This window comes from Pan troglodytes, chromosome 5, assembly GCF_028858775.2.
Source record: "Pan troglodytes isolate AG18354 chromosome 5, NHGRI_mPanTro3-v2.0_pri, whole genome shotgun sequence".
In the NCBI taxonomy this organism is placed as follows: domain Eukaryota; kingdom Metazoa; phylum Chordata; class Mammalia; order Primates; family Hominidae; genus Pan; species Pan troglodytes.
This window is the reverse complement of record NC_072403.2, coordinates 38619019-38691107: the sequence shown is the minus strand read 5'-3', so window position 1 is coordinate 38691107 and position 72089 is coordinate 38619019. Positions and strand designations below refer to the sequence as shown.

Here is a 72089-nt window from a genome sequence, read left to right as displayed (position 1 = left end):
TCTGGTATAGGCCTGCTGGCAACATCTTCTCACTAAGACCTCATGTGGCAGAAGGAAAGGGAGCTCTCTGGAATCTCCCTTTTAAGGGCCCTAATCCCATTCATAAGGGCTGCACCCTCATGACCTAATCACCTTCCAAAGGCGTCACCTCCTGGTACTGTCACCTTGGGCGTTACGATTTCATCATATGAATTTTGGGAAGGCATATTCTGTCTACACCAGGAAGTTCTTGCACTTCATAGTCGAAAGTCAGTTTTGTGGCTATAAAAATCTTGGTTCCATTTTCCGCTCTTGAGTATCTTAAAAATTTACTACATTTTCACATAACTGCTATCAAAAAGTCTGATGATAATCTAATTATTAATAAGTCATTGCTACTTTTGCTGAGTATCCAGATGGTATTTTCTTTTTCTTTAGTATCCACAAATTCTATTGGAATGTATCTTGGTTGGGGGGAGGGCAAGATGGCTGACTAGATGCAGCCAGGTGAAACAGTTCTCAACGAGGAACCCAGATGACTGGCGTGCTCCTAACAGATGTTCAGACAGAAGGCACCTAGAGTGGACAGAGGGAAGACACAGAAGCTGGACTGAAGTGGGAGAAAGCTGGAAGCCCTACATGGGGCTACAGCACATCCAGACTCATTCCTGTCCTCCAATGGCTCCAGGAAAATGGGTGAGTTGAACTGGCAAGGAACAACCCACTGTCACTATGACCTCTGCAACCATGGCAGGAGGAGACCCATTGACCACCATGGACACTTGTGTTGGCAGGAAGAGCTGCTTAGAGAAGCCGTAGGGGTGGCAAGCCAGCTGGTGTGGAGCCTAGAGGATTCAGTGCAGGAGCATCTGCAGTGGAGCGTGGCCAGGGATGGCCATTTCCCTAGGCTCAACTTACTCCCATAGGAGACATTAGCCCTAGGGAAACTGTTGGTCCCGAAATCTGTAGGATGGTCTTGCCCATCGGATGAGTCTGGTTCTATCTGAGCACCCGTTGGTCTTCTGGCCTCTCCTGGGGCCCCGGCCTGGCCACATCTGCTTGCAAAGCAGCCTCAGGTGCCCTGTGGGCCTGCACCATAGCTTCTACACTGGCAGACCATGCCTGACCAGTAAGTGGAGAGCTCCAACGAGGAGGCCTCTATGACCAGGCACCAGCCTGCATGCTCCCTCCACACACTGCAGCTTCCTCTGGGCCCACAGCAACTCCCCACATCATTTTGCTGGTACATGTCTGCTGGGTGGGTTTTGTTTTCCTTGCCTCACCAGCATATAGGAGTGTAATTCACCCCCCACCAATTCCCTCCTGACAGCCATTGCAGACAGAGCCTTGGTGGGCACAGAGCCAGCCAGCCCCACTCCCTCCATCATCCCACCCTGTGCTAACACTGTGCAGAGAACAGCTGATCCTCCCCCACCCTGAGTGACCACTCCTGCACAGAAAAGGCACACAGACCTGCACCTGCCAATGCCTTGCCCCCTAAGCCAACACCACTTCCTGTGTGACCACACACACAGTTGCCAGCAGGGAACCCCCTTCTTTTCCTGCAGTTGCATTGCCTCTGCCACTGTGGTGGATGCCTGCAGGGAGGTGGGCACCCCGGCACCTGCTAGTACTCTGCTGCAGCTTCAACTACCACTGCTGCTGGTACACTCAAACAAGGACAGATCCTGCTGTCACTGTACTATGAAACATTTTGGCTGACACCACTCATTGGAGTGTAGTGACCAGTGCTCTGGGAGCACTTTGGACTGCACTACTCCTGCCACCTCCCCCACCTCCCACCCATCACAGCAGATTCCTAATTCTGAGGAAACAGAGAACAAAGTCAGGGCCCCATACAAGTCCCAAAGAATTACAGCATGCAGTCCAGGAGTTGGGAGTGGAATATTGGCCAAATAAAATTTTCCAGAAATGAAGTCAGTTGGCTGAATCCACCTTATACCACAGTCAAACCCTCAAAGTCATCAAATAGGATAAGTAGGATAAATAAAAAAGGTTGGATGATCTTTGCTGTCCAAAGGTCAGCAGTCTCAAAGATTAAAGGAAAATAAGCCCACAAAGATGAGAAAGAATCAGGGCAAGAACCTTGACAACTCAAAAAGCCAGAGTGTCTTCTGTTCTCCGGACGACCACATCACCTCTCTAGCAAGGATTCTGAACTGGGCTGAGATGGCTGAAATGACAGATATGTAATTCAGAATAAGGATAGAAATGAAGAACATTGAGCTACAGAAGTACATTGAAACCCAATCCAAGGTAGCTAAAAATTATGATAAAACAATGTAGGAGCTGATAGATAAAATAGCCAGTATAGATAAGGACATAACCAATTTGATATAGCTGAAAAACACACTACAAGAATTTCATAATGCAATCACAACTATTAATAGCAGAATTGACCCAGTGGAAAAAAGAATCTCCACACTTCAAGACTGGCTTTCTGAAATAAGACAGTCAGACAAGAATAGAGAAAAAAGAATGAAAAGGAAGGAACAAAACTTCTGAAAAATATGAGATTATGTAAACAGACCAAATCTATGACTCATTGGTGTTCCTGAGAGAGATGGGGAGAATGAAACCCACTTGGAAAACATATTTCAGGGTATCATCCATGAGAATGTCCCCAACCTAGCTGGAGAGGCCAACATTCAAATACAGGAAATGCAGAGAACCCCAGTAAGATACTTCACAAGAAGATCATTCCAAAGGCTATTACATAATTATCAGATTCTCCAAGGTTGAAATGAAAGAAAAACAGTTGGCAGCTAGAGAGAAAGGCCAGGTCACCTACAATGAAAAGTCTATCAGACTAACAGTGGACCTGTCAGCAGAATCTCTACAAGCCAGAAGAGACTGGGGGCCAACATTTATTATTCTTAAAGAAAATAATTTCAACCCAGAATTTCATATCTGGCCAAACTAATCTTCAAAAGTGAAGGAGAAATAAGAACCTTTTCAGAGAAGGAAATGCTGAGGGGATTCATTACCACTAGACTTGTCTTACAAGAACTCCTGAAGGAAGCACTAAATATGGAAAGGAAAGACTTACTAGCCACTACAAAAACACACTGAAGTACACAGACCAGTGACACTATAAAGCAACCACATAAACAAGTCTGCAAAATAACCAGCTAACATCATGATGACAGGATGAAATCCACACATATCAATACTAATCTTAAATGTAAATGGGCTAGTGCCCCAATTAAAAGGCATAGAGTGGTAATCTGGATAAAGAACCAAGGCCTATTAGTATGCTGTCTTCAAGAGCCTCATCTCACATGCAGTGACACATATAGGGTCAAAATAAACAGATGGAGAAAAATCTACCAAGCAAATGGAAAACAGAAAAAAGCAGGGGTTGCAATACTAGTTTCAGACAAAACAGACTTTAAACCAACAAAGATCAAAAAAGACAAAGAACGGCATTACATAATGGTAAATGGCTCAATTCCACAAAAGATCTAAGTATTCTAAAAATATATACCTCCAAAAGAGGAGCACCCAGATTCATAAAGCAAGTTCTTAACGGCCTTCAAAGAGACTTAGACTCCCACACAATGATAGTGGGAGACTTTGACACCCCACTGACAATGTTAGACAGATCATCAAGACAGAAAATTAACAAAGATACTCAGGACCTGAACTCAGCTCTGGATCAAATGAATCTGATAGACATCTTATAGAACTTTCCACCCCAAAAAGACAGAATATACATTTTTCTCATTGTCACATGGCACATACTCTAAAATCGATCACATAATTAGAAGTAAAACACTCCTCAGCAAATGCAAAAGAACTGATCATAAGAAAAAATCTCTTGGACCACAGCACAATCAAATTAGAAACCAAGACGAAAAAGTTCACTCAAAACCGTACAATTACATGGAAATTAAATAACCTGCTCCTGAATGACTTTTGGGAAAATAATGAAATTCAGGCAGAAATCAAGAAACTCTTTGACATGAGTGAGAACAAAGATACAACACACTAGAAGCTCTAGGACACAACTAAAGCAGTGTTAAGAAGGAAATTTATAGCACTAAATGCCCACATCAAAAAGTTAGAAAGATCTCAATTTAACAACCTAACATAATAACTAAAAGAACTAGAGTATCAAGAGCCAACCAATCTCAAGGCTAGCAGAAGACAAGAAATAACCAAAATCCAGAACTGAATGGAAGGAGATTGAGACATAAAAATGATTCAAAAGATCAATGAATCCAAGAGCTGGTTTTATGAAATAATTAATGAAATAGATGGACTTCTAGCTAGACTAATAAAGAAGAAAAGAGAGAAGATTCAAAAAAACACAATTAGAAATGACAAAGGAGGTATTACCACTGACCCCACAGAAATACAGACAACCATCAGAGAATATTATGAATACTTCTATGACATAAAGTAGAAAATCTAGAAGAAATGGATAAATTCCTGGACACATACACCCCCCAAGACTGAACTAGGAAGAAATTGAATCTATGAACAGACTAATAATGAGCTCTGAAATTAAGTCAGTAGTAAATAGCCTACCAAAAAAAACAAAAAACCCAGGACCAAATGGATTCACAGCTGAATTCTATCAGGTGTACAAAGAAGAAATGGTACCATTCCTGCTGAAACTATTTCAAAAAATTGAGGAGGAGAGACTCCTACCTAACTCATTCTATGAAGCTAGCATCATCTAAATACCAAAATCCGGCAGAGACACAACAAAAGAAGAAAACTTCCGGCCAATATCCTTGATAAACATTGATGCAAAAAATCCTCAATAAAATACCAGCAAACCGAATCCAGCAGCACATCCAAAAGCCAATCTACCATGATCAAGTAGGCTTTATCCATGGGATATGAGGTTTGTTCAACATATAAAAATCAGTAAATGTGATTCATCACATAAACAGAACTAAAGACAAAACCCACATGATTATCTCAATAGATGCAGAAAAGTCTTCTGATAAAATTCAACACTCCTTCATGTTAAAAACTCTTGATAAACTAGGTATTGAAGGAACATATGTCAAAATAGTAAGAGCCATCTATGACAAACCCGCAGCCAACATCATACTGAATGGGCAAAAGCTGGAAGCATTCCCCTTGAAAACTGGCAGAAGACAAGAATGCCCCCTCTCATTACTCCTATTCAACACAGTACTGGAAGTCCTTGCCAGGGCAATCAGGCAAGAGAAAAGAATAAAGAGCAGCCAAATAGGAAAAGAGGAAGTCAAAGTATTCCTGTTTGCAGATGACATGATCATATATCTAGAAAACCCTATCGTCTCAGCCCAAAAACTTCTTAAGTTGATAAACAACTTCAGCAAGGTCTCAGGATACAAAATCAATGTGCAAAAATTACTAATATTTCTATACACCAACAACAGTCAAGCCTAGAGCAAAATCAGGAATGCAGTCCTATTCACAATTGCCCCAAACAGAATAAAATACCTAGGAATACAGCTAACCAGGGAGGTGAAAGATCTCCACAAGAAGAACTAAAAAGTACTGCTCAAAGAAATCAGAAATGACACAAACAAATGAAAAAACATTGCATGCTCATGGATAGGAAGAAACAATATCATTAAAATGGCCATACTGCCCAAAGCAATTTATAATTCAATGTTATTCCTATTAAACTACAATTGAGATGCTTCACAGAACTAGTAAAAACTATTTTAAAATGCATATGGAACCAAAAAGCATACATAGATACAAAATAAGGACATGAAAACATGTGCAATGTCATTAGCCATTAGAGAATTACAAATTAAAACCACAATAAGATATTACTATATACCTATCATGATGGCTAAAAATAAAAAGTAGGCACAATACCAAATCCTGGTGAGGATGCAGAGAAAATAGATCACTCACATTTGGATGCTGGGAATGTAATATAGTACAGCCACACTGGAAAATAGTTTGGCATTTTCTTTAAAAGCAAAACATGCAACCACCATACAACCCAGCAATTGCACCCCCAAGCATTTATCCCAGAGAAATGAAGACTTATGTTCAGGGAAAAATCTGCACATGTATGCTCATAGCAGCTTTATTCAGACAAAAACTGGAAACAAACTGTGGTTTATCCATACTAGGAAATACTACTTAACAATAAAAACGAACAAACTGGATACAGGCACCACGACCTGGATGAATCACCAGGGAATTATGCTGAGTGAAAAAAAAAAATTGCAAAATGTTGTCTACTAAATGATTCCACTTATATAACACTCCTGGAATGCCAAAACTATAGAAATGGAAATTAATAATTGCTGTGTTAATGAAGAAGTGGAAATGGGAGGGAAGTGGCTGTGGCTACAAAAGGGCAAAATGAGGGATATTATAGTGATGGAAGTGTTCTTTATTTTAATTATATCAATGTCAATATCCAGACTGTGATAATTTACTGTAGTTTACAAGATGTTATCCTTGGGGGAAACTGGGTAAAATGTACATGAGATATCTCTGTAACATTTCTTAAAAGTGTCTGTGAATCAGCAATTATATCAAAATAAAAAGTATAATTTAATACAGCATCTTAACATTTTCAACAAAACTAAGTGTCAAAGTATCCCCATAAACCTCAAATACAAATTGGTGAGGACAAACTACTAGTAGCTGCACGTTATTAATTTTTCTTATTGTGGATTATGTCTTTGGTGTCAAGTCTAGAAGCTTTTTACTTAACCCTAGATCCTGAAGATTTCCTCCTGAGAGTTTTGTGACTTTTTGTTTTACATATTAGACTTTGATCCATTTTTATTTCTTCCTTTGAAATCTGCACACCCTTTTTTTTTCTCGCCCATTACACTATCTAGAACTTCCAATGCCATGTTGAATAAGCATGGCGAGAGTGGACATCATTGCTTTGTTCCCGATCTTTGGGGGAAAAATTTCAGTCTTTCACCACTGTGTTAGCTGTAAGATTTTTTGCAGATGCTCTTTATCAAGTTGAGGCAGTTCCTCTCTATTTGCATTTTCTGAGCATTTTATCATGAATGGCCATTGAATTACGTATTCTAATACCTCATATATGTACATCATTAACTTGGATTACGCTTCTTTAAATAGCCGTCTTTTCTACTGGTTGTCAAATGAGCTGTATCCTTTCTATTTAATGCCTACATGAAGTTCTTAAATATGGACTCTATTTAGTCCCTTTCAGATTTCCAACATAAAGTGATACTATTTCAGCTACTTAAGCACTTATTTTGGCTTTATGCCTCATGTAGTTTAGATTTATTATGAGTTTGCTCTTACATTTGATTCCTTTTTATACTCCTAACGTCTTTTTTTCTTAAACAAGTGGCCTATATATTTGGACTCACAATATTTATACATCCTCTGTCACCAGGGGTACATGTCCTTATACCTTAAAGCACGTGCTTCTGGAGTCCTGTCATGTTACACGTTTCCTCTAAAACAACCCCCCCATGTTATTTGAGAGCCAACTCCGCTTTTCAAGTTTTTTAGGCTGTGGTAACCTCCATTAATAAAGGATTCAAAAGTCATGATTGTGTGATTCTTTAGGAATTATCCAAAAAGGCAATCTGATTGATTTTCCAAATATCCTGGATCTGAAATAATCTATCAGAGTTTATTTCTATGCTTGGAAAACTTCCTTTGATGTCAGCATTTGCGATTTTCCTACTTAGCTTATGTAGCTAAGTAAGAAATGAATTGCTTTTGTTGGTTTCTTAGTACATTCTGTCCATCAAGTACATTGAGTTGTTTAGAATTGTTTTGAGTCAACAGTGTAACAAGCATCCAAAATCTTGTATAGTCAATTTTGTTTGACTATTGTGCTAGAAGGTCAATTTCTATTTCCTCTGTTGACAATATCCTGAGCATTTTGAAGTTACACAATTGCAGTGGTAATTTAGCGGAAGAGTGTTAACATTTTAACCTAAATAATTGATTTTGTATTAAACAAATTCTGATGTAGGAATGTATTTAGTATTAACTATATGGAATTCTCTATAAATCTCATAAACAGAGTAGTTGCTTTTTTGAAGGGGATTAAAAATTAAATATCAACATTTTCATTTTAGAAAATAAAAAATGTGGCTCACGCCTATAATCCCAGCACTTTGGGAGGCTGAGGTGAGCAGATCACGAGGTCAGGAGATCGAGACCATCCTGGCTAACACAGTGAAACCCTGTCTCTACTAAAAAATATGAAAAATTAGCTGGGCATGGTGGTGGGTGCCTGTAGTCCCAGCTACTTGGGAGGCTGAGGCAGGAGAATGGTGTGAACCCAGGAGGTGGAGCTTGCAGTGAGCCGAGATCACGCCACTGCACTCCAGCCTGGGTGACAGAGCAAGACTCTGCCTAAAAAAAAAAAAAAAAGAAAAAGAAAAAGAAAAGAAAAAATGTCTTTTTTCTTTTTAAAATTTTCCTATTTTAATATTTAAAATTATTTTATCTTTTTTTAAAAAAAGTTATACATGACATGGTTTAAAACATCAAATACAGATGGTTCCTGACTTATGATGGTTCCACTTAAGATTGTTCAGCTGTGATGGCGTGAAAGCAGTACACATTCTGGAAGAAATGTACTTCAAATTTAAAATGTCAATCTTTCTCTGGGCTAGTGATATGTGGTATAACACTCTCACCTGACGCTGAGCAGCAGCAGTGAGCCACAGCTCCCAGTCAGCCATGCTAATGTAAGTGTTCTGAGCATGTTGAGGGTAGGCTGGGCTAAACTATGATGTTTGATAGGTTAGGGGTATTGAATGCATTTTCAACTTGCAGTTTATCAGGACACAAACCCACCTGAAGTCAAGGAGCATCTGTATTTCTACAGGGCTTGTTATGCAAAACAGCTGACCACACTGCCTCCCCATTCCTCTTTCCAGACAGAAATTCTAGTAGATAGTCCCATTTTACAAATGAGAAAGTGGAGGCTTAGGGAGGTGAATTAAGACACCCAAGTTCATATGGGTAGGAAGTGATGGAGCTATGATAAGAACTCAAATCCATATGGTCCCCAAGCCTGAGGTTTGAGCTATATTGCTTCGTGATTACAGGATATATTAGTTTCCTATTGGTGCTGTAACAAATTACCACAATTTAGTATTTTAAAACAACAAAAATTTATTGTTGGACAGTTCTGGAAATTATAAGCCTAAAATGGGTCCTGTTAAATTAAATTAAATTTGGCCTAAAGCGGCCTCTGTACTTTGAATTCCTACATAGTATACTGAAATCTAACTTAATGTGTAAGAAAATTGTACCCTAACTTGAGAGCATATTCTTGTAATAAATAGCTGAGTCTCAGGCAAACAGCAGCCAAGCTTCAGGCAATCACAGGTTGCCAACTGATCAGACCATGATCAAATAAGGCAAACGCTGAGCTGTAAACAAGCTGCTTCTGTATACCACTTCCTTTTTCTCTCTATAAATATTGCCTACCCCTATTGCTCAGTGGAGCTCTCTGTACCTCTTCTGGTCCTGGATGCTGCCCAATTCATGAATTGTGCTTTGCTCAAATAAATCAAAATAAATTTAATTTGTTCAAAGTTTTTCTTTTAACACTTGTACAGGGCTAGTCAAGGTGGTAGCTTGTCTGTGTTCCCCTTCTGAAGGCTTTAGCGGATAATCTGTTTTTTGCCTTTTCCAGCTTGCAGCGACCAGCTGCATTCCTCGGCTTGTAGCCCCCTTCCAGCAACCACTTTCCTCTGATTTTTGCTTCTAATATCACATCTCCTTCTTCTATTCTCTTGCCTCTTTTTTTCACTTAGAAGGACCCATGTAATTATATCAAGACCACTTGGCTAATTCAGAATAATCTCCCCATCTCAAGATCCTTAATCTAATCACTAATGCAAAGTCCCTTTTGCCATGTAAGGTAACAGATTCACAGGTTTCATAGATTCAGATCTTTCAGGGGTGGCAGTTGGGGGCATTATTCCATCTACCACACAGAGTAAAGTTTCATCTGGATGACCCATAGGCCCTACAAATACAAAATGTCTAATATGGAGCGTTCTCTTAAACTGTCCCTTCTTGATGACTGGAATTACTAACCACTTGGTCTCCCAAGCATCTTCTGCTCTTGCCTTCTCCTCTCTCCCATATACAATGGATGACGACACATCATGTTGCATCTGCTCCCTCACATGTCTCTGACCCTCTCTCTAGATCCCTGATCCTACTTTAATTCGAGCCCCATCATGTCTGGTCTGTGTTACTCTAACAGTTACCCATGCTGCTTTCTCTGCTTTCAATTTTGTGCTCCTCTAACCCACTCTTCCCACCAGAGTAGTCTTTCTAAAACGTGAAGCTGCCCATGACCCTTCCCTTACTATCAGTCTGCATACTGGTCCTACTGACTGCAGATCAAAGACCCAAGTCCTTAGCCTGGTGTGTGAGGCATCCATCCCTAGCCCTCTGCTTCATCTGTCACCCACCCATTTTACTAATTCCGAACGACTTTCACTTCCCTCGAAGCCTGTCCAAGTGTCCAAGCCGCTCATGCTTTGTTAGACTTGGAAGCCATTCATATACCCTCGACCAGCTTGAATGTCATTTCCACTAGAAAATTTTCCTAATTGTTTGTGACTTCAATGTCCCAATTTTACACACATTTCTGCTTAGCCCCTTTGTTTGCTAATATGTCTCCTGGGTGGTAAGCAGGACTCCGTGTCTTATTAATTTTTTCCATCTCCAGAATTCAGCCACTGTCTGCCACACAAGTGCATAATGAGTTACTATACTAATTTTATGCAGCCATGTCCCCTGTACAGCAGTTCCCTGAATCTCATGGCTTCTTTTTTGATTTGCCTTGTTTGTTACCAACTTCCATCAGTAAGACAATCTATCCAATCCTTGTCCCCTTTGCCACATCACATCCTCAGGGCAATAACAAAGTTGTTAAGTTTATGCACCTTCTCCACTTGGAGCAAGGCCTCACCATGTCAGGCCTCCCCCTGATTCTCCTCCCTGCCTGGGATGGCAGATTTTGCTCTAGTGGGTCTCCAGGCCGTGAGGTCTCCTGTCTTTTATGTTCTGATCCGGGTGGTGAGCTGCAGCTGTAGTCCTTACTTGTCTCTGCTGGCCTTTAGAGACTTTGTACTCAATTTGGAGGAACTACTCTTGATGGATTGTAAGTGAGAGGATTTCCTGGTCTCCCTCTGGTGTCCGCCAGAAAACCACGTTCTCTGCTTTTCAGCGTTGACTGCTCATGCTTATGTAATTTCTAAGAGTAAGATCCTATGGACTGTCCCTGGCAGCAAAGAATTCGCTCAGGATTTTGCCTGAAGCCGCACTTCCGGGGTCTCGCTTCATCAGAAGACTTCTTCATTTTCATCATCGGCCCAGCGATGCGTGGGTACCTCTTAGGGTTTAGCCCCAGAATGTACTGGGGGAGGGGAGGGTAAAGTAGGTGGGGAAGGAGTCAGAGTCGTAGGTCATCTGTGGCTGGAGTTTTGCATCCCTAATAAACGGGAAATGAACTGAAGGAAGACTGAGTTTTCACGTCAACACGAAGGACACCATTACGATGCTAGATTAATCATCAAATAAAATTCCAGATGGAAAAAATTCAGAAACTTAATTTGGAATTTGAGCCCCGCTCTATTATGCAACGTTCCTAGCCATTGCTCCGCGGATGTAATGTGGACTTCCACCGCCAGATGGCGATCGAGACCGAAATTTAAGTTGGTTTTCTCAACTTCCTCTGGACTGAATCCCCGTGAAAATCCCAAGTTTAACGAGGGGCTTTCCTCGCGTAACCTTCGCTTCTGCTTCCTCTCTCACATCACCTCAACCTGCGAGACTCTGAAAGGGATAATGAGGGTTGGGGGGAATATGGAAGTTCAGGGAAGGGAGAGGGGGTGGTGTGAAGCTTTCCAGACCAGCCACACAGAAATAGCATACTAACAGTGGTTTAGAGCACAGACCCCCAGCCAGAATGTCTGAGTAATTTAAACAGCCCTACCATGTAATCGTTGTGTGCATATGCATCTCTATGCCTCTCTCTCTCTCTGTCTTTCTTTCATCTGAGACAGGGTCTCACTCCCTCTGTCCCACAGGCTGGAGTGCAGTGGTGCAATAATGGCTCGCTGCAGTCTTGACCTCCTGGGCTCCAGTGGTCTTCCCACCTCAGCCTCTGAAACCACAGGGTCTTGAACTCCTGGGCTCAAGTGATCTTCCTGCCTCGGCCTCCTAAAGTGCTGGGGTTACAGGTGTCGGCCACCATGCCTGTCTGCTATTTAAGTGCGTAGAAGAATGCCTGGCACTCAGTTAGTGTTAAATATTTATAAAATAAATTAAAATTTTATAACACTACACACATGTTGTTGAGTATGTCATAAATAGAGACATATTTAATGAGATGTCAACATATATCACGTTAATGAATTAAGTAAGATTGAGAATATTAGAGAAGAACGATAATAGATCAACGAAGGAGGCTGGGCGCAGTGGCCCACATGTGTATACCAGCACTTTGGGAAGCCGAGGCAGGCAGATCACTTGAGGTCAGGAGTTCAAGACCAGCCTGGCCAACATGGTGAAACTCCTTCTCTACTAAAAATACAAAAAAAAATTAGGCGGGTGTGGTGGTGTGCGACTGTAATCCCTGCTAATGGGGAGGCGTAGGTTGCAGTGAGAGGAGATCGCGCCACTGCACTCCAGCCTGGGCGACAAAGCAAGACTCCATCTCAAAACAAACAAACAAACAAACAAACAAAACAGACGAAATAGGGTTTGAGTATGTAGTCTGCTCTCAACATGAGATAGTAAAGTCTTTGCTTCCCTTATATTCTGCTAATTAACTCATTTGATGCACATCGATGTATAAAGCCTTTAACTTCTATTTATTCTTTTCCTTGAAAAGCATGCAGAATGCCTTCTCAGGACTCTCCCATTTTTTATTTGTGAACACCTACCGGCATTCCCGGATACAAAGCTTGCAAGAAGGTGTGAACCCCTCTATACTCGTGAGCCCCTGGGGCTCTGCACTCTTTCCAGCCCACATTTGACCTCAGTCAATTTTTAAATGATTCCAGCTAAATTCTTCTTACCAGTGCCCAGCTGTACCTGCCTTAGGTAAGCAAGCACTCAGGCGACAACTCTCCTAGATTTCAAGCTAGTTGGAAGCTCAACCCCAGCTCTGTGATGGGTTGAAAAAAATTGCAACCTTGCAATTTGTCTGATTTCTTTCATGTTGCAAGGGAGCATCATTGTTTCCAGTTGTCTGCATGCCCAAGCAGAAACCATAACTCTGTATAAACATTTTTAAATGGAGACATTGAGAAAAAGTACCTGAGAAACCAACGAGATCCAGGAAGAATGCTTCCAGCACTAACATGAATGGGGCTTGGCCATACAGATAGAAGGGTTGGAAACTCTTACGCCTTGATTTAAACTCTCTATGCATATTCTGAGCACGCTGGGGAATGTACTACTACTAGGCTTGATTTGGATTCATGGCTACTACCTCCCACAAAATGATAGGTCTTCTGTTTTAGTACGTGAGATAATTCCTTAATCGGTCTTATTGCTGCTATTTCTGTTAAGCATAAACAATGATTTGGGTCACAAATTTTAATGGGGTTTAAATTCCTTTGTGCATCCAAACAGGTAATCCACTTACTCCGGGCTATGAACTTGCTACTGCCAAGATGGATGCCATGAAAAAAAGAGATCTCATCAAAATGGTCACAGAGAGATGGAGGGCCTCTGCGTAGATGGCAGGGTGGTGGTGGCCGTGTAACTAGCTGCCCGGTGAGGAGCAGCCCTTGGGGAGAGCCCAGGTAGCAACAGGAGAAGCAGAAATAGAGAAAAGTGAAAGATTGAGGTGGAAAGAACATGAGGGACAAGAGCTCTGCATGGCCACATCACCAGCAGTCTTGTTATTACAATGAGGATGAAGGGACTGAAAAGAGGGGAAGAGATGGAATTCATTAAAGAACAGTGCTCATTCATACAAGGCAAGTATACATGTGGCCTTTTCTCTCTCTATCTGAAGACGTGGCTTACTGTAACAGGAACTATCATGGGCATTGGACAGCTGTCTCATGGTGATCCCATCCTCCTCTACATCCCAAACTTTTTTTTGAATGCATTTCTGTATTTTGACTTCCTCTCTCCCCAAAGTTCTTAACTTCTAAGTATGACTTAGCTTCCTTATTCTTTGAAATATTTGAAACCCCTAACTTCCTCTCCTCTGTGGTGTAACTCACATGGCTTCTTGATACCAGGAGGCACTGTCTGCATACAACCTCATATTATGAGGATGAAATGCCCATGAGTCCTACCAATCTGAGGAACAACGCGTTTGTCTTCTCTGACAAAATACAGGTGCCACATATTCTGTAGGAAAAGGTGGTGTTGAGGTGAGAACTTCTCTGTTTCTCCATCTCTCTCTCTTTGGTTCTGGAAATGTTGAGAATATGAGTGAAGGGAAAAGATGGGCATCATGTGGAGGCAATTTCATGGTGGCATGAAACAATTTTGGGGGCATGAATGCCATGGGCAGGACATCAGGGCCCCAAAAGGGAAATACACAGTAGTTTCTTTGGACTTCAGTGCTCTTTTTTATAGTAATGGAAACCACAAGCGCAGAGGAAGGGCAGCTGATTCTGTAAAAAGAAGTTTATTCCTACTTTAAAAGATGATTTTTTTTGACTATCTTCCCACAATAGAGCCAGAGGATCACAGGGGAAAGCTATGATGCTCAATTACAGAAAATGATGTTGGGTGCATCTAGCATCACAGAAGCTTTAGAGGACACAGTCATCTCAGGTACCTACAGATAAGGAAGAAGTACCGATGAGAGTACCTACTTGTATTCTTATTCAGGGAAGTGACTCCCTTCAGGAACCAAATCATTAGCTGCTGGTAGATGTTTCTTTTGGCTCCTCTCTCTCCTGAGCTCTCAAATACAGACTTTTTTTTCTGTGTGCCTCTGCTTTTGGCAACTCTGTTCCAAGAATAAGACTATTTGTTTGTAGATGAGCTTGCTAGGTCGGGGATCCCTTGTATAGGGAGATGGTGAATCCCTGAGCAGGACACAGAGGCAGGGGTTGAAATGGTGAGATGTACCTTAGTTTAAAGAGAGGTCACAGAAGCTCATGGACCATTATTAGATAAACTCTAAATTAGAAAAAAGAAGCACATTTCTCTTTTGATAGTCACATAAAAATTGAAGCTATACTCATTCTAATAAAAAGTAACATGCATAGCTCTTCATTGCAAAGCTCATCTATTATTCATAACAGGCATATAGGGTCTATATCATTTTTACAGAAGTGGAAATAGCATGCAATTACTAATTTAGTTTATTCATTAGTTTTCCAAAAGTGAAAAAAGGAATTTTCCCTTTGACTTCCTACCTGGTAATTTGAAAGAGATAAATTTGTGGCTAAAAAAAGAGTACTTCACATCATACACAAATAATGCAACTGATTGACCCAAGCTAGTGAATGTGATATTGTGATATAATAGGAAGTATATATTTGGTCTCTGGCCCTGGTTCCTGCCTTTCAGCTCCTAAAACCCTTGGAATCTCCAGAGTGATAAGAGTGTCTTTTGCATGCTAATGAGGTGACTGGTGGCTGGGGCTGGTCACCAGAAAGACCAAGGCAGGATTAGAGGGTTGGGATTTTCAGCCCACTCACAATCTCTGGGGAGAAAGGAGGGGCTGAAGGTTGAGTTGACTGCCAATGGCCAATGGTTTAATCAACCCACCATGCTGACATAACAAAGCCTCCATTAAAACCCAAAAGGACAGAGTTTGGAGTTTCCAGATAGCAGAACATGGAAAGATGCCTGGAGGGTAGGCTCTTGAAGAAGGTGTGGAAGCTCCGCACTCTTTCCCCCATACTTTGTCCTATGTGTTTTGTTTTTCTTTATCAATCTGTTCATCTGTATCCTTTGTCATATCCTATGTAATAAACCAGTGTATGTAAGTAAGTGTTTCCCTGGGTTCTTTGGGCTGCTCTAGCAAATTAATTGAACCTGAGGAGAGGTTTGTGGGAACCTCCAATCTATAATTGGATGGTCAGAAGCACAGGTGACAGCCTACTAGCAACTGGCATCTGAAGTGGGAGGCGGGCAGTTTTGCATGACTGAGCCCTCAATCTGTGGGCTCTGATGCTATTTTTAGGTAGTGTCAGAATTGAATTGATTTAGAGGACACCCAGCTGGTGTCTGCTGGAGAATTGCTTGGTGTGGGGGAAAAATCGCCACATACCTGATGTCAGAAGTAACTGTGTAAGACAGTAGGAAAAATGCTTTGGAGTTTTTTGTTTCCCCCTGCCCCATCTCTATTTATATAGGTTAAAAATGTGGCTGGGTGCATGCCCATGATCTGAGCACTTTGGAAGGCCCAGGCGGGAGGATCACTAGAGGTCAGGAGTTCAAGATCAGCCTAGGCAACACAGTGAGACCCCCCTGCATCTCTAAAAAACAAACAAACAGACACATAAATAAATCAGTACAAGCCTCATAATCCATTATGAAAGTGTCAGAGTGATGAATGCCTTGGGCATAGTAACAGTTAATAAAGAAAATAATGTGTTGGAGAAATATTTAAGATAACTGAGGCTGCTACAAGCAAAATTACAGAATAATTTCATCATATACATTTTTTTTGTTTCCAAATTAGATACAAGATTAAGCCTTGGGTCTCTCTGGCAGTGGAGGGCGACTCTGATATTCACATGTAACTACCCACAGGGCATGGATTCTGAGAGATGCTGATAAAGGAAGTTGGTGTCTTCTTGGCATTTGTTCCCAAAGATCTTCCAATACCCAGAGAATCTGCATTTACACAGATCATGCTTCCTTGGGAGCTTCTCTTGACTGCCCCCTACACCCTCATTTGTGGCTTTTCCTCTTTGATCTCCCACTTCAGTCCTCACACCTGTCAACACTGTGCTTATTACCACGTGGAGTGGTTAGAAGATCTTCCTAGAGTCAAGACATTTCCAGGGTCACCCTTCTCTTAGGCATTTCTTGGCACGACTGTCCTGAATAAAGGAAAGGAGGTGAGGGTGATGTTGAGAAGCATCTAGAGGGCTGGAGTCAGGTGGAACCGGCTGAGGCTGTTGGATCAAGTTTTAGCCACTGGTAAAAGACCTCCGAGTTGCGAACGCTGTTGCCATTTGTGTAAAGTCGCCTCTGAGATTAGAACATACCAAAGACTGAAGAAAGAGGTCTAGGTAGCACAAAGCCATCACGTAATTGAAGTTTTTTCCGTTTCCAAGGACAGGAAGCGTGCAAATGGCTCTGCGTTCTCAGTAGGAGTGGGGCTAAGTGAGCCCCAAATGGTAGCTTGGGCAAAGAACTTGTGTGATGCATGCGGGGACTCAAATTTAGTGTCTTCTGAACACAAACACCCTCTATGATCTGGGTTAGGTATCGCTCCTATGAACGTTCAAAAACACCTTTATATTCTGAGGGGACACCTTTCATCATCAGATCACTGTTGGCGGAAGCCAGCTGACAGCTTTGTATTTCGTGTTTTCCCCTTTAGTAATGTAAAAATAGAAATTATTTCTCCTTTTTTCCAATGTAGGATTTTTTTTTTTTTTTGACGGGGTCTCTGTCACCCAGGCTGGAGTGCAGTGACACAAACACAGCTCACTCCATCCTTGACCTCTTGGGTTCAGATGATACTCCCGCCTCAGCCTCCTTAGTAGCTGGGACTACAGGCACATTCCACCGGCCCGGCTAATTTCTTTTTAAAGTTTTTGTAGAGATAGGGCTCTCACTATGTTGCCCAGACTGGTCTTGAACTCCTGAGCTCAAGCGATTCTCTTACCTTGGTCTCCCAGAGTGTTGGGATTACAAGCGTGAGCCACCACACCCAGCCCAATGTAGGAATGTTTAATTCCTCCGCTTGCTATCAAAGAAAACTGCTAACCTTCTCATTTCCTAATTTCTCTTTTTCTGATTTGCTTCTCCTTAAGTTCTGCTCTTGGGTGCTATCTCCTTAGTTTTGAGAATATGAAGGTTTGTTTGGAAAAAAAAAAGCAGAAAAAATTCACTGGAAGATTTCACGTTTGTCTATATCTTTATGAAATGTGACAGTGAAGTGTTAGGGTAGAGATATTTGATCTGATTACCATTAGGATAAAATCAAATCTCCTTACCATGTCTTACATGTGTACCTGTCCAACCTTGTCTTCTACAATTATCCAACCAATCCATTCTGTTCCAGCCTCACTGGCCTTCTCATTCTTTCATGAAGCTCACACTCTCCTCCAGAGCCTTGCACTCTCTTTTGCCTGGAATGCTCTCCCAGATCTTAACATGATAGGAAAACAAAAGACAACTGTTTGTCATGTCTACTAGAATCTCAGCCCCATGAGGCAGAGTCCATGCCCATTTTCCTTCCATGTAACATTCCTGGCACCTAGAGAGTGACTGATGCATAATGGCTGGTAAAATATTTGATTAAAAATATTTTAGTGTATTTCTTCCTCCAAAATATACATACACAACAGGGGCAGTTATTTTATCTATATCTTTAGCACATTTTAGGAATTTAGTAAATTTCTGTTGAATCTATATGGAATTCTTCAGATTGATCTGTGAACATTTTAGGTTTGAAAAACCAGAAAATCATAAAACTAAGGGTAATAGGAAGAGAGCAAAGCCAAAGGCAGACATGGGAAGATTCTCCTTATACAAAATACTTTTTCCATGTCCATAATGAACCCCCAAATTACCTGGATACTTACAACAGTGGTAGCAAGGAAATGTCTCATCAATGCAGGTTCTCTATTCTCCTGAATTAATTTCAGGTCCTTAATTGTGCATGACATATGAAACATAAAGGGTGTTTATTTGCTAATCACCAGCATTAATTAATTCAAGGACTTACTTGAGATTCTGTTTGTGCAATAAAAATTAAAAAGATTACTCAGTAATCTATTGGGAGAGGTGCAACTGGGGCATTAAAATACGAATGTGTGTCTAATTTTCAAACGTCATAAGTATTTTGAAAGCACTTATACAGAATCAATTAATATATGTTGTTAACTAAATTCATATTTAATAATATGTGATATAAATTAGTGTTTTGTATTAATTTCAAGACAATTGTAAAGAGAATGTCACAATCACTCTTTTGATTCAATCAACAGTCCTTAGACTTGTTCCTTGTAATGTGTTTAATGGGTTAATAAAAGATGTATTATTTGAAATTATGTAATTTTTTAAAAATATTTTGCTCAAACACTTTTCTTATTAGTGTAAATGACTGAAGTATTATGTAAATTTCAAAACTGATTATCTAAGGTATATCATTAAAACAAATTATGAGCTGTGATCTCAGGAAAGGTACTCAAACTGAAGGATGTTTTCCTTATCTGAAAATTTAGATAATAATAATTACCTCATAGTCTGTTAAGAAAAGTATATCTGATAATATACTTTAATGTACAATGGGTCTGGCACATATTAAGGTCTAAAAAAGATAACTGTTACTGTTATACCAATAGGTATAATAATTTTGATAAATATAATAGTAATTTAAATATATTTTTTCCAACTTTTATTTTAAGTTCAGGGGTACATGTGCAGGTTTGTTACATAGGTAAATGTGTGCCATGGTGGTTTGCTGCACAGATCATCCCATCACCTAGGTATTCAGCCCAGCATCCATTAGCTATTCTTCCTGATGCTCTCCCTCCTCCCATCCCCTACCCTCCAACAGGCCCCAGTGTGTGTTGTTCCCCTCCATGTGTTCTCATCATTCAGCTCCCACCTATAAATGAGAACATATGATATTTGGTTTTCTGTTCCTGTGTTAGTTTGCTAAGGATAATGGCCTCCAGTTCCATCCATGTCCCTGCAAAGAACATGATCTTATTCCTTTTCATGGCTGCATAATGCACCACATTTTCTTTATTTAGTCTACCATTGATGGGCATTTGGGTTGATTCCATGTCTTTGCTATTGTGAATAGTGCTGCAATGAACATATGCATGCATATGTCTTTTATAATAGAGTAATTTATATTCTTTTGGTTATATACCCAGTAATGAAATTGCTGGGTCAAACGGTATTTCTGTCTCTAGGTCTCTGAGGAATTGCCACACTGTCTTCCACAATGGTTGAACTAATTTACACTCCCACCAATACAACCTCTCCAGCATCTGTTGTTTTTTCACTTTTTAATGATAGCCATTCTTACTGGTGTGAGATGGTATCTCATTGTGGTTTTGGTTTGCATTTCTCTAATGATCAGTGATATTGAGCTTTTTTCATATGTTTCATGGCCACATGTATGTTTTCTTTTGAGAAGTGTGTGTTCATGTCCTTTGCCCATTTTTTAATGGTTTTTTTTCTTGTAAATTTAAGTTCCTTATAGATGCTGAATTGTAGATCTTTGTCAGATGCATAGATTGAAAAATTTTCTCCCATCCTGTGGGTTGTCTTTTTACTGTGTTGGTAGTTTCTTTTGCTGTGTAGAAGCTCTTTACTTTAATTAGATCCCATTTGTCAATTTTTGCTTTTGCTGCAATTCTTTTTGGCATCTTCATCATGAAATCTTTGCCCATGCCTATGTCCTGAATGGTATTGCCTAGGTTTTCTTCTAGGGTCTTTATAGTTTTGGGTTTTACATTTAAGTGTTTAATCCATCTTGAGTTGATTTTTCTGTATGGTGTAAGGAAGAGGTCCAGTTTCAATCTTCTGCATATGGCTAGGCAGTTCTCCCAGCACCATTTATTAAAGAGGGAATCCTTTCCCCATTGCTTGTTTTTGTCAGATTTGTTGAAGATTAGATGCTAGTAGGTGTGTGGTCTTATTTCTGGGTTCTGTATTCTGTTCCATTGGTCTATATGTCTGTTCTTGTACCAGCACCATGCTGTTTTAGTTACTGTAGCCCTGTAGTATAGTTTGAAGTTGGCTAATGTGATGCCTCCAGCTTTGTTCTTTTTGCTTAGGATTGCCTTGGCTCTTCGGGCTCTTTTTTTGGTTCCATGTGAATTTTAAACTAGTTTTTTAAAAATTCTTTGAAGAATGTCAATGGTAGTTTAATGCGAATAGCATTAAATCTATAAATTGCTTTGGGTAGTATGGCCATTTTCATGATATTGATTCTTCTAATCCATGAGCATGGAATGTTTTTCACTTTGTTTGTGTCATCTCTGATTTCTTTGAAGAGTGATTTGCAGTTTTCCTTGAAGAGGTTCTTCACTTCCCTTGTTAGCTATATTCCTAGGTATTTTATTCTATTTGTGGCAATTGTGAATGGGAGATCATTTGTGGGTAATTTAAATTTTTTAAATCAAATATTTTACCACTCATTATGCATTATTCTTCTCTGGGATAGATAGAGATTTCCTAGAACTCTGATAACCTTTATTTTAACCTATTTACCTCTGATTACTCTGTTTCACCTCCCCGTTGTTACTGTAGTAACTGGGGTTATTAATAGCCTCAGAGCTACCAACACTTCTCTGTAAAACTGATTATCTTTTTCAGGATAGCATCCTCTAAATGGTTATGCAAGATTTATGGTGAAGAATGGAGGTAGTTGACTAAATAATTTGATGAGCTTTACTCAACTATCTACTTTTCACAGCCTCTATTTTGTCCCCTGTGGAAGCACATAACAGGGCTTAGCTTTGGTGTTGTAGCTCTCTGTTAGAATCTGCAATTAGCAGGTCTCGTATATAAAATTTCATTCCATCTTAATATTAATCCCACCAAATGGAAGCTATCTAAACTTTAAATTTAAAATGACTGAGGCTAACAGAGAATATGTGATTTGTTGAGGGTCACAAACTTAATAAATTCTCCAACTATGGGACAAACGCATTTTTCTCAAAATCTGTTACCTTTTATATTATATCCCAGTGTCTCATAGTTCCAAGACAAGGAAAAAATGAACAATTCTTAGACAATTATCTTCTTTTCCAGGGAATATCTTTCCATTTTCTTTTTTCCCATCCCTCTCCCACCCTCCCCCAGCTACAGTCAAACCTCAAATATAAGAACCAGAGAATTTAAATAAATGTTACAAGAAGAAATATCCTGAATAGTGTTCTTCTTCTGGTTCCTGAAACTTCCAAACATCTTCAGCGTTATCACAAAGTTCAGTGATACTTAGGAATGACCTAGTGCTGGACACCAAGTAGATGATCAATGAATAATTTTTGTATTTTTAGTAGAGACGGGGTTTCACGATGTTGGCCAGTCTGGTCTCGAACTCCTGACCTCAGGTGATCCATCTGCCTCGGCCTCCCAAAGTGCTGGGATTACAGGCATGAGCCACCGCGCCCGACCCAGAAACAGATTTCTTATCTGAAATATCAGAAGGCAGAAAACAACAAGAGGGAAAAAAGGCTGCTAACTTAACGCATGGGAAAGCAGGGTGTGGGCAGGAAATGCAGTGTAAGAGAGGAGATTTGTACAGGGCGATGGAAGAGACAATGGAGAGAAGACAATCTGAGCAGAAGCTGCGAGGAGTAGATAGATACTGGGGAAAGGGACTGCTAATTATGGTGTTATTTTAAAACTAGCTTTGTGCTTAAAATTCTCATTGCAACACCCTCAAAGACCTCCACTGCATTGCAAAAATCTTGGATTTATATTTTGTTTATCTTCTGGTGTAAAACTGAGCTGAAGCACACTGATTCTACTAGAAGAAGTCAATGTCCTAGGAAGACATTGACAGCTGTAGGGATGTTAAGTGGGTCATCTTCACCAGTAGGTGGGGACATTGCACTTTACAAATTCAAGGGAGCTGCTGCTTTCCCTTCTCTCCTGGCCCCTTGGCAGGTCTAGATTTGAGGGATCAGCATTTCTTGAGGGTGGTAACCCAGCCGCTCTTATTTCCCTTACTCTTCCTTCCATGTGTTCAAAATATGATGCAATCTGAGATGTGGTTGTGGGTGTTTGAGAAGCAAAGAAGCATGACTGGAGCAGGAGTTAAAGTCTGCTTTTGTTTGAGAACTGAAGAGCTCAGACTTTTACACGCTTTCACAGATAAGAGATTGGTACTCTAAAATTACATGCTTAAAACAAACTTCGCTGCTGTCATTCTAATGCAAGCCACTATCCTTTTTCACATTGAGCATTCTGCCACCATCTGCAGCATTCTTGATATTTCAGTAAGAATTAAATTTTATTTTGCAATTAGTATTTTAAATTTATCAGGATACCTGTATATAGTTTGAGGATTAAACAATAAAGATGTATTTTAATGAAAACAAGAGCCCTTCATGCCATTCCTTTCCTCCACTAGCATTATCCCCAGCTCAATGACTTTTAATGGTAATATGTGTATCTTTGTGTATGTGGGGTATTAATTTAGACATCAGTTTTCTAATTATCTGAAAGCAGATAATTTAGACCACCAACAATTATATGTCTCTGGCATCCTTCTTGCAATTTTATTATATTACTATGTTTAGTTCCTCTGTAGGTAATCCCTGTATTTAAAAAAAAACAAAGAAAACCTACACCTAAGTATATTGTATTTAAACTGTAAAAAAAGTTGAAATACATAAATACTGCTTAGAAAAGCAAAGTGGGATGGGAAAAGTACAAGTTATTACATTTTAGTATATTTCTTAAAAATGAATATAACAGGTAGATATTTGTTAGTATGCATTACAAAATTTGGGCAACATAGTTATGAAGTATATTTGGATATTTTTCAATACATATATTACACAAAGGAAGAAATAAAGTACTGCTCAAATCAATGGATTAAATAACCTAGTTGAAATATTGGAAAGTAGATGAACAGTAATTCACAGAAGAAACTCAAATGGAAAATAGCATATGCAAAGATGGCCAACTTTCTCTATAATATTTGACACAGTAATATTATGTCATTTCAGTTTAAATAAAATTATACATTGATAAAAATGTGAAATCACATCTTTGAGGGGTTACTAAGAAACTATCTAGAAGCACTGTTCTAGAAGCTGATGTGGTTTTGGAAGATCAAGTGTGAATGTCCAAAGGCACTTCTGTTGAATAAAACACCAAGTGGAGAAATTGAAGATCCCTGATTGTGGAAGTATCCAACTGTTTAGAACTCAACTGAAATCCTGAATGATAGTTCTCTACATGTAGCAGGAGGAGCAAGTGACTCAGGGAAATAACGGGTTTATTTAAATAAAGATAGCCTTTATGTGGACATCAAGTTCATCAATGAATGTATCCATTTATTTGTCAAATAATTATTTAGCTCCTACTAAGTGCTACATGCTATTCCAGATAACTTAGTCAAAAAGGCAAATGTGTCCCTACCTTTATGAGCTTTAATTCTAGCAGGAACTAAAAAGAGTCACATAATAAACAGACATAAAATGCAGTGTTAGGTTGTGATTCTTGCTATGAAGCTACAAATGAAGAAAGCTGAGTAAGGGAATAAAGAAACAAAGTGCTTATCAGTAGTGAACTTCCATGCAGGCCATGACAGGCTCATTTCAAAAGAAGCAGAAATATTTTATTATTTTTCCTTGGGTTATTAGTGTCACATGTAAGAATAGTGCACTAGATTTACTACCACAGATTTTTGTACTTATACTTATTTTGAACAAAATAACAACGTCTAGATAGTTCCTTTCCTCCTGCAAGAACTAAGTGTATGTAAGTCCTCTCTTTTGTAATCTAGTTTATTTTTTTCACATGTGAGGATCCCAGATACTATTAGGATGCCTTCATTGCTAATTGGATCTTGGAAAATATACTTTCTTGCTTTACAAAATATATTTCCTTTTAAGCCTCAGAGTAAATTTTGAAATGATCTACCCATGGATTAGTCCTCTGATTTTAACTAGTATCATTATTCTAGCTGTAAAGGACATCTATTCAAACTGTGTACAGGTAAGATTATCCAGGGGGTATAGTTTAGAGCACCCATATAATTTTCAATAGATTATGTGATTTTACAAGAATCTATCAAGTTAATGTTTCAAGAATATTGATAATTACTTTTAGACGTTTTGCTGAAAAAATACAAATAGACAGGGAGTCCATAGTAATAGGGTGGGTCTAAAGTTATGTAGTCTGAGTGAGGACATGGGATGTTAAGTCCAGAGACAGGCCATATGCAGACAGCCAGAACAATGTCTCAAAATCTACAAATGGCTGGGCCTGGATCAGTAATTCTTATGTGAAGGAGGATGCCAGAAATGAGCAACGTAAACCTTAACAGAGTCTGAAAACACATCTCAAGGTAGAGGTTAGAATGAATCCACCTGCCATCCCAGCCTGATACACATGCTAGAATGGGTTATAGAAATGGGCTAACAGGAAAAAAGTCATTGAAATCATGGAAAAGACCGAAATGAAAAATGTGAGATAATATAAAGGTCCATATATGTTATTAATTTCAGTAAAATGCAAATAGACTTGACTTGTGATTAAAAGACAGAGATTGACAAATTGAATGCAAAAATACAAATTCAGATTATACTGTTTACAAGACATATGTCTAAAGCATAAAAGTCATTTCAGAGATTGAGTGTAAAAGACAGAAAGGATATATCATGCAAATACTAATTTTGAAAAATGATATCAATTTATTAATGTAAAAAACAAATTTTAAGGAAAAAAGGCATTGTAGATTTTTCTCCATCTCTTTTTTTTTGAGCCTGTGTGTCACTGCATGTGAGATGAGTCTCTTGAAGACAGCATATCAATACATCTTGGTTCTTTATCCAGCTTGTCACTCTGTGTCTTTTAATTGGGGTATTTAGCTCATTTACATTTAAGGTTAGTATTGATATGTGTGGATTTGCTCCTGTCATCATGATGTTAGCTGGTTAATTTGCAGACTTGTTTATGTGGTTGCTTTATAGTGTCACTGGTCTGTGTACTTCAGTGTGTTTTTGTAGTGGCTGGTAACAGTCTTTCCTTTTCATATTTAGTGCTTCCTTCAGAAGCTCTTGTAAGGTAGATCTGGTGGTAATGAATTTGCTCCGCATTTGCCTGTCTGAAAAGGATCTTATTTCTCCTTCAATATGAGGCTTCATTTGGCCAATTATGAAACTCTGAGTTGGAATTTCTTTTCTTTATGAATATTGAATATTGGCCTCCAATCTCTTCTGCTTATAGGGTTTTAGCTGAGAGGTCTGCTGTTAGTCTGATGGACTTCCCTTTGTAGGTGACCTGATCTTTCTCTCTAGTTGTTGTTGTTGTTGTTTTAACATTTTTTCTTTCATTTTGACCTTGGGGAAGCTGATGATTGTGTGTCTTGGGGATAATATTCTTGTGAAGTATCTTATTGGGGTTCTCTACATTTCCTGAATTTGAATGTTGGCCTCTCTAGCTAGGTTGGGGAAGTTCTCATGGATGATATCCTGAACTATGTTTTCCAAGTTGGTTCCATTCTCTCTGTCTCTTTCAGGGACACCAATCAGTCACAGATTTGGTCTCTTTACATAACCCCATATTTCTCAGAAGTTTTGTTCATCTTTGTGGAAGACAGTGTGAAGATTCTTCAAAGACCTAAAGACAGAAATACCATTCAACCCAGCAATCTTATTACTGGGTATATACCCAAAGGAATATAAATCTTTCTATTATAAAGGCACATACATGTATATGTTCATTGCAGCACTATTCACAATAGCAAAGATATGGAATCAACCTGAGGGCTTTATTAGGCTATATGGCAGAAGAAATATCTAAGCAGCAAAGCAGTCAGGCAGTGGCATGGCTACTTTCAACTGCTTACATTAAAGCTGTGAGAGGTAAAAATAACTTAAAGGTGGAATTTATAATTAAAAGGGAAGCTAAGGGGAAAGATTGGGAAAATTTGCAGCCTGGCCCTGAAAGAGCATTTTCAACAGAGGAAACCAAGGGTGTGTCTGAAGGAATGATTGACAAGGAGGGATTGACTGATAAGGAGAATTGTATGAATAGAATAAAGCCAGAAGCTATTCATCAAGACAATGGGAGACAAACACTGAATGCACTTTTAGAGATCTTCAAGTCTACCCCTGCCGGCACAGGCCCAGAGCTCTAGGAGGGCAGAATGGTTTCAGGAGACAGGCCTGGGGTGTCCTCCATGGGCTTGCTGCCCAGTGCCACCTCAGGACAGTGCTTCCCTCATCCTGGTTGCTCCAGCCATAGCTCAAGTGGCCCCAGATGTGACTCATATTGTAACTGCAGAGGGCACAAGCAGTAAGCCTTGGCAATGTCCACATGCATGTGGTGCTAATTCTGCAGGTCTTCAGAATGCAAGACTAGTGGGAAGGCATAGAAACCTCCACCTAGATTTCAAAGGATGTATCAGACTGCCTGGGAACCTGGGGAGAAACCTACCACAGGGGCAGGGCCACCACCAAGAGCCTCTGCTAGGGCAATGCTGAGAGGAACTGTGGGGTTGGAACTGCTACAGAGTGTCCTCCCCAGGGAAATGCCTAGTGGTGCTGTGAGAGTGGGACTGCCACCAAGACTCCAGAACTGTAGAGCTACCAGCATGCAGTCCCAGCTTCGAAAACCCAAGGCACCTGACTCCAACCCATGAGAACAGCCATATGTGGCTGCAACCAGCAAAGCCATGAGGGCAGGGTTGCCTGAGGTCTTGGGGGCCCAACTCCTGTCCCAGTGTGCTCAGGATGAGGAACATGGAGTCAAAAGACATTATTTCCAGCTTTAAAATTTAATATCTTTTCCTGTTGAGTTTCAGACTTCCTTGAGGCCTGTTACTCCTTTCTTCTGGCCCATTTCTCCTGTCCCAGCATTGTATCTTGGAGGTAGATAATTGGCTTTAGTATCTCAGGCTTATGGATAAGGACTTTGGACTTTTGGACTTTTGAGTTGGTACTAGAGAAAGTTAAGACTTTGGGGCTCTGGGGATAAAATGAATGTATTTGAATGTGAGAAGAATATGAGTTTTGAGGCTGCAGGGGTGAAATGCTATGGTTTGAATGTTTGTTCCTCTAAATCTTATGTAGACACTTAATCCCTATTGCAACAGTACAAGAGGGTAAGAAAACAGACCATGATATTTCAGGGGTGGGACATATGAGAAGTAATTAGTATTAGATGAGGTCATGAGGATGGGGCAATGGGGCACTAAGGGCTTGATAAGAGGAGAAAGAGATACTTGAGCTAGCCCTCTCAGCCTCCTTCCTATGTGATGCCTTGCACCACAATGGGACTCTGCAGGGGGTCCCCACTAGCAAGGAGGCTCTCACCAGATGCTGGCACCATGCTCTTGGACTTCCCAGTCTCCAGAAATAAATTTTGATTCTTTATGAATTACCCAGTTTCAGGTATTCTATTGCAATCATCAGGAAATTAATTAACACAGCAAAATTGACATCTAGAATATGAAATAATCACAGCACTTTGGGAGGCTGAGGCAGGTGGGTTACCTAAAGTCAGGAGTTTGAGACCAGCCTGGCCAACATGGGGAAACCCTGTCTCTACTAAAAATACAAAAATTAGCCGGGTGTGGTAGCACATACCTGTAATCCCAGCTACTCAGGAGGCTGAGGCAGGAGAATCGCTTCAACCCAGGAGACGGAGATTGCAGAGTGAGCTGAGATTGCGCCACTGCACTCCAGCCTGGGCAATGGAGCAAGACTGTGTCTCAAAAAAAAAAAAAAGAATATACAATAATTGGAGATGAAATTAGTTTAAGTGTTCTGGTATATACTATGTGAGTATATGAAGTATAAAAGTATAAATAAATAGAGTGCAGATGACAACAATAATAATGACTTCACTTTTATTTCTGTCTTGGTGAAGAAGGGGTCCTGTAGGCATGATTAATTATTCTCTTAGGTGTACCTTCTCAATGCCAGCAAAGTTAGGTGTGGGTTAAAAAAAATACCACCTAGTCTTTTTTGTTAAGTGATTGTCAATATCATCAGATCCCTGTGCTTCCCTGTCTCTATCCCCAGGGATTCAATGACATTTATACACTTGGTTCCCAGATAAGATTTTATTTAATAAACTCATTTCATGACTCTGTCAGCAATTATAATTGGATATTCTGTCAAGTTCCTAATTCTCACATCTTCAAGTCCTGTAATTTGGTATGAAGGTGCTGAGAATTTGGACTTTGAGCTAATAAGATTTAGACAGGATATTGGACTTGACCTGAGGCTGTAATGGAATGAGATTTTGGGGGGTGCTCCCAAAGTCTGAGAAGAGGTTAATGTATTTTACATTTGAGAGGGACATGAATTACTGGTGGTCAGAGGCTGAAGAGGTCAGAAGGGGGCCTAGAATTCTAAGATGGCCCCCAGGAATATCTATCACCCCCTGTTGTACATACCTTATAAAATTCATTTCCTTTGAGTGGGGGTGGAACCAGCAAATGTAATGAGATAATCACTACTGTGATTGGGTTATGTTTTGACTGCAATTAGCCTTATGAAAAGGAAATTATTGTAGGTGAGCATGAACTAATCAGGTGAGCCCTTGAAAGGGACTGAACTTTTCCTGAAGAGGGAGATTAAACACGAGAAAGATTCTATTACTGACTTTGAAGATGTAGAGGGCCATGTGGCAAGGAACTGAGAGTGGTCACTGGTGGCTGATAGTGATCCCTGTCTGACAGCCAGTTTGAAAATATGGACCTCAGTCATATGTGGAAATAAATTCTGTTAACAGGCAGTGAGCTTGGAAGAGGACTCCATACTCAAATGAGAATTATAATGTCAGCTTGTGACTTCAGTCTTGTGAGACCCTAAGCAGAGAGCCCAGCTGAGCTTTGCCCAGACTTCTGACCTAGAAAACTGAGATAATAAATGGGTATTGTTTTAAGCTGCTAAGTTTCTACTAATTTGTTATGACAGTGGCTAGAAAATTAATACAATATGCTTTGCTTATTTAAGTTTTACATACTGCACCATAAGCACCTTTTGACATAAACAGAATGCTTAAAATTGATATACGTTTCACATATTAATTCTTTAGTTTTTCTTAATATAGTCTAAGAATACTTGAATATATGGTTTCTTTCTTTGTTTTGTTATTTAAACTCATCTCATCATTTTTTAATAAAATAAATATTTACTTATTTTTTTCTATATTTTTGTTGATAGCTTTCATGAAACTTTGGTTCTTGTCTTCTTAGTTTAAGAGAATTTAAACAAGAGACACACAGCAAAGGAGGTGCAGCACAGAGCAATTTATTGCAAAGGAGAAAGGATACTCTGAAAGTTAGGTGCAGAATCAACAGTACACCCCGAGACAATTCAAGGCAGGTTGCTTGTGCGGGTGAGACAGTATTGAATGTTACTGGGGAAACTCCGTTTATGGGAGTCTTACATGATTATTCATAAGGGGGTGGGAAGAGGTGTTACTAGCAAGCATGTTCTGGGTGGTTCCTCCTCAGTTCTGAGTTCCTTCTCATTTAAACTTTTAATCTGCCTCAATATAATCTCTGTATGTGTGTATGTATGGGCTCTTTTTACTATCCCACTAACTCAGTAATTGACTCAACACTAGTTTTAGTAATTTTTCCTGTTCCACTGGATTAAAAGTTTGCTTTTATTATGCACTACATTCTTAATTTATCCAACATAAATGCAGGATAACTTGTTCTATCCTTGAAAGCAGTCCCAGTATGATGTTCTTTAGAGAGGCCAGAGCAAATTTCCTGGTACTCCATTTCAAACACTTCGAATTATTATTGCAACCTCTTAAAAAATATCAAATTAGGATTGTATTTCTAACACCAAGAAAAATGATTTAAAATTCTTTTAAAATAGCTTCTTGTTCTAAAAATCTCACCATAATTTCCTCATCACTATACTGCTTTATCTTTCATTCCATATTGGTGTCATGACAATCAAGTATATTTCAAAAAACTTGTTTCCAGACCCCTGACATCCCACTGAGTTCCATTCCTCATTAGATACAGCCCTTTACCCTACAAATTTGGAATGACTCCAGAAGAGTAGAGTGGGACCTTCTGTACCTTGAAGAAGTGAAGAATATAACCTGTAACATTGAAGGCTTCTTAGAAATATGTTTGTTTCCCATCCCAAATTTTTCTCAAAGGGTTTGCGACTTCCTAGAAATGTAATACAGTGGTCCTCCCTTATCGGTGGTTTCACTTTCCACAGTTTCAGTTACTGGTGGTCAATCAATCACAGTGTGAAAATATAGGTGTTTAGTACAACAAGATATTTTGAGAAGGGGGGGAGAAAGAAAGAGACAGACAAAGAGAGAGAGAGAGAGAGACCTCATTTACATAACTTTTATTACAATATATTGTTATAATTGTTCTATTTTATTATTAGTTATTGTTGTTAACCTATGACTGCACAATTTGTAAATTAAACTTTATCATATGTTTGGATGTGTAGAAAAACATAGCATATATAGAGTTTGGTACTGTCCATGCCTTCAGGCATCCATTGGGGTGCCTTGCAACGTATCTCCCATGGATAAGAGGGGTTACTGTAAACAAAATTTTCAATTTCATTAATTGTGACATAAATTAGGTTCTGTTTATGTGCAGCCAATATCATTCCACAGTTGTCCTTTTTTTGGGGCACTATGGACATGTTTTAATTGTTTAACTTTATAATCATTTGTAAACATCTATTAGAGCACCTCCCCTTATTTTTATCAATAGTTGTTTTTGTATACTGCTCTTGAAAGTTAGAAACATTTTGTTAATAAAACTGTCTTATTACTATTTAGATTAAAGCATCACCAAATCTATGTATTTTGTCTGGAAAAGTTGACACTAATTGCCCTGTCCAAGAAAGTGGTATCATTGTTTACTAAACTTCTTTCTGTCCTTAAGTAAATTTCTATTCTTTTCTGTGGATTGCACACATGACTGCTTTGATATTTTGTATATTTATTGCTCTTTTAAATATTTTTTTTTTTGGAATGGATTCAATGACCTAATCTGCCAGAGAGAAGTAATGTGGCCCCACATCTTCTCATTGGCTGGAGAGGAAAGTATTTAATGGTTTAACTTAAACATGACTTTTGTGAATCTTTTTTTTTTTTTTTTAAAGCAGAATCCTGTATTTGGTTACATTCTGGTCTAGTGACCACTTCCTTCAGGTAAAGCAAGTTTCCCTGTCTGGAACAGCCAGGCATGTGATAAAAAATTTCCTCTGTGGTCACTTAGTTATTATTCCTCTTGTCTTCAGTGTCTGGGCTGCTATTTTCATGTATTTACATCCAAATGAAATCTTTCTTTCCAACTTTTTATAGTATGTTTTGATTCACAAAATATTTTAGCCTTATCTACAATATAATAATTTCCCACAAATGCAAAGAATATAGGTTTGTACAGTTTTGAAGTAATATTGGCAAAAGAGTATGACGCAGAGTGCCCATATTTAAATATAACTTTCAACATGTTAGTCTTTCTATAGGTGTTTTCAGGATAATAAAAATTACTTTGATTGATATAGACTTGGGGGCAATATATGAGACACAGGCTCTGCTCTAAAGGATAGGATGAGAGGTGGGCAGGGAGGATTTGTATGGTTTGAATTCCAGGCACACACGCTAACTGCTAATTTGGCATCATCCACCAGGTTGAATATTTTCATGAAATTCTGTCTTACATCTCTGCTAATCCTAAAACAAAGAATGAGGATCATTTCAGGTGAGTCTAAGTCAGGAGAAACTATTAAAATTGTTATATTCTTCATTTAATTTTTTTCTACGATTATTTTTTCTTCTTTTTATACTAATTAGAATGGGCCAAACTGCTGCAACAAATAGACTAAAAAGTGTATTGTGGCTGAAATATAGTAGAAGTTTATAACTCACTAATGTAGCAGAAGGAGGATATTGAAGATTTGTGAGTCTCTTTTCTCCAGGTGGTGATTCAGAATTCCAAGCTCCCATAGTCCAATATGGTGCCTTTCATTTTTTTTCCTGAGAAAATTAACACATTTCAATTTTTCCTCAAGAAGGGAGGTACACGAGTGATCAATTGTGATCTAGAAGATTAAGGCAAGAAAGTTAGTGAAATTTGCTACAGTGTCTACTATTATAGTTGTCATTATGACTGTAACTAATATTTGTTTCCCTCCTTCACAAGCCATTCTTGATTCCCCTCATCCTCTGAATTTAGTGTAGTTTGTTTTTCTGTTTTGGTGACAGAGACAACTATTCCAGAAGGGTCTATGTTACTATTTACTCTGTTCTTGAATTATGATTGTTTTAGTGTCTACTGACAGACATGACCATGCATAGAAGCACTAAAAGACTATTGTATTTTCATCTGGGAGAGTAGTCTCTGTCACTAAACCAGAAGAACAACCTAGTTTTTAGACCTGTTCAAGCTTGGTTCCAAAGGCACCACTTCTGCTGCAGATGGATTGTGGTTGGTATCCCCAAACTTACGACTCCATGGATTTATAGCTCTTCGCATCATATGGACAATTTAAGGCACATGGTCAGTGTGCTAAGTGCCTATCAGGAAGAAATGAACACTTGGTCATAGTTTTAGAACTATGAAAGGAAATTAAATCTTGGGACTCCAACTCATTAAGCCTAAGGGAAAAGTTAATCTGGGAACGGGGTTATGAAAACCCGCCTCCCCCTTTTTGGTTCCTAAATAAGATGGCTACAAAATGAAAAGCTACATGCCTCCCTCATATTTTGTCCACAAGGAAAGTCCTTGTGAGCTGCAAGATCTTTACTCTAAGGTGTTTCTGTTAAAATTTTACCATGGCAATGTAAATTGGTAGCTTATCTTTACAGGTGTAGTCACGCCCCTGCCCAGAAGACACAAATGCATATCTTTTTTTTTTTTCTTTTTTTTTTTGAGACGGAGTCTCGCTTTGTCACGCTGGCTGGAGTGCAGTGGCGCGATCTTGGCTCACTGCAACCTCCACCTCCCGGGTTCAAGCGATTCTCCCGCCTCAGCCTCCCAAGTAGCTGAGATTACAGGCATCTGCCACCATGCCTGGCTAATTTTTTTTTTTTTGTATTTTTAGTAGAGACAGGGTTTCACCATGTTGGCCAGGCCTGTTTCAAACTCCTGACCCCAAGTGATCCGCCTGCCTCAGCATCCCCAAATGCTAGGATTACAGGCATGAGCCACCGTGCCTGGCCACAAATGCATATCTAATTGTTCCCCTTCCCCCATTTTGTCTATGTCATCTTATGTAAAAAAAATGCAGATTAACTGAGACAGACAAAGGCATGAATGACTATTTTTCCTTACCCTCCTCTTACATGAAAATTGTGTACTTCTCAATATCCCTACCCTTTCCCCTCAAATTTAGAGCCCTCAAAATTATCTTCAGAGAAAAGTATAGACCTGTCTCCTGGGTGCTTATTCTTAACTTTGGCAAATAAACCTCCTAAAATGATTGAGACTTGCCATTTTTCTCTATTGACAGAACACATGAGTTCATGCAAAGTTACTGTTGGAGAAGTTTTCCTGTGGTTGTATTTTGGAACATGTAATATGAATGAAGTGATCAAGAGTTTGAGTTGTGACTTACACTTTAGGCTATAACAGAGTAACTGGTGCGGTTAAGACTTCATCTCTCCTGGGCAGCTTTCTTGAGCTTTAGGAGACTGACTCACAATGGAGCTGAGGCTTCTTCGGTCCCTTGCTACTGATCTGTAAGTAATAAAACTGCTTCACATAATTTGTGTGTGAGTGTGTTCTGTTTCACCAGACTCAGATAAACAGGTAACCAGTGCATGGTGGACATAAACAGTAGCTCAGAATGCAGTGGGAAGAAGTATCTGGACCTCTTTTCCTGGTGGTTGCCATAGTGATGATCTTTTCTATTCTCCATGCAGTGGAAGTCCTCCCTTTCCTCCCTTGGTATTGGTAATTAGTAAACCTGCTTCATAAACTGTGATTAATATACTAAAATCTCTGATGGAAAAGGTAGACAACATGCAAGATTAGATAGTTTCAGCAGAGATATGAAAGCTTTAAGGATGAATGAAATGGAAATAAAATAAAAATACATGAACAAAAATAAAGAATGCATTTGACAAGCTCATCAGCAAATGTGGTATAGCCCTGGGAAGAATCAGTGAGTTTGAAATAGATCAATAAAAATTACCCAGAGTGAAACACAAAGAGAGAAAGAGAGTAAAAGTACATTAAAAAAATAAGCCTGGAACGATGTTTCACATCTGTAATCTCAGCACTTTGGGAGGCTGAGGTGGGAGGAATGCTTGAACCTAAAGAGCAGCCTGGGCAACATAAGGAGACCTTGTCTACAAAAAGAGAAAAATTAAGTGGGCAAGCATGGTGCTGGTATTCCCAGCTACTCAAGAGGCTAAGACGGGAGGACTGCCTGAGTTGGGGGCGAGGGTGGGGGATGCAGTGAGCTGTGATCGCACCACTGCATTCCAGCCTGGGCAACAGAGTGACACCCTGTCTCAAAACAAACAAACAAACAAACAAACAAATAAAGGTGATGTAACCATTCAATACAGCACTGCAGCTCTTGGATGCTCTGTTTTGTTTTTCCCCTGCTCTTCTTTTCTCTTCGTATTTCACATTGGGTAATTTTTATTAGGTATCTTATTGAATTAGTTTGTTAAAAGATAAACACATTATTTCAGTTGGCTTTGCTTTTTTAACATTATATTTTGAAATAATTGTAGATTCAAAGGGAGTTACCAAGATAGAACAAAAAGATTCTGTATAGCCTTCATCCAGTTTTCCCCAATTGTAACATCTTACATAACTAAAGTGCAATATCAAAACCAGGAAATTATCCTGACATATATGGTCAAACGATTTTCAACAGGAGTGCCAGGGCCATTAAATGCGGAAAGGACAGCCTTTTCGACAATGGTGCTGGGAAAACTGGAAGTCCACATACAAAAGAATGAAACTGGACTCTTACCCTACATTATAGACAAAATGAACTCAAAATGAATCAAAGACCTAAAGTGAAAACTAAAACCATAAAACTCTTAGAAAAAAAGTAGGGAAAATCTTCATGATATTTGATTAGGCAATGATTTCTTGGATATAACACCGAGGGCATAGGCAAGAAATGAAAAAAATATATATATAAATTGGACTCCATCAAAATTTACAACTTCTAATTGAGGCATGGAAAACTAAATACCATATGTTCTGATTTGTAAGTAGGAGCTAAGTGGGTACTAAGCTATGGGTACTCAAAGGCATACAGAATGGTATAAAGGACAATGGAGAGTAAGAAAGTGGGGAGGATGGGAAGGAGGGTGAAGGATAAAAAACTACATATTGAGTACAATGCACACTACTCAGGTAACAGGTTCACTAAAATTCCAGGCTTCACCACTATACAATTCATCCATATAACAAAAAACCACTTGTAACCTAAAAGCTATTGAATTAAAATTATATTAAAAATTTAAAAAATTATTATTGAGCATCTACTATGTGTTCAAAACTATTTTAGATGCTATATATTTGCCACTTCATTTAATCCTTGGCATTACTCTATGGAATAGATAATATCCTCATTTTGCAGTTAAAGAAACTCATACTCAGAGAGATTAACTTGGATTTATGAGCAATGTCAACATTATAAAGTAGAGGCAGGAAGACTAGTTAGGATGCTTTTGCAGTAATTAACTTGAGTGGAATTGTCGGTCTGTGAGAATAGAAAGTGAATCTTTTGGGAAGATTCCACAATGTTATTGTTTTTGCATAAGTGACTTTTTCCTCTACTCCCTCTTTTCACATGTAAAATGTAGATTTACTGAGGCTAATCAGACTCACAAGAATGTAACCACTTGTGTCATTGCCTACCTTCCCTCCTTTTTTTTTTTTTTCCTCTCTTTCCCTTTCTGCTTACTCTTTCTTTTTAAACATTGAAGTTCTCAAAACCCTCTTTGGAATAAGCATGGATCACAGATGCTCCTGTGATTCGTATTTTTCCCAGGTGCATCCTGAACCTTGGCAAAATAAACCTCTAATTGATTGAGACCTGCCTCAGTCACTTTTTGGCTTACACCAGGATTTCTTTCTTTTTAAAGCCTGAATAGAATTCCATTGTGTATACATACATTATCTTTACCCATTCATCTGCTGAATGACACAGGTTGATTTCATACCTTGACTATTGTGAATAATGCTGCAATAAACATGGGAGTGTGGATATATTTTCAACCTACTGATTTAAAATCCTTTGTCTGTATCCTGGAAGTGGGATTGCTACATCATATGGCAGTTCTATTTTAACTTTTTGAAGAACCTTCATAATGTTTTCCCTAGTGGCCATACTAATTTACATTCCCACCAACAGCGTGCAAATGTTCCCTTATCTCCACGTCCTTGTTAACACTTGTTATTGTTTGTCTTTTTGATAATAGTCATCCTGAAAAGCATGGATTGATATGTCATTGAGGTTTAAATTGAATATCTTAAGTTTTCCTATTTGAGGATATGAGTAGTCCCCCCAAAATATTACTGCTAATGTTGCTTTTTTGCATGAACCATGACCTTGAGCTGAGCTGGACACTTGAATTCTTGAGTACTTGGACATGAGCTTAAATAGGACTGAAATATTTTTTACATACCTGAATATTAGTTCTTCTCTCTGCTGGTAAGAACTTGTAGAAGAAGACGTTATAAAGATCTCATAGAGAGATATTTAAGGTTTGTCTGGGAATGAAGGAACATGATGACTACAAATCTAGAAGCTGGGGAAGAGTTGTCTCTGGAAATATCCCAGGCATTACTAGGGAACCAGAAGTAGAGACGAACAGATATGTTGCAAAGAGTGACATGTGTAGGTTAGCTCTGGGTGATGAAATCGTCAGTGGTCCAGCTGAGGTGATGCATGGATGAGATTGACTGGAAGAAGAAACCTGTAGAAACAGATCAGGAAACAAAGCTCCATTGTACACACATCCATAGCAGGCAGCCTGGGTTTTCGTCCCAGTCTTCTTCTGTTTTCAAGGGCCATTTCCATACTGCATGAGAAGCGTGAGCTCTGGACTCCTGTGCCAGAGATCACTCACCTTCCCCATTTCCCCCAAGTGTCCCAAATGCCTTGTATCATCTGATTTTCTATCTTCCTGCTAAAGCTTTTCCCATACTCCTAGCCCTTCACCCTGCGGTATCCTCCAAGTCCTTACCTGACTTCCACTATGGAGTTTCTCCATGGTTACTTGCTTGAAGGAGGCACTGTTTGAGCACAGCCTCTGAATGCTACAGACTCTCTCTTCAGATTTTCTAAATTGTCATTTTAAAGAGATAACTGTTTAAAGAGAAAAGGCCTACCTTATATGTGTCATGAAAAATTCATGTAACTGGTTACCTAAAAGTTGATATAAGAGAAATATGTAAGTAGCTTCACAAGGTTTTGAAAAATTTGAAGATAATTACTTGATAAATTTTTATTAAAGGAAAATGATATTCTGGGGCCGTATTTCTAATTATGTTACCACTGGCATTAAGGAGGCCACAGAACCTTTCTGACTCTACAGTGTTTCTTGATTCTGGAAGTAATTGCAGGACAGAGTCCTGGATAACCCTTCTGGTGACAGGATGACTCCTGTGTTTACATTCAACTGCACTGACCAGGCACAGATTCTAAGAGATGCTGACCAGGGAAGATGATTTCTCCCTTGTTTCCACAAAGAAGGAGTCCACAACCTTTTTCTGCCCTGAAAGAAGAGACAATGTGCCCTGGGGAGAGTCTCCCTAGTGTAACCTTGACCCATAATAACAGCAGTGTCTTTATCCCATCTTCCCACATGGGGTGCGTGCGGTCTCATCCTAAGTGCTCTGTCCCCACAGAGGCCGGGCGGGTGATTTGGGTGAGGCATTCAGAATCAGGATGCTTGTCTGAGTTGCCTTCCTCTGGCCAGGCCAATAGTGGCTGCCCTGAGTAATGGAGCAGGGATAGGAACATTGCAAAGAACTGTAGAGAAGGCTGGATCAGGGGGACACAACTGGCAGAAGCCCCAAACCAAAGCCTTTTAGATTAGGTGTTTTTTGTTTTGTTTTGTTTTGTTTTGAGACAGAGTTTTGCTCTTGTCTCCCAGGCTGGAGTGCAATGGAGTGCAATGGCGTGAACTCAGCTCACTGCAACCTCTGCCTCCTGGGTTCAAGCGATTCGCCTGCCTCAGCCTACTGAGTAATTGAGATTACAGGCATGGACCACCACACCCGGCTAATTTTTTTTATTTTTGGTAGAGACGGGTTTCACCATGTTGGCCAGGCTGGTCTCAAATTCCTGACCTCAAGTGATCTGCCTGCCTTGGCCTCCCAAAGTGCTAGAAAATTACAGGGGTGAGCCACCGCACCTGGCCTCAGATGAGGTTTTAGCCAGTCAGAAGATGGCTCTGACACTTTCGTTGCTAGTTGAAAAGTCTGTGTGGCCAGGTGTGGTGGCTCACACCTATAATCCCAGTGCTTTGGGAGGCCGAGGTGGGAGGATTGCTTGAGGCCAGGACATTGAAACCAACCTGGGCAACATAGCAAAACCCTATTTCTATAACAAATTTTTAAAAAATTAGACAGAATGGCGGTGTGTGCCTGTACTCCCAGCTACTTGGGAGGCTCAGACAGGAGGATCACTTGAGCCTAAGAGGTTGAGGCTGCAGTGTGCCATGATCATGCCAGTGTACTCCAGCCTAGGTGATAGAGCCAGACCCTGTCCCTAAAAAAGAAAGGAAAAGAAAAAAGGAAAATTAAAAAAAAGGAAAACAAAAGAAAAAAGTCTGTTTGAAGAGGCCCATGAGACTGGGGAGTCCCTAGGTTTGACGTAGACTTTGCCTCACAGCCCCAGAATAAACCTGAGGGAAGTTTCTCCCTTTGAACAGGAAGAAGGGGTGGGCCAGAGGCCTCTATTCTGAGGGACGCTGGGGTGGGGACTGAGAGGACATTGAGGGCATCTTCAGGTTCCTCTCTGCCTATTCCTTCTTGCCCCCAATTCCGTTCTAGGTCTGAGTTTGATGTTCCTCCTTTATGCTTCCATCGCACCAGTGGAGACCCTCCTTAGACTGGGGGTTACCCTGATCCTGAGTACACCACTGCTGCTAGAAGCCCAGTAACAACGTTCCCAGTCTCAGGTGATCTAAACCTATGCACAGAATAATACAGAATATTAGAGTGGCTCAATGCTTTCATGTGCCACTGTTGCAAACCTCTTGCTACTGTCTCTTCCCTGTTTCTTTTTACCTGGTAAACATATTCTGCTTTTAGATCCTCTCTATCTTCTACTTTACTAATATACAGGGAAGAGTGGGAGGAAGGGAGACAAGAAGAGAGGTGGAGATATTTATTGTCTTGGTTACGATTACCAGTAATGTTTGTCAGGCATTGTTTTAATTGCTTTATAACCATTAGTACTATCCCTAGCCATGGGCAACGTAAGCCTGATAAGTAAGAAATTTATTTATAAAAACACATTGGTACCTCTGCCATTTTGGATTTGATGTTTAGGGCTGGCCCAATATGACCTGTAACTAAACATTTGCTCCATCATTAATACGATTCAGCCCCCAGGAAATTCTTCTTCATAGCTTTTGCTCTCTATCCTCAAAACTAAATGTGACGGTGTCTGAATACTGTAAAATTTGTGTATTGTGCCTTTGCTCATATCAGATGCACCTGTTTCATGGTTCAGGGAGGATTTAAGCAGCTGAAGAACTTACAAGAGAAAAGTCAACAAATACTTTCACTCAAAGATCATGAATGCAATACCTTCTTGCATAATAAAGAATCACTTGCCAGTAGGGCTGGGTGTCAACCTTTTTTTTTTTTCTTGTTGCTCCTATTAGCCTGATAGTTACACATAACAGTGGAGGAGGCTTTTGTAATACTAAACTAGTCATATTAATGTTAAATTTGTATATGTGAAGATCTAGATGTAAAATGCATAAAACGTGATCCACATTTTGCAAAGAGAAGCCTGGGGGTGAAAAGGAGTTCAGTAATTTGTTGACTCTCATAAAGCACATTAGTGGTAGAACTGCAACTCACCATCATTTCCTTCTAAGAACTTTGCTCTTCTCACCAAAACTTAAGGCCCCTCAGAGTGTCTAATAGAAGTGAACATTTCTGTGACAATTTTCTGTTCCCTGAAATATGATCCTCACTTAATTTGCCCTACTAAAAATCCCAAGTATAAGAACAATAGGTTGTAAGATGTCTACTCTTGAATCACATTTGTCTTTTGCTTCTTAAAACCCCTAAGCCATTCAATCTTCAGCTATTCAGAAATCTTCACCCCAAATGTTCATCTAGTGCAATTTGAAGAAGAAACAGTGCCAGGCATTGGAGTGAGAATCTTCACAGAAAAATGTCTGCCCAGAGGCAGATGAGGTCCTTCAGCTCCAGTGCTGATTGGTTCCTTTCCTAGGGACTCCCCAATCCTACCACACATGGAAACATCCAGAGGTTTTTATTCTTTCCGGCGGGTACATAAGATCCATTAGGTTTGAGCTGTGTTGACTACCACTGCTTTTTCCTTGGTCTCAATTATGTCTTGGAAGATGGCTCTGCAGATCCCTGGAGGCTTTTGGGCAGCAGCTGTGACCGTGATGCTGGTGATGCTGAGCACCCCAGTGGCTGAGGCCAGAGACTTTCCCAGTAAGTGCAGGGCAGCTGCTCTTGAGAGCCACCACTGTGGGAACAGGCTCTCCTTGGGTTGGAGTATGGGGGATGGTGATCTCCATGATCTCAGAACACAGTCTTTTATCACCATTTATTCTTTTTGGGAAATAGAGCTATGTTGCATTTTTATTTCCACCTTATAATGGGTGAGGTGAGGATAATCCAACCCCAATCCCACAGGTTTAAACCTGAAGGAGGAGAGAGGAAAGAGGAGACAAAGTGTGCATTCACTACCCATGACAGGACAAAGTGACCGTGGAGTGATTTTTGAAGATATGCATTTCCCCAAAGACACAGTAGGATTTTTCTGCACTGGGAAAATGAAAGGCAGCAATGGTGTCTGTAGTCTCTGTATTAGAGGTAAAGGAGTCTATACTACTGACTCGAGTGGAGAGTTTGTGGAGGCAAACTCTTAGTACTGAGGGAAGGTGGCTGGATGACCACAGACAGGGAGTCTTACTTTGGGTTTCACTGATTTATGGGCAAAAGGTGACTTGAGTGGGATTCAGGGACCTGAGTTGATGGTGGACTGAATTTAGTATGATGGAAAGGAGGAGGTAAAGAAGGGAAATAATACACATTGAGAAACCACTCCATTCAGACACAGGACAGTACTTTCTATAAATCCTCTCTCACTCCTCCTAACATCCTATGTGTAGGTATCATGATTTTCCTTTTACGTAATTATACTTGTGATATGGATATTCTGTTAAGTAACCTGCCCAAGTTGATGATTGACTCAGTTTAATTGGACCCTATAGAATTCAAAAGCTTGGGCTCTTTCCATGAATAAATGTTTCCTTCTAGGACTCCGGAGGTGTAGGTCCTTTCTAACACAGAAGTGAGTGAACCTCACAGGGCACTTGGGCGGGTATAGCAGAAAGAGAGTAAATCCAGGCATGGGTTTACTTGGTCTCTTGCCCAGGGACCAAGAGAATACTTACATCAGGATGAGAACAAGCTTAATTCCTGAACCTTTCTCGTTATTCCCTTGAACTCTCAAATTTATGTGGATAACTCTGTCTCTGAGATTCCCAAGAGCTCCATGGAAAATGGGATTTCATGCGAGAACGCCCTGATCTAAGAGCAGAGGTCAATGTCGAATCGGTCCGACTGCCCTCTTCACTTGGTTCACAGGCTCAGGCAGGGACTGGGCTTTCCCTCTTACCTCCCTAAAGGAAGGCAGATTCCCGAGGCCCTCAGAGAGGGCGGGCAGGGCTGGGGCAGAGATGCCTCGAGGATCCCAGGTCCGGAGCACGAGGCACGGGCCCAGCCAAGAACTCAATTTCGCGTGGACGGATTTCGCAGCTGCTGGCCGGGTCAGGGCAGCGGCTGAAGGGTGCGGTCCGGCTGGGGGCTGGGGCTAGGGCCGTGCTGGGGCCTGACTGACCCGCCGTGATTCTCCGCAGAGGATTTCTTGGTCCAGTTTAAGGGCATGTGCTACTTCACCAACGGGACAGAGCGCGTGCGGGGTGTGGCCAGATACATCTATAACCGCGAGGAGTACGGGCGCTTCGACAGCGACGTTGGGGAGTTCCAGGCGGTGACCGAGCTGGGGCGGAGCATCGAGGACTGGAACAACTATAAGGACTTCTTGGAGCAGGAGCGGGCCGCGGTGGACAAGGTGTGCAGACACAACTACGAGGCGGAGCTACGCACGACCTTGCAGCGGCAAGGTGAGCCTCGTGGTCCTTCCGCGGTGCTCACCCTTGGCCGGGGCCCGAGTCTCTGCGCACAGAGGGGCGAGGACGGCGTGGCCTCAGGGACCGAGCCCTGGTCCATCCCAGGGTACAGGAAGGTGGCGGGGATTTGGAGGCTGGGGTAGTATCGGAGGGGCGGGGATCTAGGGCAGAGCAGGGGGATGCACAAAAGCATCCCTTAGTTCCCTGCAGGGTTGGGTTAGGCTGCCCAGTGTGTCCCCAGCCTCCCCGTCCATCGGCCTTGTCCTCTGCTCTGCATGTTCTTGCCTCGTGCTTTATGCGTTTGCCTACTCGTGCCTCACCTTCGCTAAGCAGTTCTTTCTGCCCCGAATGCCCGCCCTCTTCCCCTGCCCGCCCGCCCCACTAGCACTGCCCCACCCAGCAAGGCCCACTTGCACAGCTCGCACCGCAGGAAGCTTCAGGCTTGGCCTGGTGGAGTTAGGGCTGCTCCACAACTGCGCGCAGGGCATCCAGCAATTACAGTTGTGAAATAAGATATTTTAACTTTTGGCTTCAAATTATTATTCATCGTAATTCTGTTTTCCTAAACGGCTCTCATTCATGGCGGAACTCTTTGAGGTGAGAGTGTTTTAATCATTGCATGCCTAGTACCTGACTCGTGGACTGGCATGTGGTATGAGCTCAATGATCTTCTGTTAAATTAATGAATAAATGTGCTCAGCTGCCCATCCACTTAGGCTCAAGGGAAAGCAGAGGATAAATAGAGCCTTAAAGATGGACTTTATCAATTATTTTCTATTATTTTGCTTAATGCTTTAAACTCGTATTGACTTGGATCTTAGTAAGGTTTGTGAATGCAGTCTGGGGAAAAAGGTGTTTGCTGAAAATAAAAACAACGCTTGAATGGTGTTATAAGGCAGTTTTAATTTCTTAGAAAAGCTGAACAAATGGCACAATGAAAAGAGCAGAAGCTTTGGAATACATAGATTGAAGCCACTAAATTATTGAATAAAAATAGTTTCAGGTTGCTTTTGGAGTAGATTTTCTCACTCCCCCCATCACTATCCACTTCAGGGATAAACATTCTGAAAGTCAATTTTACCCACTTAGTGAGCACTTATTTCTAGACAATTGCCTTAGCAAACACCATCTAAGTTATGTCATTTAATAGCACAGTTACCTGTGCATTAGAGATTAGCATCGCCACTTTATATATCGTAATATTGGTACATGATAAACACTTTAAGTAATCAACCCACAATTATGCACCAGGACCTGAAGCCTCCCCCAAATACACAGCATTCTTTTATGTTCTTCAATACTCATCTACACAGCCTAAGGGAAGTAAAGCCTTGTTAAAGCCAATTTTGACAAGAAGCAGCAATGGGTCTATTCCTGCCTGTTTTCACTGTTAATGGGACAAAATGATACTTTCAAGGCATTGAAAATTCACTGATTAATCAATCCCTAGTCTGACCCCAGTGTTATCTATGCAGGTTCACAAAACTTCCTTGCCTTCTTCTGACCCACATCCTAATGCTGTCAAGTATTTATATTTTTGCCATTTCAAGTCTATTTCTATAAAAGTTATTCTATCATTTTTTTCTCATGAATTTGTGCCCTTTATTTTTACTTTCAGTCTTTTTAAGATGAACAAATCTTGTAAGTCCCCACATAGCTGACTGTTATTTCAGTCAGACTCCAGGAAGGAGGGCCTAAAGAAAAGTTCAAGTCCAAGCAGAAACCAAGATTCCTTCCAGACAATGGCTCATAAGTGCCATTTAATTGGGGTGCTACCTGCTGACCTCAGCAAATCCCAGCTATATGTATATGTTTGCATTACAGGCACATTCACCCAGACCAACCTCTGCATGGATCTCAGAATATTTCCTGTGGAGAACGTACATGATAATGTCTGATTTCAGAACAAGAAAGTAATTCTCAATAGCAAGGGGATGGAGTAGGGTAGGCAGCTAGTAATTACACTATCTTGAGTGTTAAAAGGAAATTAAGAAAAAGCAGGAAAATGAGAGAACATATTACCAAGTAAATAAAGCATACATTAAATATTTACTATAATTTTACACTAAAGAAATAAAGGAAATGCAGTAAAATGGCCAGAGAAGTAAAGGTTAAGATGTATAAAATATGCAGGGAAAGGTGTGTCATTTTTGACCATGAACAGCGCTCTGAGAAGATAAAGGAATTGAGTTATGGGCAAACATGATGTTTGATCAGTGTTAGTTTTTTTCAAGGCCTGCCTACTTTTCCTTCAAATATTACAAACTTTTGAAATAACATTCAATTTTTTTGGTCTCTGTTACTAGATTGCAAGTTCTATAAAGGCAGGAACCAGGGTCTGTTGTTTATTTTTGGATTCTCAGTGATTGTCAAATCTATATTTGTTGAAGGAACCTTAATCCAAGACTTGGACTCCAGGTATCTTTCCATTCTGGTTCCAAGGAGGGACCTTCCTCACAGCAGGCATGCTGTGTGGTCTCACATCTCACTCCTATATCTTTCCCTGTCTGTTACTGCCCTCAGTGGAGCCCACAGTGACCATCTCCCCATCCAGGACAGAGGCCCTCAACCACCACAACCTGCTGGTCTGCTCGGTGACAGATTTCTATCCAGCCCAGATCAAAGTCCGGTGGTTTCGGAATGACCAGGAGGAGACAGCCGGTGTTGTGTCCACCTCCCTCATTAGGAACGGTGACTGGACCTTCCAGATTCTGGTGATGCTGGAAATAACTCCCCAGCATGGAGACATCTACACCTGCCACGTGGAGCACCCCAGCCTCCAGAGCCCCATCACCGTGGAGTGGCGTAAGGGGAAACTGGTTTCCTTTTACTGTGGGCCCCACAAGACAAAGGGCAGAGCTCCCGCTGATCCTTCCCATCCCATCTCTTGTCCCTGACATCACTACTGAGCTGGGAATCACAGGAGACTAGAGCACCTGTTGCCCCATGGCGAGCACATCAGATGAATCCTGATCTCTTTGTCTTTCCAGATACCAGGGAGATCACTTTCCACATTTGTGTTAGTCCATTCTTGTACTGCTACAAAGAAATCTCTGAGACTGAGTAATTTATAAAGAAAAGAGGTTTAATTGGCTCTTCTCACTCCACTATAAAGAAATACCTGAGAATGGGTAATTTATAAAGAGAAGAGGTTTAATTGGCTTATGATTCTGAGGCTGTAGGGGAAGCATAGTGGCTTCTGCTTATGAGGAGACATAAGGAAGCTCCTAATCATGGCAGAAGGAAAAGAGGGAGTGAGGTGTCTCACATGGCAGGGGCAGGAGCATGAGAGAGAGGGGGTTGGTGCTACGCAGTTTTACATAACCAGGTCTCATGAGAACTCACTATTGTAATGACAGTACTAAGGGAGATGGTGACAAGAATCTGGTCTAATGATCCAGTCACCTCCCACCAGGCTCTATCTCCAACATTGTTAATTACAATTGAACATGAAATTTGGGTGGGGCCACAGAATCAAACCATATCAACACTACTAAAGCCCCAGAACCAGCTCTGACAGCTATGAGAGACTGACTTAGGGCTGGTGACTGGGGCCTTAGGGTTTAAGGTTATGGATGAAGTCCTGAGGGGCAGGGGTGTGCTTCCTCCTCTCCCTCACCCACCTATTGTGTCCAAAGACCTACTGGCTGGTCTTTCTCTTCCCTAGGGTGGTCAGACTGGAGAACTAGTGTCCCCTGACATCTCCACCTCCTGTACCAAGGACATTATGGGGTGTGGGGACAAACACTCACACTCAGGCTCTGCTCCTTAGGGGCTCAGTCTGAATCTGCCCAGAGCAAGATGCTGAGTGGTGTTGGAGGCTTCGTGCTGGGGCTGATCTTCCTCGGGCTGGGCCTTATCATCCGTCACAGGGGTCAGAAAGGTGAGGAACCCAAGGGGGAAATGGGGAAGATGGGCTGTGACCCAGACCCTCTATTCAGAGAGGTTCTGTCTCTAGATGTAGCTCTTTCCTCCTTACCCTGAGAGGAAGTGCGAGGAGACAGGACAAGATTGGAGGAGGCATTGGAATCTGATTTTACTGGGTGAATGGTAGCGCTGCCAGAGCTGACTGATAGAGCTTATTCCAGGGCATCCTTACCGTTCATCATCGTCTCACTGGCTCCTTTCTAAAAGCTTCCTCCATTAAGAGGGTCAGAGCCTTGGCCTCCTTGTCTTCTAGTGACAATTTCCTTTGTTTTGGGGGATTTTAACTTAGGGTGCTTAAGGACTTAAAGAACATGGGAGGGAAGAGGATATAACCCCAATTAAACTACATGTGTCATTTTCCTTTGGGGTAAGATAGTGGTTGTTTGTTTAACAAGACCTTTCTCTGTATAACTTCCTTTTGTAGGACCTCGAGGGCCTCCACCAGCAGGTAATATTTCAGCCATGATCCAGTCAGGGGAGAGGGCACAGTCATAAGAGGGAAGAGCCATGGTGAAACCGCATCTCTACTAAAAATACAAAAATTAGCTGGACGTGGTGGTGTGCATCTGTAATCCCGGCTACTTGGGAGGTTGAACCCAGGAGGCAGAGGTTGCAGTGAGCCAAGATGGCGCCACTGCACTCCAGTCTGGGCGATAGAGCTAGAGTCTGTCTCAAAAAAAAAAAAAAGAAGAGCATGAGCGGAGTGTTCCAGGGCACAGTGGTCTCTGTTCATGGCCTGTTTGCTGCTATGAGGGTTAAGACTTAGGGGAGAAGTTTGCCAGTTTCTACGAATCTCCAGAGATTGTTTCCTAGAACCAGGCCTTAACTTTGGTGGCATCTTTTTGTGAAATGTGGGGACAGAGCCACATCTTGAATGTGAGATAGTAGGGTGATGCCCACTTCGTGCCACATTTTGTTAGCTACTGCCTGTAGGCATTTTCAGTGACTAAAAGAGGCTGCTAGTGGTGGAGATGAAGTGTCACCCAATTTACTAAAAAAATCAAACTCTTCATATTACCCAGAAGGGTAACTGCTGTTCCCCCACCTCCACATATCTGCATCAAGCTGAAGTTCTGTGTCCTCATGAGCTGATTTTACCTTTACACAGATATTGGGGAACATGATGACAATATGCCCTGGACCTCAGCATCCTCTGTTTGATGCTGCAGAGGAAACTGAGGACTGGGGGAGAGGGTGTGTCCCTCAGGGTACCCTGTGTTGATCATGCCTCGTCTCTCTTCTCCAGGACTCCTGCACTGACTCCTGAGGACTTTTGTCTGGGATTGGTCATCACTCTTCTGTAATGCCCACCTGCCCCTGCCCAGAATTCCTAGCTGCCTGTGTCATCCTGTCCCACTGAGGTCAGAGTCCTACAGTGGCTCACGCAGCCACAGGTCACCTTCTGTGATCCCCACCCCAAGGCACTGGCGGTGACTCTGCTTCCTGCACTGACCCAGAGCCTCTGCCTGTGCACTGCAAGCTGTGTCTACTCAGGCCCCAAGGGGCATCTCTGTTTCCATTCTCCCCCCACAGACCTGTCAAGAGAAGCATGACAAATAAAATCATTTACCTGACTTTAGTGCTTTTTCCCATAATTAAACCTGATTCTGAGTTATCTGTATTTGGAACTTCCTTAACTAAGCAGAGGTAGGAAACCACTGCCAAGTGAAGGAACATACCTTGAGGTGACCCAGCCAAACCATGGCTAGAAAGAGGGTTGTACTTTGAAAAGACACTGAAAGCATCTTGGGGTGCAAAATAAGGGTAGGCAGAGGAGGTAGAAAATCAATTCAGTCATCACATCATTCATGGTTCTTTAATACTGATGTTCAGTGCAATGGCCTTAGGACATCCCAGCCTCTCTTCCGGTTTGGCGAGTGTTGTCTAAGTAAGCATGGTGGAATTGTTTGGGGACAACTATAGTGACTGATGTTTCAAATATATTCTGGCTGGCAAGTCACATCAATCAAGACTAATTTTTATTTTTAAGAAAGCATAACCAGCAATGAAAGTACTATTTTTGGTTCCAAATGATAGACACTCAACCCAAAGATATTTGATTCATGTTACAAGGAATGTTGGTTTCAGAAGTGACTAGTTCCAGATATTCAATGAGATCTTCATCTCTCTCTTCTCTTTCTGTTATAGTTCCATCTGTGCATCCTCCTCTCCTCTCCGTGTGTCTCTTTGTCCCTGTGTAGTTCTTTCTGTGTGTCTCTCTCCAGTTTTGTCTTTGTTCCCTTCTTGTGTCTCTTTCACTGCATTGTTGCCTTTCTCTATGTTTGTAATCCTTTGGCACTATTTATCTGCATTTCTTTCTCTTTTTCTTTTTGCATCTCTTTATTTTCTGCATCTTTCTTATCACCTCACAGCTTATCTCATCTCTCTCTTCGTGTGAGTGTGTGTGCGTGCGTGTGTGTGTGTCTGTCTTTGTTGTATATGTTTCTGAAGTGTCTACCAGAGTTTTAATAATTTGGGGAAAGATTCTGATTGTCCAAGCCTGGGTAACATGCACACCTCCCAAACACACCATCCTGTGCACGGGATGCTGCCAGCCAGCATGCTCATCCCTCTTATTAGGAATGAGGACTGGGTTTTCCAGATCCTTCTGATGCTGGAAATGACTTCCAGTGTGCAGATGTCTACACCAGCCATGTGGAGCACCTCAGCCTCCAGAGCCTCCTCACAGTAGAGTGGTGTAGGGGAAGTTTGCTTCTTGTGGAGCACACAGGTCAAACGGCAGAGCTTCCTCTGGTTCTAGGGTCCCTCAGTTGGGGTACCTGTTCACAGCCATCTCATTCCTTGTCTGAGCTCCCTTTGTCATTGACGTCGTAACCTGTTCATTCCTGATGACACCCTCTTCCCGGTTATGAGGGACGTCACTACACACTGTGACCCCTTTGATGTGGGCTCAGCCCTGAAGATGGTCTACATGTCAGTCTCTGGGTTTGTCATTAAGGCAGACAAGCTTTTCCAACCCTCAGCCCGCGGGCTGCATGCAGCCTATGACCGTATTTAATGCAGTCCAACACAGATTCTAGAACATTCAGTTCAACATTGTCACACTGAACACATCCTGGTTATGAGAGGATCAAAGTCTTTTTCCCTTTCTTCCACTGACAGTTTCAAAGAAACAATTATTTTTTGCACCCAGATTTCATTGGGTAGTATAATCTTTAATTGATAATTAAAGTAACAAGTACATTTTTTATAAATAAGTTTGCTAACAAGAAGAATTGAGTCTTAGTCAGCATATAACTTGGAGGAAAGTGTGTGGGTGTTCTAGAGAACAACCTGCCAGTTGTGAGCATTTGTCCTTACCTTAGGAAATATCAGTATATCTTTCAGAGACAATGGTGCTCATCAATATGCCATAAGGTTCTTTACATCTCCCAGTCTTTTCTGCTGTTAGGTTGGGATCATTTGACTAATACTAGCCAATGGAACTTGCAAGTAGATGCACAATGAGACGTTGGAAACTCCATATAACCTGAGTCACTGGAGAAACTGTGGAATTAAGTCTCTTTATTGAGTGACATCACTGAGATTTGTTTTTTACTGTGGGCTAAGATCTTACTGCACATTAACTTTACCCTTCTCAATAATCATGGAATGTTTAACTTCAGAGGAGAGTTCATAAGTTAATAGGGTGAATCAATTGAGTTAATAGAAATTGAGATGATTGAGATGATATTTTTAAACAAAAAAGTTTTTGAAAATAAAGAACAGAAAACTTTATTTGAACAAAAAAAGTTAAGAATGTTACATTTCAAAAAATTTAAATTATTTTTAATTTACAAATAATTATGAGTACTTATAAGGTACAATTGACATTTCGATATATGTATACACTATGAAATGATTAAATCAAGCTAATTAACATATCCATCACTTCACATACTGATTTTTTTATGTGGTGTGAATATTTAAAATCTGTCTTAGCAATTTTCAAATATACAATACAGCTGGCCCTGTATTTGTGGGTTTTGCATCCTCTGATTCAGTCAACCATGGATTGAAAATATTTGGAAAAAATGATAAAATACAACAATACAACATACAAATAATTCAACTTAAAAGACAATACAGTATAACAACTATTTACATAGCATTTACATTGCGTTAAGTATTATAAGTAATCTAAAGATGATTTAAAGTATATGGGAAAACATACTTAGGTGATGTACAAAAACTAAGCCATTTTTAATAAGAGACTTGAGCATTCTTATATTTTGGTATCCAGGAAGGGTCCTAGAACCAATCCCTCATGGATGCCAAGGGACAACTGTATGATATTATTAACTAGTCACCATGCTGCGCAATTGATCTTCAGTACTTATTCCTCCTCTCTAACTGAAACTTGTACCTTTTGACCAACATCTCATTCCTTTTTCTCCCTCTCCCCACACCTCACCCACTCCATGACTTTGACTTTTTAAGATTCTGCATATAAGTTAGGTCATGTCATATTTGTCTTTCTGTGCCTGGCTTATTTCACTTAGCATAATGTCCAATGGGTTCATCCATGCTATAAATGACAAGATTTCCTTCTTTTATAAGGCTGAATAGTATTCCATTGTGTATATGCACCACATTTTTTTTATCCATTCATCTGCTGATGGATAGTTAGGTTGATTCCATCTCTTGGCCATTGTGAATAGTGCTGCAATAAACACGGGAGTGCAGATATCTCTTTGATACAGATTTCATTTTCTTTGCATTTGTACCCAGAAGTGGAACTGCTGGATCATGTGGTAGTTTTATTTTTAATTTTTAAATAGATGCTGAATTTTATCTGTTTGTTTTCTTCCACATGAATGTATATGTACTCCCAGGAACTAGAACAGTGTTTCTGTCGTCAGTGCTGTTCCACTGTACCTAAACTCCTCCCTTTGAGACTGAACGATTTATTCTGTCATTGCTGGGAATGTTGCTGGCTGACTGCCCTCAGCTGTCAGTCATGCCCCGGAATTGCCTTAGGTGATAAAAGCTGCCTCATCGGATTTTGACCAACTTCCCAGGAGGAACTCACCTATAATGATTGGTCAGTATAGGAGTATAAAAGCCTGCTGTAATTTGGGCCAACTCTGAGGGGCTCTTGCAGCTTCTGAATAGCTTAGGCCAAAGAATAACAGTCCATTTTTTTTTGTAACTGAAATAATAGTCCAATTTCTAAAACCTTGCTCTAATTCATGAGTCATTTTACATACTTTTTCCAGTTGTGATTGTAATAAATATATTGATCTTTGTGACTTCTGTAAGTATGGGCAATGTCTCTTCCCCTCCTTCTTGGAAGATGAAGTTATTGGCATTGTTACCCTCCCTTTCCCCTCTCCTTTACACTTCCAGTTGCCAAAATGAAGTATCTACATCTTCTTTTTTTCCCCAATATTGTCAAAGCTGAAAATATTGACATTCTGTTGTAGCAATAAGATTCCTTGGGCTTTGCTCACAGCTTAATTCTAAATTTGAAAAAAAAAGTTTATCGCTTTCTAAATATCACTTATGTAGTCAGGTATTCTTTGCTTGCCAAGAAACTGCTGTAGTAGGATCCCTTTTCAGTGAGATCCTGGGTTAAACCCAGTTTCCTGGATTCCTTACCTTTCTATATCCTGATTAACAATCTCAATTGGTCATATCCTTAGTCAATTTCTAGTATAAAACTGCATGGTAGGTAAATTTTATGTCCTTTCACATTCACAGGTATTTTTATTCTTTCTCCATGCCTGACTGTGACTTTGAAAAGGTCTACATTTATTAATAAAAAATAATTTTCCTTTAGAACTTCAAGGACTTTCTCATTATCTTAATAATAGAAGTATTTTGTTTGTTGTCAGTTTGTTTCATTTTGGTTTCCGCCACTGGAATATTTTATGACTTTTCTATAACACCTGAAGTTCTGAAATTTTGAAAATGAGATATTTAGAAGTGAGTCTGTTAATTTTGCTAAATACCTGACAAGACTATTCCATGGAAGAATTAAATCCTTTATATCTGGAAAATTTTCCCTTATTATTTGTTCTGATCATTTTCTCCCTTCATCTTCCCTGTTGGTCTCTCTAGCTTTGTCACTTGATGTTGGACTTCCTTGGTCTGTTCTCCATCTTATTTTTTCTACCATATATTACATTTTTTTTGCCTTTTAAATTACTGTGAGATTTTCTTGATTTAATTTTCCAATCTTTCTATTAAATTTTCCAATTGTTTTTAGCATTCTATTATTACTTTTACAGATCAAGAATTCTAATTAGAATGACTTTAAACTTGTTTGCTGTTACATGAACTTTCTCTATTAAATCTGTGATAATTTTCATGTTATTTTATTCTCATCTTCTCTTTCATATTGTAAGGGTTTCTCAAACATTTGCTCTGCCCTCTTTGACCTTGTCCTTTACCTACTGTATACCATCTTATTTCATCTCAAGATACATTTCTTCAAGCCACTTCTAAACTCCCCCAAATTATACCTGGTTCCTGTGCAACACTCTCTCATTTTACCTCATTCTTTTTCTTTATAAATGTTTCAGACCTTGTAACTATGTTTGTGGAATTATGTAATATATGTATTTTCCTCCCACTGGAGTGTAAGTTCTATGAAGATAATGAATGTAATTATTTTCACATTATTTTAATAACATTCAACAAACTATGAGTACTTATTATAGCACTGGTACTCAATGACCATTTTTGCATTTTTGATGAATTAGTGAATATATAAACAAGTCTGGGGGCTTAGTCCAGCCAATAATAAAGCAAGCATTACTTTGCTTTCCTTTGTTATTATTAGTTCCTGCATACACATTCTTTACAGTTGCATTCCTGAGAGGTTCTTACAGTCTTGGGCAGGCCTTGGACAGGGTTTCCTAAATATGATAAAAATGAGAAAAACTGAAAAACTAACATAACTTCAAACAGAATGCTTGTCTGCCTATGTTTATGGGACTTTCCTGAATACATCAAAAAAAAAAAAACCTTTGTATTACAGAAAATTTCAACTGTGTGCAATAGTAGAGAGAAGAATTTCATGTATCAACAGCCTCGCTTTAACAATAATCAATTCATGAGCAATTTTGTAAACCCACCCAGTTATCATACAGCCACATACTGGATTATTTTGAAGATATTTTTAGGTATCATATTTCATTTATACATTTTTATGGTGAAAATCTAAAATACAATGGCTTTTTAGAAACATAACAGCAATGCCACTAACACATTTAAAACGAGATAAATAATTCCTTAATACACTCAGTGTCAATTTTTCTGATTGCCTCATATAAATTTTTAACAGATGTTTTGTTTGAATATGAATCTAGACAAAGCTCAGCATTTGGTTACTATATTTCTTCAGTCTTTTTCAAGTGTATAGCTTCTCTTTTCTCTATTTTTAACTTCTTTTGCAAATTGTTTGCTGGAGAAATCTTTTTATTTAATCTAGTAGAACTTCTCATATTCTGAATTTTGTTGGTTACATCCTTGTGGTGTCATTCATCATGGGATTTTGACTTGTACTCCAGAAAATAACAATAACACAAATTTGTTAACTTCTATAAACTGCTTACTATGGGCCAGTCTGTGTGTGAAGTGCTTTATTTGTAATGTTTAATTCTTCATATCTCTAGTTTGTATGTGGTAAGTACAAACCTGAAATATTTTACATGATTTTTACATTTTGTAATTTTTATTTATTCATTCATTTATTTATTTATTTTTAGAGACAGGGTCTCGCTGTGTTGCCCAGACTGGAGCGAGTGCAGTGGTGCAGTCGATCCTAGCTCACTACAGCCTCGAACTCCTGGGCTCAAGCAGCAATCCTTCTGCCTCAGCCTCCCTGCTAGCTGGGACTACAGACTGGTCTCCATCTCCTGGGCTTTAAGGGACCCTCACCTTGTGCTGAGATTACAGGCATGAATCATTGTGACTGGAAATTTTGTAAAATTTAAACAATGTGATATTACCTATTAATGAAGTCATACTTTATGTATGTAATCTGAAATAATTCAGATAACAATTAATTTTTAAGAATCATTTAATTTAAAATCATGCAGCCTGATTTATAACTGTTTATAATAATATAATAATATAATAATGATGATTTCACTTTGAACTTTTAGCTGATAAAAAGATATATTTGCTCTATTTTATAAAACTAATTTTAGCTATGCTATTTTAACATTATATAAATACTTTTTGAATACATTCTTTCAGTAAAATCCAACTACCATTACATTTGCTTTCCTCAGTATTTCTTGGGGAAGGATTCTAAATAGGGGAGCATTTGTGTATTTCTGTATGACTCTGGTTATAATGCCATTCAATGTAAGCCTTACACACACGCACACACAGACGCACACACACACACAAATGCACACACCTCCAGAATGCTGGGTTCTTGGCTCATGAATCATTGAAATTTATATAAAATGTATTTTAAATCCTATTGCAGAAAAGTTCTTAGCACGTTCATGCATTTTCATGTGACCATTTTTATACTACAGTTTTAATTTTATATATTTGGGATCATTATTGTTGACCTTTTCTTTTCTTTTTTTTTAATAGAGTTTATTTTAGAGAAGTTTTCGGTTCCCAGAAAAATTGTAGAGTACAGATAGATGTATCCCATATGCTCTCTGTTCCCACACATGCATAGCCTCCCCCACTAGTAACATCCTCCACGACAGAGGTACATTTGCTACAACTTATGAACTTACACTGACACATCATTATCACCCAAAGTCAATAGTTTATATTAAGGCTCATTCTTGGTGTTGTACATTCTATGGATTTGGGCAAGTGCATAATGATATTTATTCACCATTGTGGTATCAAATAGAGTAGTTTCATTGCCCTAAAAATCCTCCGTGTTCTGTGATGGACATTTTCATGATCACCACTGGTTCAGATTCCCTGCACTCACTAATTCCCAGTCTGCATTTATAATTATTTTCTCCCAGAGTCTCCCTACCTCCTCCCCAAAGTAAATATGGATAAACTGCTCTTGCATATAATTCACCTTGACTTAAAATTTATGGGCCATAAGGAGGGAATATACCCCTTAGAGAGTTAAAAACCAAAGTCAAATATTACAACTTCTTGTCCTAAGAGTTCTCTTAGCAACCCAATCTCAGCCTCTCAAGAAAGAAAAAAATCCTCCAGTTAACATATGAAAAGAAACTCACTTTTACGTCTACACTTGAATCTCCTAAATCACTAAAGGGCTAAGGAAAACAAATGTACTTTTCATATAATATGATCCATTCTTTTTAATAAATCCATTATAAACATAACTGCAGTGTTTTCTTATGTATTTATATAGTACGTGTAAGGCACTGTCTATATACCAAGATTATTCAAATTCTGTCAATAACTCTGCAAGGAAAATATTATCACTCCCACATTGTGGATGAGAAAAATAAGGTTCAGAAATGTCAATCAGATACTTTACCCAGTAAAGTTTAAAATATTAGCTTCAAAATACTGAGTCATGTATTTGGATTTAGGTTTCTTTGTACAAAACTATGCTGTATCGATTATTATGTTAATGTTTTGTCTTTTTTTGTTCTCCTATTACATTTTAAACTCACTGATGCAGATAGCATGGACAGAAATATCCTGGCAGATTTCATAGCTGTTTAGAGCCCTCAGGTCCCTGTGTACCCATTTCCTCTGAGAGATTTTCTATTAGGAGACCATGAATCCAGTGTAGGACACAGCACCCACTACTGCTGCTACATTGTCTCAACTGTCTTGTTCTTCCTAGGATTTCTCTCTCATAGGCTCATGCTTTCCTTAGCCAGGAAGGGTGAGGAGCAGGGGGCTGGGACCCCTAAACAGGTCAGTAGCTTCTACTTCTATCCGTTTTCCATTGTCACTAACCCTAAGTAAGGAACAAGCATTTGTTCCTTTTCAGATACCCACTTATATTATTGCCTTATTTTAATATTTTTCTTTTTTTTAAAATGTATTTATATGCATTTATTTATTTTTGAGATGGAGTTTCATTCTGTTGCCCAGGCTGGAGTGCAGTGGCACAATCTCATTGCAACCTCCACCTCCCAGGTTCAAGCGATTCTCCTGCTTCAGCCTCCTGAGTAGCTGGGATTACAGGTGCCCACCACCATGCCCAGCTAATTTTTCTATTTTTAGTAGAGACAGGGTGTAACCATGTTGGCCAGGCTGGTCTCGAAGTCCTGACCACAAGTGATCTGCCCACTTTGGCCTCCCAAAGTGTTGGGATTATAGGCGTGAGCCACCGTGCCTGGCCTTATTTCAATGTTTTTCTAACTGGCTTCCATTTCTTTTCCTGCCTAGAGAATTTTTATCTCCTCAAGGTGAGAAGGGGAGAGGAAAGCTTCTACTGTTGTCATGCTTCACAAATTTAAAGTTTTGAGAATGCAGTTTGACTTTTGGTAACAAAATTTTTTACTTTTGATAACTTTTGAGATTCAAAATTCTTTTATCCTATTTCTCTGTCATTCCTTTTAAGAGCCATATTGAGATTAGTACAGACTTTTTTTTTTTTTTGTATTTCTGCTATAACCATTCTGAGCCAACGGCAGAGGGTTAGTTGGTACCTGAATTGAGGGGTGGGTGGCAGTGGCCAAGGGTAGGAACAAAAGGAAGAAAGAAATATTAACACCAGTTAAGAAATCAACAAATTATCAGGATACACTGTACGTGGTTGCTGCTGTGTTACTGGACATGAAATATGATCTGGGGAATGATATGAAATTGGCCTAAAACATAAGAGTCGCCCATTCTAAGTTATGCTCTCAGTCAGCCCTGAGATGAAAGATGGGAAAAATTCAATAGAGGCGTCATAAAAGGGAATTTATTGCTTCCATGGAGATTTTAGATAAAGGTCATTGAGGAATTAGGTAGCTGAGTGGCTTACCCAGGCATCCCTTAGTAGGTAACATTTGAGAAAATAAAAAAATTCAGGAAAGGAGGTCAGGGAAAGAACTGAAAGGCATTTGTGAGCTCTGAGGGAATATAGCACCTTAAGTCCCAGAGAAGAGGTGAGAGAAGAAACATTTGGAGGAGAAAAGGGATATGATAAATCAGGCCAGAGAATAGTGCTAGGTCATTTAGCAAGTCCATTCTTCTTCTCCTGTAGATGGTGATGCACCTGCAACAGGACAGACATGAGATCGATGGGTCTGAGGGGCCTCCTGTGTGAACATCATGCCACTTCCCAATTCGCCTACAACTTTCAACCACATTCATGTCCACAACCCCCTCCCACTTTCCTCCCTCTTATACTGAGGTTTGAGCTCTAACAAATCTCAATCTTACCTTCCTTTTTAGGATGGGATTCACAAGAGCCCTTGGTGTCTGGAAGCACCAACTGAATGCAGGCCTTGGATGATGAAGACAGTGCCCACCACAATGCCCATGAGGCCCGCAGACAACCCCAGGGCGCAGACCAAAGTCCCTGTGAGCTCTGACATAGGGGCTGGAATCTCAGGCTCTGTGAAAGTGGAGCTGTTGAGGTCAGAATGTGCAGTGTGCTCGTGTGCATGTGTGTGGGATGGGATGGGGTGGAGGGCTGGCTCTGCAAGACTCAAGGCCCCAGGCTTAGGGAGAAGAGTGAAGTCTATTATTAGAAACCCATGAAGTGGTGGAACTCATCCTTACCCCAGTGTTTCAGAAGAGGCTCGTCCAGGCCCCAGTGTTCCACCTTGCAGTCATAAATCTCATCAGCAGAAGGGAGGAAGGTGAGGTAACTGATCTTGAAGAAGGAATGATCACTCTTGGAGAGGAAGCTGGTCTCAGAAACACCTTCTGTGACTGAGTGCCCATTGCTCAGCCATGTGATGTTGACCACAGGAGGAAAGATGTTGTCCACAAGACAGATGAGGGTGTTGGGCTGATCCAGCGTCACAGGAAACTTGGAAAACACTGTGACCTCAGGAACCTCTGTGGTGAGGAAACAGCACTGATGTGAAGTGTGAATAGCTCTGCCATGAGCTTCTGCATTACATCCTGGAAGAGCCCTCCTACCAGCATTTCACCACCTGATAGTCAAAGAGGTCTTATTTACCTTCTGCTTGGGAGCAACGACACATTGCCTCTGCTTTATTCCTGTGCCCTTCTCTCTGTGGGCATGTTTAATAAAGTAGGAGGTTGATGAGACCTCTCCTAGAAGGATTTAATTAATACATAATGGAAAGACCCTTGTATTACATGGGAATATGTGATTTTAGAGATGGGAGATGATAAAATTTCAGCAATTACCATGAGAAGATCTGGAAATCTCTTGAGAAGAAGGGGGTAAAACTTGGTATGAAGGATTAGTTTCAGTAAAGAGAGGCGGAATGGTGGACACATACCATTGGTGGCAGCGGTAGAGTTGGACTGTTTAATCATGAATTCCAAGGTGTGTTTTCCCACAGCCATATTTCTCAGTGCACTCTGCGGGTCAAAACTTATAAATTTGCTAAACATAGGCAACTGCCAGACAGTCTCTTTCGTCTCCAGGTCCACGTAGAACTCCTCGTCTCCATCAAATTCATGGGTGTACTGGCCAGAGGGACCGTGAGACTGGTAGAAGTTCACACCATAGGAGGCAACATGGTCAGCTGATGAGTGAAGGTGACAAGCAGGAGGGTGGAACACAGGGAGAAAGAACCTTAATACAGAAAGTGATTGAAGAAACTCACTTTCAAATATTATGGGCTTCATCTTTGGCACAGTCCCTGAACAATATTCCTAACACCTGCTTCCTCCTTGCCTAACGTTGGTAGTCATCAGGTTAGAACTGATTCTGTCTTTCTCACTATAACATATGCTCCACAAAGGCAGAACATCACACGTCTGTTATTTCCCGAGTGCCCACCTAGTGCCTGGCACATCATAAGCTTATGATGAATATTGCAATAAACAAAAGAAGGAATGAATGAGTTATCATAGGATTTAGTTTTCTTACTCAGAGATTCAGTTTATTTCCCTCTGCTTCCTAAGTTTTCTCTCTCAGTTAATAACAAGTTGATTATACTTCGTTTCCTGTCAGGACTAGATCAGAACAGGACACTTTCTACACAGAGTTTCCTTTTTTTTTTTTAAACCAAAGAAAAGCATGTAGGAACGTATTAAAAGAATTTCTTTTAACAATTACAGGGTACAAGAAAGACTATTACAAGAATAGCAACATTATACATTTATAACAAATAAACAATTCTTCTAAGGTCTCTGTTTTGTTAATAGTAGTGGTCCTTAGAGGAGAGCACCTGATCTCTTCTGAAATGAAAAGTGGAAGCTCGACTGGTTTTTTAATTTCTGTCATTGCCCCCACTTTTTTTTTTTCCTCTGAAGGAGGTTACTAAATGTCTATAGTGTTCTGATTCAACAATTACATTCACTTGAGGACTCAGGTAAATTAAACCCTTTTTCCTCTAATGGGCAGCGAGCTTATCCGAGGATGCCAGGGCAGAGCAGCAGCCATGAAGTATAGCCAAATGAGCCGAAGTGGACATTTTTGTCAAGACATGTGTGAGCCCTTTACCATTTGATCTTTCCTTCCTTCCTTCCTCATTTACTGAGCATCCAAAAGTGTCAGACAGAGCAGGGGTTGCTTAAAACAGCATCAAGGAATGAACTGAATAGTGGGAGAATCAGGTCGGTAAGGGAGCAAATACAATGTACTTTGGGGAGTTCTGTGAGGAGGATATCGACAGCCTTACAGTCCGACATTCTTCACAACTATTATCTGCCAATCAAACCAAACTACATTTCCTTTCATGTCTTTGCAAGGGTCTGTTTTTTCTCCCTGAAGGAAGTTATCTTTTAGGATTTCCTGGAGAAATCCTAAAATTCATCCTTGAGGTTTCTACTTAGTTAACAACTTTACAGCTAAGTCCTCTCAACATGTTTTTGCCCGCGTTGTGACCTCCAGCGCCTCAATGGAATCTCAATGTCTGGCTCTCCAAGTTTGTCTGTTCCTCCTCCAGCTCACCCTCTTCCCTACCCAGCATGACTGCCCTGGTTGGTTACTTAACAGGCCACCAACAAAGACTCCTTATCCTTACAGTAAACTTTGACTCCTTGTTCAAACATGAATACATGTGGAATACATGCAATCCTTCTTTTCATCTGGTACTTGTCCTGGGCGCTGAGTGTTGCTGGAGGACATCACTCTACTGGCCCAGCTGGAACCAAGTCATTTTTATAGTTTCAGCCTCTGCTGGGCCACTGTCCTGCTCAGCGGGGCCTTCTGCTTTCCTGTGCCCCATACTGTTTCCATCACTGGTTTGTGCACCCTCTGCAAGGCAGACAGCATGATTTTTTATCTTTGAATTCCCAAAAGTTAGCTTATTGTGTGCTCAAACATGTGTATTGAATGACAATTGCAATTTTTGACAATTACATAGATTTTGGGGAAGACTGACAGGCACCCAGGTAGCAGAATCACGCAAAGCCCAGCCAGGATCAGGGATGCCCAGGGCTGAATTCTGACTTGTGAGCCCCGAGCACTGTTGCTTTTGTGGGCGCCTTCCTCCATAAAAATACGGAAAATTACAGCTTCTGATTGTATTGGTATAAAGACAAATACAATCCAGGCTAAATTAAAAGTTAAGGCCGGGCGTGGTGGATCACGCCTGTAATCCCAGCACTTTGGGAGGTTGAGACGGGCGGATCATGAGGTCAGGAGATCGAGACCATCCTGGCCAACACGGTGAAACCCCGTCTCTACTAAAAGTACAAAAAATTAGCCGTGCGCGGTGGCGGGCGCCTGTAGTCCCAGCTACTCGGGAGGCTGAGGCAGGAGAATGGCGTGAACCCGGGAGGCGGAGCTTGCAGTGAGCTGAGATCGTGCCACTGCACTCCAGCCTGGGCGACAGAGCGAGACTCCGTCAAAAAAAAAAAAAAAGTTAAAACATTTTCATAGACTGTAAAACTTCATTTTTCTTCTAATTTTAAAAGGAGTTAAAACGTTCTCTTGTAGCTTTACAGTTTGGAGGGTCCCCTTCACTGCCCACACTGTTCCTAATGGATAAGTCGAGCCTGACCGGGGCACTCTGGTGTGAGGTTGAAGAAAGGAAATTTGAAACAAAAAAGCCAAGTGCTCTGGAGAAGCAGGTGAAACTTCCACTGCCAAACAAGATCAGAATGGGAGCAGCCACGGTGAATAAGGTTGTGGAAGTTTAGAGTAGCTTCCAGTTCACTTCCCCTTTTAACTATTTGACTTTCCAGCTTTTGTTTTACAAACCCACTGCCCGTGTCTGTAAAGGAGCAGGGAGTCAGACATGGATCCTGAAAGGGAAGAGGGAGAAAGGAATGCATGAAGAGAGGTGGGAAGAGATGGACGACAAAGGCAGAGGGGACTAAGGGACCAAGTAATTAATCTGTGCCTGCCCATTTTTCTCTTTATAAGACTTCATTAGATAAGGTGAAGAACAAGTAATTTGGGTTGACAATTTGAGAATAAAATAATTTAATTTACCAAGCATTCTATCATGAAGTTCTCAGTTTTAAAATATATTCCTTACTTTGCTAAAGAAAAAATACGAAGTTATACCTGTAATAGGAATAAGTTAAAAAAAGTTGACATTCATGTTTTTACTATTCATAAAGCATATCTACACGCCCATTTTATTTGATCATAAGCGAGGTGACACATATGAGGTAGCGGAGAGTAAGTACCACATTTACCACGTGGTAAAATGATTGTTGAAGGCATTCAGCCTGCTGGGCTCTTTCACCTACTCCCCACCTGTGCCAATTCCCATGTGGAAGTGTAAGTCTGAGAGAAAGAAAAGAACCTCTTTCTTTATATCTATAGAGTGTACATACTTCATGGAACTATCTACCCCAACGTATGCTATAGGAGGCATATGAAAAGCTTCAAAAGTTGTTCAGAGAAATTTGGGAGTAACAGTTCAGAACTTTTTAATAACAAAAAAATACTCCATTCATGGAAACATCCCTAGTCTTTGAGGCAATCGTGATGGAATGCCACACAGACCTCCAGGCTATAGTCTCTGGATATAATATAAACAGAACAACGTCCTTGGTAAACTCCAATAGCACAGGTAGCAAAGAGAGTCGGTTGGAGCTCTGGTTTCCTAAAGGAGGAACTGCCATAATTTTAAAATTTCTTAATATTGAAAAGACCCTTGGGAAATTTCTACTATTTCTTAGCAAATTGCACTCTTTCTTTTCCTTCAATTTACTGTTTTTCAGCTCCAGAGAACATTCCTCACTCATGCACTCACCCACAATGTCTTCACCTCCACAGGGGCTCATCACGGCAGTCAGGGCGAGGGCCCCCAGCAGCAGAGCTTTGTTTAGGATCATCTTCTTCCCAAGGCAGCCTTAGTAGTTGCTGCTCTGAGCTGTAGAGCAATTGTGAAGACCTTGAGACAAGCAAATCTGAAGACACCCAAACCAAACCCTGCTAGGTCAGGTTTTGGCCAATCACAAAAATCCCCTATGGTGACATCTTGTTTGCCAGTTGCAGAGTTTATATTAAGAGCTCTGGAAGAAGACAGGGACATCCTCTGGTTCTGACACATCCTCCACACAGCATGGTCTTGAGGAAATTTTCTATAAATAAAGGGAAGATACTAAATCTGAATCTTCTGTCATGTGTGCATGTCTGCTAGTGTCAAGAGGGGCGGGAATTTCTGAGCAGCTGCTTGGATAGGTAAGGTCATCAATAATATGGCATCCTTCAGGGTTTTCTGGGTTACATTCTCCAGGAATTCTTCCCTGAAGTGATTTTCCTCCCTGGCAGTCCCCATCCCCTCCCCTTTCTCTGGCTTCTGTATGTGGGTTAGCTGTTTTTCTTTTTGCTTCCATAGTGTATATGGTATTCCCCAAATTTTGACTTGACCCCACCTTCCTAGGGATCTCTGCTGGTGGTAGCCAAGCAATACCTTTGCCTTTTCTACTTGTATAAATCCAGTTGGGTAAGTTCTCAAAAGCTCCAGGTGTTTTTGACCAGGGCAATTAAAGGGGTTAGACTGTCATGTGGTGCTGCCTACAGTAACCGATCTTTTACACAGCTTTTTCTTTTGCTTCTAGTAATCTTTATGCTCTGTGTTTCGGTGCTGCTTGAATATATTTAAAGGAAATTTAGGGACATTGATTACATTAAAAAAGCTTTGGCTGGCTCAATTACTCTAATAATTTATTTTATTTTATTTTATTTTATTTTATTTTATTTTATTTTATTTATTTATTTTAAGACGGAGTCTCGCTCTTTGGCCCAGGCCGGACTGCAGTGGTGCTATCTCAGCTCACTGCAAGCTCTGCCTCCTGGGTTCACGCCATTCTCCTGCCTCAGCCTCCCGAGTAGCTGGGACTACAGGCGCCCGCCACCACGCCCAGCTAATTTTTTGTATTTTTAGTAGAGATGGGGTTTCACCGTGTGAGCCAGGATGGTCTCGATCTCCTGACCTCGTGATCTGCCCGCCTCGGCCTCCCAAAGTCCTGAGATTACAGATGTGAGCCACCGCGCCCGGCCAGTAATTTTTTTTTTTTTAATTTAAGAATGTCAAGTCAAATATTGAGAGTTGAATAAGGAGAATTGCTTTAACTTAGAAAATAGGTTTACTTTTCTTAAACTACTGGATCTTTTCATATTTGTTATCCAACCACATTAAGATTTCAGATATTGCAAGGGACTAGGGAATGAGCTAAAATGTAGTCATCACAGGGAAACTTACCTTTTTTCAGATGAATCTATTTTCTGTATGTTATAGAAACAACAAGTTAGTAATGGAGGTTTCGTTTAGAATCACTCTGTCCTTGTCGAATGGCCTTCTGAGATTCTCAGCATGTTGTCTTGCCTCCCAGTGGCAGAGACTAAAAAAAGGTAAAATAAAAAAGTGCCCTGATACCTAGGGGCTGCCTGGATGCAATTAACAAGGCCTTGGGGTTGCTAGGAGCTAGCCTGGTGTTCACAGCTGGTTTTGATGCTCCTGTTGAAGATAATCAATTTCATAGAACATCAGAATCAGACAGGTACTCTGTGAGTGCGATGGATTGAGACAGAAAATAAGGCCACTCAGTCATCACGTCTGCACCCAGACAAAACATGAATATTGTCCAAACTACAAAAATAACCAGGCACATCTCTCGAAAGAGTGATTGCTGCTTCTTTACCAATGACAGCCGTAGCCTCAGGATAGTCTTCCGTCCCTCTAGGTAGTATTTATGAAGCTACCCAATCATAGCATTGCCATCCCCACTCCCTGCTTTCTGTCAGAATCCAGTTAAAAATGAAGTCCCTCTTTCTTAAATCCTCCTCAAAATTACCTAACACAAGCACAAATCTTACAATTGATTAATGGTCAATTTTATGTGTTGACTGGACTGTGGTCCCCAGTTATTCACACACTAATAATCTAGGTGTTGCTGTGAAGATATTTTGTAGATGTCATTAAAGTTCAAAATCAGTTAACTTTAAGTAAGAATTTATCTGAGATAAATTGGGTGAGCTTAGTCTAAGCAGTTGAAAAGTCTCAAGAGCAGAGCTGAGGCTTCTCTGAGGAAACAGAAATTCCACTGTGGACAGCGCGTCAGCCAGCGCTAAGAATTTCAACCTGCCTTTCCTGATGACCGCCTCCCAGTGGGTCTTAGACTTGCCTAGTCCACCCCCACAGTGGCACAAATTAATTCCTTTCAGTCATTCTCTTAATATATGTGTTCTCCTAGTTCTACTTCTTTGGTTCCAACAATCTCTTACTGAACTGCTGCATGATTCCCCATGGTGACTTTTCTCCATCATTGCAATGAACAATAAAGCCAACTTGTTCATTCAAGGGTATGCTCTTCGTGGTCTTTGGCCGGAGGCACTGATGGTACCTCATTAGGCAGTTGTGAGGAATGTATATATACTGCACTTGGAATGAATTAATCTTTATAAATACTTGTCATACTTTAGTATCATCCACATTTTTCAAGGAGGACATTAAAACTCAGAGAGGTAAAGGACTTTTTTTTCCCAGGGTCACATGGCTCATAAGTAGTAGAGATGGGATGCTACAGGGGCAAGCCATGATTCCTCATGAGGAGTGAGGGGTGTCTCCTTCTGTGTGGATTCAGAGTAAGTGCCCTAATACGATTAGGAGAGATATATGACACTGTACATGGCCTTATTACTCTTTCTAGCCACTGCCATTGTGAACTAAGAGGGTTTTTGAGGTTGCAGTTGAGCTCTGCTCCCTTCACCGTGCAGCATCCTCTTTGCTGTGTAGTAAATAACACATTTCTATCTTTTTTCCCCTGTATCCAGACTTACCTGCTTTGTATCTGACAGAAATTCCTTAAGATTTTGGCAAATGAACTAAATCTTTCCTGATAGTACTCCAGAATTTCCCCTATTAATATTACAGTTTAAAAAACTCAACTCTAATTAGGAAGTTAGGGTGTTAAATGTGGGATCAGAATTGTATCTTAGAAGGGAAGTCATGGGTTCAGTCTCAGATCTCATGTCCTGTGGGATGGAGGGAAAGTCCAAGCAAGGCTAGGTCATTGGCTAAAAGATAATAGATGCCCTTTCTATCTTTAACTGGTTTTGTGTCCCTCTCCTCCTCCTGCTTCATCCAGCCAGAATACAGCAAATCTTGTTCTATTTGCTTCTGTTTTCAGGTCATAATTTTAATGCAAGATAGAATAATCAGTAAATTAGACTCAAAAGAACAGTATACCATTTTAACAGAAACCAATTTCTTACTTTTGTCTTGTAGAAATAGAAAAGGTCCTCAGTACTTTGGGAGGCTGAGGCAGGCGAATCACAAGGTCAAGAGATCGAGACCATCCTGGCCAACATGGTGAAACCCCATCTCTACAAAAACAAAAACAAAAACAAAAACAAAAAAAAATTAGCTGGGTGTAGTGGCACGTGCCTGTAGTCCCAGCTACTACTCGGGAGGCTGAGGCAGGAGAATCGCTTGAACCCGGGAGGCGGAGTTTGCAGTAAGCCGAGATCGCACCACTACACTCCATGCACTCCAGTCTGGTGACAGGGCGAGACTCCGTCTCAAAAAAAAAAAAAAAAAAAAAGAAAGAAAGAAAAGAAAAGAAAAGAAAAAAGAAAAAGTCCTTTTCATAAAGTAATAATGGGAATAAAATTTGGAGCTCAAAATATACTACTTTGTCTAATAACTTTCTTAGAAAGCACTAATTGACATGCCATTGATTTTGTAACTAAAATATCAATGGGATATGCCATTACAATTGATATTATTAAGGGCCCTCTAAGAAATTAGGCAGAAATTATGTTATTTCTAAGGAGCAGTTATAACATTCTCTAAGACCCTATCTGTAGGTCTAATTTTATGCATTGATGAAATTTTACTCTGAAGGCCAAGACTTCTATCTTGCAGTAGTTAAAGGTGCTTCACAACAATAACAGAGTCTAGAATAGCAAAATAAAAATATTATAGATTTTGTAATAAAATAAATATGTATTCCATGCTGCTTTTGAATTTATCAGCTCCATCACCCCGGGCAAGCCACTCAGAATCCCTGAGCCTTAGGGTTATTTTCTATAATGTGGGATGAAAACTATTAGAAGATAATTAATATGATGAAACGATAGATAAGTACAAATTATACAGTTACATACAGGCCAGTGTCTGACACCTAGCAACTATTCCCAAGTGGGAGCTGCTACATAAAGACAAATATTAATAATGATAATGATAGTAACATCACACATTGGGCTGGGACAGACTGTTACTTTTTTTTCATTCATTTAAGCTTCTCCCTGTGGCACTCCAGGCATATAGGAGCCTGTGAGCCACAGAAACACTAAGAGATTTCTAGGAAACAGAATTTCTTTGAAGACTGTTGTATCTGTCAGATTTTTCTATGTAACAAACTATTCCAAAACTTAATGACTTCCAACAACGATTTAGTATCTTCGTATGATTCTGTAAGACAGACATTCTAAAATGGGGCCAATAGAAAATTCCTGCAAGTGATGTTTGACAATGTCTGGAGATACTTTTGTTGTCATTACTGGGGAGGGTGCTACTGGCAGGTATTGGGTAGAGGCCAGGGGTGCTGTTACACATCTGCAATGCACATGGCAGCCTCCTACAAGAAAATAATCACCTGAAACAAAATGCCAACAGTTCTGAGGTTGAGAAGCCTCATTTTAGACCATTTTTTAAATGTGAAAAAATGTTTCATTTCCAGCGTTTATTTCTTTGTATAGAACCAGGTTTCTATGTGATATCATATGGCTACCATGTGAAGGTCTTCCTTTTACATTTCTTATGGTGCAAAAATCCCATGGACACCAATATTCCCACGACTCAAAGATAATAATGAATGCATGACTATCTCAAGTGCATAGGCGCGGAGAGGAGGACAAATGAGAGTGGAAGCATTCCCCTGCCCCCATCTTCTCTCTTTAGTGCCCATTGTAAGCCTTTCAAGCTCCACCATCTCTCAGGTGCAAGATTGTCCTTGCCAATCTTCTTTAGTCAATGGGATACTTTTAGAGAAATACTATAGCAAGAATAATTTTTACTCAACTTGTATCATTGTAAATAATTTATAAAATATTTCTTTTGTTTGAGGTATTTTTCAAAATCCCCAAACATCACACATATCTGGATTCATTTTTCCCTAAAATTGTCAGTTATTAAAACATTTGAATTATTCTTGTGTTATTATTTCTGTTTTTAATGTTCTGGCAAAATCACAACTTAAAATTTCTAGGTAAAATGCTTTACATGTACGTGATGACCTTTGGTAAATACATATGAATAATTTCATATAAACACTTGCTTTTAAAGTTTCCATTTAAAATTATTTGTCATTTTAAAATCACTAATGCTAAGTAAAAATAACTGTACAGCTGGCTGTGGAGGCGTGTGCCTATACTCCCAGCAATTCAGGTGACTGAGGTAGGAAGATCACTTGAGCCAAGGAGTTTGAGGCCAGCCTGGGAAACATAGTGTTACAGGACTTTTCCTTATTTCAGCTAATGACAGCGTCCTTGCCACACAGCCACAAGAAATTACGTTCACAGACAACTTGAAGGGTGAGTAGGACAACTTGAAGAATGAGTATTGGGTGAAAAGGAAGAAAAAGGGAAACAGAGGCTCTTAGCAAAGTGAGAGAATGCATTTTTTTCTGCCAGTGGGCTTCCCACCTCACAGATTGAATTCCACGTTCCACCCAAAGAAGAGGGGTCAGTCTCCTCCCTGCCGCAAATGGTGCAAACTTCTGTGGCTCCATCCCAGTTTGCACTCCTCCCAGTCCTCAGGCTGGCTGGAATTTATCTGGGGACCCCTTCCCACCTGGCTATCTCAGTAGCAAGACCCCATCTCTAAAAATAAATAAATGAAAAGATCTATTCAAAGAATGTTCACAATATGTACATTAGGATTGGAGAGCTCCTAGGAAAAGAATCAATCGCTATTAGGCGTGAGGAATATTATCTGTTTCCCAGTAGTCAGTTCTACAACCTGATTCAGATGAATTAAGAATTTCAATTCAACTCAACAAGTATTTATTGATTGCATACTATAGTCTCTGCACAAAGTCTTTATCAAATAACCTATTCTGTTTAGCTGAAGAGTAACCTGGGGCTATGGTGAAAGCAGATCTGCACATGGGAGTAATTTTGCGTGTTTTCCCACAGAAGACTATTAGGGAGCAGTATTTTCCCCGTACTATTTTTTTGTTATTGTGTAGTTTATTTAAGAGAGTTGTTTAAAGCAACTAGTTCATTCATATAGGAGTTGTTACTGACAAAGAATTTGTGGGGATGATATTAAATAACAAACAGAATTGTCTTTACAAGGTTACCTTATAGGTAACAGAGGGTCTACAGCAAAATTAGTAGCAATATATTGTGTGTTTATGGAATATAAAAAAATATAATATATGATAACAATTGCACAATGAATGAGAGAGAGAGAAATTTGGAGCATACTGAGCTAAGGTATATTTGAAAGTATATTTATACATATATGTAAAATCCTAGGGCAAAAACTAATCCAAAAGAAGGCAGAAAAACAATTTTGAAAATGAACAAATGTTTAATAGAATTAACAAAAAATATCTAGCAAAAATAATCCAACCATGTTGATAATTTCATAGATATAATTGGCCTAGACACACCAATTAAATGATAAAGGAGATCAGACAGTAAAAATGGCACAATTGAACTATAATCTGTCTACAAGAAACCCATTTTAAATATAAAGTCATACCTACATTAAAAGTAAAATGAATGAAACTGTATACCATGCAAACAAAATCAAAAGAAAATTAATAAAAACTTGCCTTAACTTCATCTCCCCACTTTTTAACTTTTTGTTGTTTCTATTTATATCTTATTGTACTATGTCTTGAAAAGTTGTTGTAGTTATTATTTTTTATTGGTTCATCACGTAGTCTTACTACTTAGAATAAGAGTAGTTTACACACCACAGTTGCAGTGTTATAATATTCTGTGTTTTTTTCTTGATGTTCTCCTCCCTGTGTCCATGTGTTCTCATTGTTCAACTCCCACTTAGGAGTGAGAACATGTGGTGTTTGGTTTTCTGTTCCTGTGTTAGTTTGCTGAGAATGATCGTTTCCAGCTTCATTCATTTCCCTGCAAAGGACATGAACTCATTCTCTTTTATGGCTGCATAATATTCCATGGTGTATATGTGCCACATTTTCTTAATCCAATCTATCATTGATGGGCATTTGGGTTGGTTCCAAGTCTTTTCTATTGTGAACAGTGCTGCAATAAACATACATGTGCATGTATCTTTATAGTAGAATGATTTATAATCCTTTGGGTATATAACCAAAAATGGAATTGCTGGGTCAAATGATATTTCTGGTACTATATCCTTGAAGAATCGCCACACTGTCTTCCACAATGGTTGAACTAATTTACACCCCCACCAACAGTGTACAGCGTTCCTACTTCTCCACATCCTCTCCAGCATCTGTTGTTTCCTGACTTTTTAATGATCACCATTCTGACTGGCAAGAGATTGTATATTTAAAAAACCCCGTCATCTCAGCCCAAAATCTCCTTAAGCTGACAAGCAATTTCAGCAAAGTCTCAGAGTACAAAATCAATGTGCAAAAAGCACAAGCATTCTTATACACCAATAACAGACAAACAAAGAACCAAATCATGAGTGAACTCCCATTCATAATTGCTACAAAGAGAATAAAATACCTAGGAATACAACTTACAAGGGATGTGAAGGACTTCTTCAAGGGGAACTACAAACCACTGCTCAAGGAAAGAAGAGAGGACACAAACAAATGGAAAAATATTCCATGCTCATCGATAGGAAGAATCAGTATTGTGATAATGGCCATACTGGCCAAAGTAATTTACAGATTCCATGCTATCCTCATCAAGCTACCATTGACTTTCTTCACAGAATTAGAAAAAACTACTTTAAATTTCACATGGAACCAAAAAAAGAGCCCGTATAGCCAGGACAATCCTAAGCAAAAATAACAAATCTGGAGGCATCACGTTATCTGACTTTGAACTATATTACAAGGCTGCAATAACCAAAACAGCATGGTACTGGCACCAAAACAGACATATAGACCAACGGAACATAACAGAGGCCCCAGAAATAAAGCCACACATCTACAACCATCTGATCTTTGACAAACCTGACAAAAACAAGCAATGGGGAAAGGATTCCCTATTTAATAAATGGTGTTGGGAAAACTGGCTAGCCATGTGCAGAAACTGAAATTGGACCAGTTTCTTAAGTCAAAAGGACTTACTGAGAACTGACCTCCTTTTCTCCCAGGTTTTTATGGTGACCCCTTTGCATCACCTGACTCCCAGGCTGCAGGTCAGACTTGTCGGTGTGCCTTGTGCCTTCTGAGGTGTTAAAGTCCTGGGCTTTGACCTTAGGGCTGATGTCTTGGAGGTGGTCTGTGGGGTTATAGAAAGACATACTCCTGAGGAGTTGCCACCCCTTTTTCTCCTCCTCCTTATCCAAAAATTAACTCAAGATGGATTAAAGACTTACACATAAAACCTAAAACCGTAAAAACCCTAG

At 40.1% G+C, this 72089-nt stretch overlaps 1 protein-coding gene and 1 pseudogene across 3 annotated transcripts; one reads left to right on the top strand and one right to left on the bottom strand.

The window, feature by feature from the left end:
* The first annotated feature begins 12449 nt into the window (after window positions 1-12449).
* On the top strand, window positions 12450-48659 carry PATR-DQB2 (major histocompatibility complex, class II, DQ beta 2 (pseudogene); annotated as a pseudogene). Of its 2 annotated transcripts, XR_010157968.1 has the most exons (10): window positions 12450-13056; window positions 13591-13940; window positions 32460-32530; window positions 34281-34509; window positions 41356-41452; window positions 42886-43152; window positions 45682-45963; window positions 46931-47041; window positions 47510-47533; window positions 48332-48659. The product of XR_010157968.1 is annotated as a major histocompatibility complex, class II, DQ beta 2 (pseudogene), transcript variant X2 (transcript). The 2 variants fall into 2 exon arrangements; XR_001718365.4 differs by lacking the exons at window positions 12450-13056; window positions 13591-13940; window positions 32460-32530; window positions 34281-34509 and having other exon boundaries at window positions 39048-41452.
* An 8939-nt stretch (window positions 48660-57598) lies between these two features.
* PATR-DQA2 (major histocompatibility complex, class II, DQ alpha 2) lies at window positions 57599-63385 on the bottom strand. The gene is made up of 5 exons (XM_054685683.2): window positions 63300-63385; window positions 59418-59666; window positions 58723-59004; window positions 58381-58555; window positions 57599-58213 (listed from the first exon to the last, which is right to left on the bottom strand). Exons 1-4 carry the CDS (start codon window positions 63379-63381, stop codon window positions 58401-58403), a joined length of 768 nt encoding a protein of 255 aa, XP_054541658.1. The 5' UTR covers window positions 63382-63385; the 3' UTR covers window positions 57599-58213; window positions 58381-58400.
* Window positions 63386-72089: the final 8704 nt, after the last annotated feature.

Bases quoted from the DNA above. Each gene is read 5' to 3' on its own strand.
- PATR-DQA2 (XM_054685683.2), bottom strand. From the start codon at position 63,381: ATGATCCTAAACAAAGCTCTGCTGCTGGGGGCCCTCGCCCTGACTGCC. The intron at 59,667-63,299 runs GTGAGTGCATGA...TTCACTCATCAG, and splicing joins TGGAGGTGAAGACATTGTGG to CTGACCATGTTGCCTCCTAT. The intron at 59,005-59,417 runs GTATGTGTCCAC...TCCTCACCACAG, and splicing joins CTCTACCGCTGCCACCAATG to AGGTTCCTGAGGTCACAGTG.